Source organism: Salvelinus sp. IW2-2015, linkage group LG1 (assembly GCF_002910315.2).
Source record: "Salvelinus sp. IW2-2015 linkage group LG1, ASM291031v2, whole genome shotgun sequence".
In the NCBI taxonomy this organism is placed as follows: Eukaryota; Metazoa; Chordata; class Actinopteri; order Salmoniformes; family Salmonidae; genus Salvelinus; species Salvelinus sp. IW2-2015.
The window spans coordinates 37,299,758-37,351,844 of record NC_036838.1 but is presented as its reverse complement, the minus strand read 5'-3'; the positions used below and the strand labels follow the sequence as shown (position 1 = coordinate 37,351,844).

General features: G+C 43.1%; 1 protein-coding gene across 1 annotated transcript; it reads left to right on the top strand.

The window, feature by feature from the left end:
* Window positions 1-6,820: 6,820 nt before the first annotated feature.
* Window positions 6,821-36,667, top strand: LOC111966771 (beta-1,4 N-acetylgalactosaminyltransferase 1-like). The gene is made up of 12 exons (XM_023991691.2): window positions 6,821-7,110; window positions 22,977-23,069; window positions 23,289-23,511; window positions 23,618-23,794; window positions 24,087-24,193; window positions 24,765-24,802; window positions 24,946-25,126; window positions 25,263-25,355; window positions 25,490-25,677; window positions 25,861-26,001; window positions 30,060-30,300; window positions 30,899-36,667. The coding sequence occupies exons 3-12, from the start codon at window positions 23,297-23,299 to the stop codon at window positions 31,114-31,116; spliced, it is 1,599 nt and encodes a 532-aa protein (XP_023847459.1). The 5' UTR covers window positions 6,821-7,110; window positions 22,977-23,069; window positions 23,289-23,296; the 3' UTR covers window positions 31,117-36,667.
* The last annotated feature ends 15,420 nt before the right edge of the window (window positions 36,668-52,087 follow it).

The following is a 52,087-nucleotide window of genomic DNA, read 5'->3' as shown; positions in this document are numbered from 1 at the left end:
TTTCCAATGGAACGCAAGCGTGGTAACACCACAAGTACATCTCAGTTTCAATGGAACGCAGCGTGGTAACACAACAAGTACATTACATTTCCAATGGAACGCAGCGTGGTACACCACAAGTACATTCAGTTCCAATGGAACGCAGCGTGGTACACCACAAGTACAATTCAGTCCCCAATGAACGCAGCGTGATCACCACAAGTACATTCATTTCCAATGGAACGCAGCGTGGATACACCACAAGTAGCATTCAGTTCCAATGGAACGCAGCGTGGTACATCCACAAGTACATTCCGTTTCCAATGGAAACGCAGCGTGGTACACCACAAGTACATTCAGTTCCACATGGAACGCAGCGTGGTACACCACAAGTACATTCAGTTCCAATGGAACGCAGCGTGGTAACACCACAAGTACATTCAGTTCCAATGGAACGCAGGCGGGTACACCACAAGTACATTCAGTTCCAATGAACGCAGCGTGGTCACAGCCAACAGAGTACTTTCAAGAGTTACAATGGAACGTCAGCGTGGTACACACACCAACAACGTTACCACTTCAGTTCAAGAGAAACGTTAAGCGGAGTGGTCAACGCATAACAGGGTATATGACAAGATATTCTCAGTCATCTCCCAACATAGCGAAAACGACTATATTGATTCAGCGGATGGCTACAAGAGGATGACTCGGACACTCTACAACCCCACTACCACGGCAAATGCTACAGTCAGATTAGATTGTCCCGAAATATAGGCGTACACTATGAGACACGATCTATCAACCGCGTCGTGAGCTAAACCAACTATCAGATTGTAGAGGCCATAAAGCCAACAGGGAGTAACAAAATCTATTCGTTCCCAATCTGGACCACGCTAGCCTTCACCTCACTCTTGAAATTAAATGCGCATGCAATTAGATGGCACTGCCGAATGACAAGGAGACTTAGACATCTATGCACGCTTAAAATAATTGTGTAGCACAACAATTCTGCTTACATACACACTCCTAACTTTAGAAAATCGACTAGCATAGTCCCATACACGCACGACTAGATTCATCTCAATCTCTAATCATAGATGTATATACTTCCAACATTCATTCTTCTGCTACCGCTGATCATTAATCGCTATGTTCAGGAGCCCATGATACCGGAAGCACGTACAGACATACTAAGTACTTAGATGCACGCAATTATAAGGAATGCCATCTAAAAGGAGACTATACTAGGATAATAGAATTCGTAAGCTCAAACTACTAGTGTGTAGAACCGTATAGAGGATAAAAAAGAGAACTAAACGAAAGTCTAGGTCAGAGTCGGCTGATCGTTAGCCTTAAGACTTGGTGATGCATAGGAGGAAGTAAGAGCCGCCATGCCACAGTGAGACTATAGACTCATATCGACTTCTTGAGCAGCCACTTTACACAATCACAACCTGCAAGATTTACGCAAGTCTATTCTAAGCGGAAGTATCTCAAGCACATTGGATTCATCACGGCCACAAGCGCGTATGCGCACGATGCAATCCAAATGAGGAGAGCCAGGAGAATGGGAAGACGAGCACTCTATCTACGCACACCATACCAGATCAGATTTATAGCTATATCAAACGATGAGTACACTATGACTAATGCTACTCTACACCCCACCTACCACTATCAGATTAGTATGCCCTAATAGTGAAACATGAGAACATCTTATACCGAGCTCTACCACGCTCAACCAACTAAGTTCTTGACGACAATAAAGAGCCATAATATAGAGACTAGACATTATCACGATAAAGTCTCAACGCGATACTTAGCCACCCACACTATCGAGATTCAGAGCCATAAGGGAGACTAGTACATCTAGTACCACCCCTGAAATGCAACTCGATACAAGATTGAGCACGCATAAGGGACGACTAGACGCACTGCTAATAAGGACTAAGCGCAACATCTATTCCTACGGGTAAATGATATTATGTCAATGTCATGAGTAAGTTCAAAAAAGGCATCATAAAGACTGCAAAAACCCACTCGTCGGTGGGTCGCACATTAGAAATCTTTAAGCCAGATTAGAGTATCATGCTGAGCGTCCTAAGACCGTCTAACCGCGATTTCAATTGGGCGCTCGGTGGCAAATTCCCTCTCGCGTCCTTTAATCCGAACGAGTCTCCTGAGACCCAAAGAGCATGAGACTGACGAGAGTTACAGAGCCAGTCAAACAGCTCAACCCTGTTACTCATCGGGGATCGACCTACCAATACTTAATTCTAAGAATTTAGAGCCATAACAGTGTAGTTCAGGACAAATTCTAAAGACAGTGTCGAAATGCCGGAATTCAACATCACAAGACATGGATGAACTTATAGATAGGTAGAGCTTCATATATATACGGGAGAATCTAGCCCAAACCCATTAATGAAGATATTATGCCATCCCACTATTCCAAGATCGGAGCCAATTATACGATGCCAAAATATAAGGTAGACTAAGATCTTCGTTCAACAGCCCACGATACAGATTATGTTCATTGCGTCTTTTTCAATATCGTCTCTCTGTTTATTAAAAGCCATGACAGGTGTATATACACATACTGACAGAATACCATCTACATAGAATTGACAGGTCACTTATAAGGAGAGAGTCAGATATAAATAGTCGATGTTTCACACCAACTCACACCGATGCTAGCTCAAAGAGTTTATGATGCCATATATCACCGGACGACATTTAGAATCATCGGCTATCATTATGACCAGAGTTCAACTTACCCGAGCGCGTGAGCGTGACTTCAAGTATAAGAACACTGAAGCAAGCAGAAGTTGGAGCTAGACATCTATGCAACCCAAGCAATATCTTTACTTTGTAGTGAGGAAACTACCATTAACATGACCTAAAATTCAGAAATTAAACAGACGCGAGCCATAAGATGTTCAGAAGGAACCTTTATTGGTGACTCAATCTCACTATAATGCAGCCACTCTACACCCAAACACTGATCAGATTTAGCAGAGCCATATGCTGAAGAAAGGCGAGGATCGATGAAGACGATACTAAGGCTGAACTCAAATCATTTATATCTCAAATTTACTGGCCATCTACGACCCGATGCGTTGGTCCTGAACTAATTGAGCTATCCAACATGATGCACATTAAGGGAGAACATATTGAACGTATCTAATCTATGAAACACGCGACACACCACACCCACTATCATATATTAGGTGCGATTTTCGCCACTTACAATATGGATGGGACTGTGGGTTGCGAGGAGTTGGGCATACCATAATACTCAACGGAGCGCAAGGAATACCAAGTATTCGATCTAATCGATGACTTAGATGGAAGTCCATAAGAGTAAGAGGAAGAAATAGTACAATCTATCACCGCACCCCGTAAATTTAGAGGGAAACCGATGGTGTCTAGACATCGTTCTTCTTCAGCATGGATTATCAAGGTAGCCACACACACACCTACCATCCAACGATTTTTTTATATCGCACCATAAACGCCTGAGACTTATGGAGAATCTTCTAGTTCAATCAACACTACACTATCAGATAAGGACCCGATCCATATAAAGCTGTATGTACAGATCTATCCTATGATCTACAGGTAGCCGACTCCACCTCGTACTTATCCACGATTAGGACGCGCCTAGACAAGCTGAGAGATCAATAACTGAATGCTACTGGTGTATTTCCTTACAAAGAACACACATTCGTACAATATGGAGATGGAATTCCCATGCATTGAGCTAATGCAGCCATAAAGAGACTCGACATTTCTTCATCTACCAGTCAACCATACTTAGTCACATGATACGCAGCATTAGGATCCAAATTACAGATCCAGCAGATCCGATTGTGAGAGAACCGGAATCGTTGGCCTTGAAAATGCTGCACAGGATGCCCTGCTGAGGGAGCACAAGCGTCTACTCCATACATTAAACATAGGCATCAGGAGGAAGCATACGAGAGAGAAAATACTAACCACTTGGCAACTATCCGACAACTCAGTCAGAAGCTATGGAAATTCAATGAGCCATAGAGAGTTGAGAGTAGACTATGTAACCTACCTTGATACCCATTATCCCAACAACATCCAGTTCTAGAAGCCTCACTCAAGCCATAGGAAGCACGACAGCGCATCTAGTACCAGCCTGCGCCTCCCCAGATTAAGGGGTGCCAGCAACCATCCCTTGATGCGAGTCGGCCACTTAATCAGCATAGATTGAAACCTCATAAAAAGGGGACAAGACTAATCGAACTAATCAGTAATCTATCCAAAACTCACATACTAATCAGCTGAGCCGTACATGCACTATTAAAGGCGAGAAACTTCTAAGCATAAGACTTCTCAGTCCACCTTTGCAACCAACAAGTCTTGTAGATCTCAGCTCATTTAGTAGCACATAAGCCACGGAGAGACTCCCCTGACTTATTTCAATAATCAACCGCACTATCTATCTTATACAGATATAAAGATGCAACACCAAGGAAGCTCATGATGCATTATCAATTACACACTATAACTACTACGTAGAATAAGAAGCCATAAGGAGGACTAGACATCTATCACCACTACACTATCAGATCTGCGAGTCAATGATGTGTGGGGAAATTACCTCCTCACCTCTGCTCTTCACACTAACCAGAACTCTAGCACATTAGGGCCCATAGCCATAAACACTAGGGAACGTTAATTAGACATTCACTATGTAGACATTCCAGTCCAGACCAATCGAAGATCAACAATCTACTTGAGATACACAAGCATACGGTGAGAACTTAGAAACATCCATCTACACTATACAACCCAGTAGAACTAAGGCAGCTTAAGCAATGAGCAGAAAACCACATCCACCTCTGAGTAAAGCCCATATCACCAACTAAAAAACAGAGTTAGAGCCATAAGGGCAGAACATTTATCACCACTACCACTATCAGACATACAAGCAGGCTCATACAAAGGACTAGAGCGATTGTCACTCACTGCTGTCTGTGAAAAGCAGCTACGAGATAATTGGAACTGGATGTCTGATAAGACGTCATTAAAAGAGAGAGAGAACATAGACATTGGCACTCAACCCAACCTACACTGATCAGATTAGACAACCATACACAAGGTGAAGGTAGCACCATCGATAACCTCTAACGTGGAATTCAAAGAATTAACCGTATTAGAACCATAGAGGAACTAAGAACTATCGCTACCACCGACCACTACCAGACTTGAGATCAGAATTTACGAGCCTATAAAGAGGTAGGTACTCACATCACTTCTACTTATCAGACCAACCAGGTGAATCGAATTTGGTATCTAGGTTTAATCAGAAAGAAGATTAGCCATAAAAGGAGTCTAAGACTCCATCTTGACAAACAGAGTCACTTACGCACATAATCAAGATATTAGACAACTGGCCACTCAAATATAGGAGAGTAAAATCTACCACATATTACTCCATTTTCGAATGAGCCATAGCTTATTTAATGTATTTTAGATGTATTGCATAATAAGTGGAGTATCTAGAAACATTTCTGGTTAATAGACTCCGCACTATCCTCACTATGCAGATTAGTTGTATAAATAGGTTACTATACCATACTACTACTATCAATTGAATTATATCATAAGGGAGCATACAGTGCGTAGTACCTAGAATATCTACTCGACTCTTCCGCTCAAACATAGTCCATAATTCTAAACTATAGACCTGCATACAAATGGATGCAAGCTCTTAGAACTATTGCTTAATCAATTTCCAATCTCTGGGAACCGACTGGAGATATCAGATAAATGTACAAAGACGCATATATCATGAGGTAATCATAGGCAAAACTTGAATCAAGGGCCCGGTAAATGTTCTTTCATAACAACTACCAAACGATCAATTAGAGCCGATAAAGGAGACTGGAAGTCTATCAACCACTGACCTGCTTCAGATAGAGAGCATAAAGGAGACTAGACAAGTCTATCGACCCCACTAGCACTACCGTTAGATAGAAGCATGAGAGGGAGACTGACATGCTCTCACGCAACTACCACTGATCATATTAAGAGCCATAAAGGAGACTCAGAAATCTACCAAACCCACTTATCACTATCAGATTTAGCTGCCATAAAGGAGACGTAGACTCTAGTCACCGCAGCCAACTACGACTATCAAGATTAGAGCCATAAAGGGTCTAGACATCGTAATCAACCGCACTGACCACTATCAGGATAAGAGACATAAGGAGACTAAGAACATCCTAATGACCCACTACCACTACCAGAATTAGAGCCATAAGGGAGACTAGACATCTATCACCAACTACCACTATCATTTAGAGCCATAAAGGAGACTCAGACAATCATCTACCACCTACCATACTCAGTATTAGAGCCATAAAGAGACTAGACATCTATCACCCCACTACCCGACTATCAGATTAAGAGGCCTATACAAGGAGACGTAGACATCATCAACCCACTACCACTCGATCAGATTCAGAGCCATAAAGGGAGAACTAGACATCTACATACTTATCAGATTAGAGCCATAAGGAGACTAGACATCTATCACCCCAACTACCAACTATCAGATCTAGACCATAAAAGGAACCTCAGGACATCTATTCACCCCTACCACTATCAGATACAGAGCCATAAAGGAGACTAGACATCTATCATCGTCCACTACTCTACTTAACACAGGGAGGAGATACGCTTCGATCACACCGACTTTAGTTCAACATTCACCTTATGCTACCATTTCTGTCAAGCCGTCTACGCATACAGTTTGACGCATACGTTAGATAAATTCAACGTATGCACCACACCGAATGAACTGCAACTGCCTCCGCAACGCTGCAAGGTAAACGCAGCATTTTTTGGGAAATGAATGTCATTCTGGTGTTCCAAAATGCTAAATGCAAAACACTGTCGGTGTGATCGAAGCTTTACCTCCATTCTGCTGCGATTTCAATTGGGCGCTCGTGGCATATCCCTCTCGCGTCCTTTTAATCCACGAGTCTTGACGGAAAAGCGCAGAGGCGAGGTGCAGGCACACAGCTGCTGGGATGAAGTATATAATCTATTGGAATTAAAACAGTGTGACTGCCGGATTCAAATAAATGGAATGTAAGTAGATTTTTACGCATGCATTATGAGCATATTAATGGCTATTTCAAGAGAAGGCCAATCTGATTAATAGAGTTGTTAAGGTAAGATTATTGTTTCATTGCGTCTTTTTCAATGTGTCCTTTTTATTAAAATGTTTTAACACGAGACCATCATGAAATGCGTACCTTTCAAAGCATTTATGCGTGTTATACACGACGTGGCTAAGGTTTATCTATCCTAATTATAGCTTTAATATCATAAGAGGCGTTGGCGACTATTACGAGCGCAATTGCAGCAATATTTTATTTGTAGTGAGGAAATATCCATTAAAGCCTAATAGACAAGCAGGCTAATCAGACCTGTATTTGTCTACAGTATGTGCAGTCACCACCCAGTTAGCTGAGAGGCCTGTGAGAGAAAGGCTGAATCAAATCATATTATATCTCAATACTGGCCATTGACGTGCGTTGGCCTGAAATTGCTCCACATTATGATTAGATCTGAACGACACCATAAGTGCGTTTTTCCTCATTTGGGCTGTGGGTTGCGGMGTTGGAACAATATCGGAGCGCAAGGATAAGATGTTGTCGATGACTGAAGGTAAAATAAGCATCCCGTAATTTAGTAGGGAGGAACACAGATGGTGCTAGACATCGCGCCAGCATGGATACAGGTAGCCAACCCACCTTCCCACGTTTTTTTCATCCCTGTTTGATTCTGTATAGCCCATTTACTTTTTTTCAGGTAGCCGTCCTGTTCTTGCGCTAGCCTATAAACTGTAAACGTGTTTTTAAGAACCTTGTAATATGGAGAGGATTCCCATGCTGATAATCATATTCTCAGTCAATATGCAGAGCACGTCTTCTGCATCAGTGATTTGAGACCATGTTTGCCTTGAAAATGGCTGCACAGGAGGCTGCTGAGGGGAGAACGGCTCATAATAATGCCCGGAACGGAGCAAATGGAATGACATCAGACACATGGAAATCATGAGTTTGATGTATTTGATACCATTCCACCAACTCTACTCCAGCCATTACCACGAGCCTGCGCTCCCCAATTAAGGTGCCACCAACCTCCTGTGAGTGGCCTACATTTCACTATAGCCAACATCATACAGCATTACACCATAGGCCTACTATTAGCCTACTCTACATAAGACTGTTTGCAAGAAAGTTTGTGTCTCCTCTATAGCCACACCCTATTTTAAGCATACGTTCTAATAAATCACCATGCTTGCAAAATTAGCTAAACTAAGTAAATAATCTGCACCTGTTCTTCCTCTCCTCTCTCTTAAAAGCACACATTGGCCTACAACACTAGGCTATATACTCCAGCAGTCCAGTCCAGACATGGAGATGAACACTTCTGAGACACCTCATTTCCATCCCCTATAACCAGTAGAACTAGGCAGCTAAGCAAAGCAGAACAACCACTCCACCTCTGAGTAGGCATTATGCAAAACACACACACTGCTCTCAGGGGTTGTCCTTGCTGTCATGGTGAAAAGCATTGGTAATTGGATGTGTCTGTAAGTTAGAAAAATAATTGGCACCCAACCCAGGTGACGTGCATGAACCTTTAGGGCACTAAAACCTTTAACAGCCTTGAGTAAAATGTCCATCCCTTATGGAAACCAGGGTGATTTGGATAGGTTTACAAGCATTAGGTTATATGCAAAAAGAGTTGGAAAATCTAAATCTAGGACACTCCAATTAGAATAATATTATGTTTCGAATGGCATGTTATATTTTGTATGATATGTATTAATTTTGGTATGTCGATCATTCATTTTGTATAATATGTCTATACATTATTATACATTAGRCGTCTTAATTTCTGTAAAGTATTATTAAACCTCCATTTCAGTGCATGCTTTTTCATTGGGAAGATTTGAAATGTACAAAAAATTTGACTATTATCAGATAGAAGGGCCGGTAATGTTTTTATAAATTCCATGTTACCTGTAATATCAGTCTTAAATCTAGCAGAAAAGCATATATAGTCCTTAGTTGTGGGATTCTGAAATCTCCAACAGTCATTAAGATTAATATATTTAAGAAATTGTTTAAGTGCATTGGAAGCATTCACTCGTGATGAGCTATGAGAAGGTCCAGATCTATCTATCTTAGAATCAATAATGACATTCATGTCAGTTTCAATAATAAGGGTATAATCCGGTAAATTGAGCAGGCTTCTGGTTATAGAAGGGAGAAAATCTTTGTCCTATGAGTTAGGAGCATAAATAGATACAATGTCACGCCCTGACCATAGAGAGCTTTTTATTCTCTATGTTGGTTAGGTCGGGGTTTGATTAAGGGTGGGTTATCTAGGTGAATTATATTTCTGTTGGCCTGGTATGGTTCCCAATCAGAGGCAGCTGTTTATCGTTGTCTGATTGGGGATCATATTTAGGTAGCCATTTCCCCATTGTGCTTTGTGGGATTTTGTCTCGGTATAGTTGCCTGTGAGCACTATTTTGAGCTTCACGGTTCGTTTTATTGTTTTTTCCTTTGAGTTTTCTATTCCAAAATAAAGGATGGAAACATACCACGCTACATCTTGGTCTACTTCTTATGACGAACGTGACAGAAGATCCTACCACAAACGGACCAAGCAGCGTGGCCAGGAGGAGCAGGTATCCTGGGCCTGGGAGGATATCCAGGAGGTAAAGACATCCTGGACTTGGGAGGAGATAATGGCAGGAGACGAAAGCCTTCCATGGAAGCAGACGCAAGCGGTGAAGGAAGGACAACGATGACACCGAGGTTCGCGGCCACGACGGAAGCCCGAGAGGCAGCCTCAAAACATTTCTGGGGGGGCACATGGAGTGGTCGGCGAAGCCGAGGGGCGTGTCTGAGAGCGAAGAGGAATATTGGGATAGACTGAGCGAGGAGAATTGTGAGATAGTTGAGGGGAGTGATGAGGTAGAGTGGATGGTTTGGTGTCTGGAGCAAGACAGTCGCCCTGAGGAGCGTGGGACCAGTCAGGCACCATGTTTTGCGGAGATACGCAATGTGTCTCCAGTGCGCATCCACAGCCCGGTGCGTTCTGTGCCAGCTCCTCGTACTTGCCGTGCGAAAGTGAGCATCAAGGCAGGACGGGTTGTGCCGGCTCAGCGCTCCTGGTCTCCAGTACGCCTCCTCGGTCCAGGATATCTTGCCCCGGCTCTACGCACTGTGTCGCCAGTGCGCCTTCACAGTCCAGTATGTCCTGTGCCTCCTCCCCCTACTCGCCTTGAGGTGCGTATCATCAGCCCGGTGCCACCTGTACCGGTCCCACGCATCATGCCTCCTGTGTGCCTCCACAGTCCAGTACRTCCTGTGCCTCCTCCCCACACTCGCCCTGAGGTGCGTGTCACCAGCCCGGTACCACCAGTGCCTGCCCAACGCAACAAGCTTCCGGCGACAGTTCCTAGTCCAGAGCTTCCGGCAACGTTTCACAGTCCGGAACCTACAACAGTCCGCGGTCCGGAGCCTCCAGCGACGGTCTGCGGTCCGGAGCCTCCAGCGACGGTTTGCGGTCCGGAGCCTCCAGCGATGGTTTGCGGTCCGGAGCTTCCAGCGTGGGTTCTCGGTCAGGAGCTTCCTGCGAGGGTTCCCAGTCCGGAGCCTCCGGTTACGATCTACGGTCCGGAGTCCCCGGCGACGACCCACGGTCCGGTTCCTCCGGCGACGCGTCCACGAGCGAAGTGGGTACTTCGCCCCGCACAGGAGCCGCCCCCGACGGTAGATGCCCACCCGGACCCTCCCCTATTGAGTCAGGTTTTGCGGCCGGAGTCCGCACCTTTGGGGGGGGTACTGTCACGCTCTGACCATAGAGAGCTTTTTATTCTCTATGTTGGTTAGATCGGGGTGTGATTAAGGGTGGGTTATCTAGGTGAATTATATTTCTATGTTGGCCTGGTATGGTTCCCAATCAATGGCAGCTGTTTATCGTTGTCTCTGATTGGGGACCATATTTAGGTAGCCATTTCCCGATTGTGCTTTGTGGGATCTTGTCTAGGTATAGTTGCCTGTGAGCACTATTTTGAGSTTCACGGTTCGTTTGTTCGTTTTATTGTTTTTTTCCTTTGAGTTTTCTATTCCAAAATAAAGGATGGAAACCTACCACGCTGCATCTTAGTCTACTCCTTATGACGAACGTGACATACAAATGCTATTTTCCTTCCATACAGTGTGGAACATATGTAAGTAAATCTGTTTATCATTTCCACTTTTTTCAATTGTAAGGGGTAGAATGTGTTTATGTAGAATAAGCACCCCTTTTGATTTAGATATGAAGTAGGAATCAGTAGTATTTGCTTTGAAGTCTATGGACATCACCCTCCAAAAGATGTCTCTTCCAAAAGAGCAATGTCAACTTTATTCCTATGTAATAAGTCAAGACATTTCATTCGCTTATTTGGCTCATTAGAACCCCTCAGATTACAGGAAATTATCCCTAAATTAGCCATGATCCATCTGTGGTGATGTGAATACCAGTTTGATGGATAAAAGGGGAGAAAAGTAACTTATTATAGCAATAAAATGACTATTCAGTTACCAACTAAATAATTGTAAACCAGATATTCCAGAAAAAACAGCAAACATATCCACTATATATAAAATTACAAAACTCTTCAGATTGCCATTCCATCCCAATGACCCTGCAAAATGTATTACAACAATTGAAACAAAGAATCCCTCCCCTCCATGACAGGTTAGTACACAGTCCTCAGTCCTTCCTCTCCACTCAATATTAGACCCGTGACTGAACACAGCGGTGTCTATCACTAAAACCCTCCCAATACCCCTGGATGTCTCATTCCATTTCCTAAATATATTGCATTAAGTGTTGTTTTGGGGTATCTGTACTTTACTATTTATATTTTTTACAACTTTTACTTCACTACATTTCTAAAGAAAATAATGTACTTTTTACTCCATACATTTTACCTGACACCCAAAAGTACTCGTTACATTTTGAATGCTTAGCAGGACATAGAAAATGGTCCAATTCACGCACTTATCATGGTCATCTCTTCTGCCTCTGATCTGGTGGACTCACTAAACACAAATGTGTCTTTTGTAAATTATGTCTGAATGTGCTCCTGGCTAACTATACATAAAAAATAAAAAAAAATGGTGCCACCTGCTTTGCTTAATAGAAGGAATTTGAAATTGTATATACTTTTAGTTTTACTTTTGATACATAGGTATATTTTAGCAATTACATTTACTTTTGATACTTAAGGATATTTAGAACCAAATACTTTTAGACTTTTACTCTAGTATTTTACTGGGTGACTTTTACTTGAGTAACTTTCTATTAAGGTATCTAAACTTTTACTCAAGTATGACAATTGGGTACTTTTTCCACCACTGAATAGTAGGCAACACCCTCATCTATTGCCTGCACTATCCATGGAGCTGTGTGATGACACGGCCAAGAACTGCGCCATTGTCACRCCCTGACCGTAGAGAGCTTTTTATGTCTCTATTTTGGTTTGGTCAGGGTGTGATTTGGGTGGGCATTCTATGTTCATTTTCTATGTTTTGTATTTCTTTGTTGTTTGGCCGGGTGTGGTTCTCAATCAGAGGCAGCTGTCTATCGTTGTCTCTGAGAACCATACTTAGGTAGCTTTTTCCCACATGGTTTTTGTGGGTAGTTGTTTTGTGTCGGCACCAGACAGAACTGTTTTCGTGTTCTATTTTTGGTTATTTTGTCTCAGTGTTCAGTTTTAATAAAAAAACATGAACACTTACTACGCTGCGCTTTGGTCCACACCTTCTTCAACAGATGACCGTTACAGCCATGCGTCGGGTTCAAACTGTTACGACTTGGTCTGCGTGCCGCTCCATAACTATTTAATTATCCCCCCCAAAATGTTTATCAACTGTTACTAATGATCCTCAGCAACAACCACATGGCTGTGACAGCATTTACAGAGGAAGCAAATTAAGGGAAACGAAACAATGTCATTAAATTAAATAAAAATGTAGGCTAAACCAACGGAAGGAAACTAACAGTAAATTGGCAGTTGAATATRTGTGGTTTTTAGTCCTACTGACGKTAGTGGCTAATATTTAACATGATAGAAATAGGAGACAGAGAAAGTCGTGGTAGCCTATAACTAAGATATTCAAGACTGCCCATCCCTCTTAAGGATCGTACCCTTTTTTTAAATTTTCGCCAAAAATGACATACCCAAATCTAACTGCCTGTAGCTTAGGACCTGAAGCAAGGATATGCATATTCTTGATACCATTTGAAAGGAAACACTTTAAAGTTTGTGGAAATATAACACATTAGATCTGGTAAAAGATAATACAAACAAAAAAACTATGTTTTTCAAAAGATGTTTTGTTCCATCATTGAAATACAAGAGAAAGGCCATACTTTCAGATAGGAATCTAGGTGTCATTTAGATGTTGTGTCTGTGTGTATGCAAAGTGTGTCTGCAAAGTTTCAGACTGATCCAGTGAAGAATTACGTTACTGCACAATATTCTGTGTCAAGTCTGCCAGGAGTTTGCCCAAATGTGCCGAATTGGTCAATTGATACATTTCAAGTACATATCTGTAGAGAACATACAAAAATGCTATGGTAATATATATTTTTTTAGTTTACACAATCCCAGGAATGTCATACGTGATGGCTCATTCGCTTATACACTAACTTTCAAACATCTAGATGGCAGGGCGGGGTGGGTGGGAAGCCAGTGACAGCAGTGGGATCAAAATGTAGAACCCAGTTCCTACAGTTGAACATAAAAATGTATTTTATCAAACAAAACTATGCTACATTTTATCTCTGGGACCCTCAGGATGACAAATCAGAGCAAGATTACTGAATGTAAGTATATTATTTACCTTCAGAGGTGAATGTATCAAACCAGTTGCCTWAGTTTTTTGTTGTTGTGCACTCTCCTCAAACAATAGCATGATATTTGTTCATTGTAATAGCTACTGTTAAATTGGACACYGCAGTTAGATTAACAAGAATTTAAGTTTTCGTCCCATGTAATACATATCTATGTCCCGGAAAGTTGGCTGTTGTATACAACGTCATTCCAGTCACATTAGCGCACGTTAGCAACAACTGTCCTGGTTTAGAGGTTAAAAGGCAGTAGATTTTAAATACTGCATAATGGCACAGCATTTCATAAACCTTACTGTTGGAAAGTTGATGGGTGACTTTTACAGTTTTCTGCCGTATGACTGGTTTCACATTTGTCTCCAGCRATTATAATGTAAAATAGATCTAAATAAAGTGTAATTAATATTTACAATTCTCTTGTGAAAACAGATGCCCTTATCAAAACAGATTACTTGTCACGCCCTGACCATAGAGAGCTGTTTATTCTCTATGTTGGTTGGGTCGGGGTGTGATTTAGGGTTATTATCTAGGGGAATTGTATATCTATGTTGGCCTGATATGGTTCCCAATCAGAGGCAGCTGTTTATCGTTGTCTCTGAATTGGGGGTCATATTTAGGTAGCCATTTCCCCATTGTATTTGTGGGATCTTGACTATGTTTGTGTGTAGTTGCTTTCTGCACTGCATGTAGCTTCACGTTTTTTGTTTTATTCGCTTTATTGTTTTTGTGCTTTAAGTTTTCTCTTCCAAATAAAAGGATGGAAACATACCACACTGCATCTTGGTCCACTCCTTATAAGGATCGTGACATTACTAATTTACCTAGCTCTGATCAATAGCTCTTAACAAGTTGTAAATTACAGTGCATGGAGAATGGTGTTATTTCTATCGGGGAAAAATTAAGTAGATGCTTTTTCCACTTGGAACCGGTAGGTTGGTTAGACCTTATTCGTGGTTTCCTTGCACATAAAGGTGGTGGCATTATTAGGGAATTCAGTCARGGTCAGAAATCGGGTATCTGTAGACACACCTCCGCCACACCTTCATCTATTCGATCTCCACCCAAACGAATAGCGGGTGAATAGCATGCTATTCACATGCTTAAGTTCAAGGTCAGAATACGCATAGAGAAAAAAGGACATAAAAAGGGAATTACGTTCCATTTACGCACGCTTAACTTGGGTCGGAATCTGCCCCTAAGAGCGTTGTGCCAGTAACCGAAAAGTCGCTGGTTTGAATCCCCGAGCCGACTAGGTGAAAAATCTGTCTGTACCCTTCAGCAAGGCACTTAACCCTACATAAGTCGCTCTGGATGAGCGCATCTGCTAAATGACTAAAATGTAATGGCCTTTTCCCTATAGTGATCTCTTCCTATTGACCACACTAAAGGCAGGTTGGGCATCCCTGCTCATTCCCTCAGGAACAATAAGAACCTGACAGCTGATGGAGCTCCCACATTGTTGGCTGTTCCATGTCATGATATCATCATGCAYWTAGAAAAAAAGGAGATATCTAGAACCCAAAAGGGTTCTTCGGCTGGCCCCATAGGAGAACCCTTTGAAGAATCCTTTTTGGTTCCAGGTAGAACCCTTTTGCCTTCCATGTAGGACCCTTTCCACAAAGGGTTCTACATGGAACCCAAAATCAAAAAGGGTTCCAACTGGAACCAAAAAGGGTTCGCTTATGGAAACAGCCAAATAACTATTTTGGAACCCTTTTTTCTAAGAGTGTGGTGTAGAGAGGATTCAAGGTGTTGTCCCACCTCTCCCCAGAGGTAGACTTGGAGCAAGAAAAACTCAACTCCTCACTTGCGGTTTGGTGTTGTGATGTGATAGTGATGTGATAGTCCTCTCCCTACCCCCTCTACACACTCTCCCAAACCCCTGTGTACACACACTCTCGCTACCCCCTGTGTACACACACTCTCGCTACCCCCTATGTACACACACTCTCCCCCTCTACACACGCTCGTGACCCCCTGTGTACACACACACTCGTGAGCCCCCTGTGTACACACATGCTCGCGACCCCCTGTGTACACACACGCTCGCTACCCCCTGTGTACACACATGCTTGCTACCCACTGTTTTCACTCTCCCTCACTTCTATACACACACTCCAACCAAATTAATCGGTACAGCTATAGTCTAAAGGGAAATCTGTGTGCTCTGTGATAATGATCACCGAAATGAATGACTGCCTGGCTGGTTACGTAATATGACATCATTAGTGTAAGGGCTGGTCGCTCTCCCATCCGTCGGACGAGGAGAGGAGAGAAGATCATCAGACCAAAATGCAGCATTCGGGAATAAACCATCTTTTATTTAACACGACGGCAACACGAAACAAACACTTTCAAATAACAAAACAGAAAAAACGACCGTTGACGAACCTGAACATAACTTACATAACTAACGTAACTCCGGACAGGAAACAGACGACATCAAATAAACGAAACAGCCAAACAGTCCCGACTATGTAACTACATCGACGACACAGGAGACAATCACCCACAAACAAAAAGTGAGACCCCCTACCTAAAATATGACTCTTAATTAGAGGAGAACGCAAAAACCTGCTCATTAAGAGCACTACCAGGCACACACAACCAACATAGATAAACAGATAACATAGACTGCCCACCCAAAACACATGCCCTGACCACTAAACACATACAAAAAACACATAAAACAGGGTCGAGGACCGTTACAGAACCCCCCCTCAAGGTCGCGAACGCCGGCGGCGCACAAGCACAAAGATCCAGGGGGGTCTGGGTGGGCAGGTGCCACGGTGGTGGCTCCGGCTCTGGACGCTGTCCCCACACCACCATAGTCACTCCCCCGTTTTTGTCTTCCCTCCCCAATGCCCACCAAAACTCACATCCCCTAACATAACACCAAGCACCGAGGAGAGAAGGGCAGCACCGGGACAAGGGCGGCACCGGACAAGGGGCAGCACGGAACAAGGGGCAGCACCGGGACAAGGGACAGCACCAGGATAAGGGGGCAGCACCGGACACAGGCGGCAGCACCGGGACAAGGGGCAGCACCGGGCAGGCACGCCCGGAAAGGGGCCAGCACCGGGACAAGGCAACACCGGGAAAGGGGCAACACCGGACAAGGGCAGGTCCCGGCTGAATAAACTCTGGCAGAATCCTGGGTGAGGGACTCTGGCAGGTCTAGCAGGCTGACGGCTCTCGACGCTGCATGGCAGCTGAACGGCTCGTCGACGCTCATGGCAGGCTGACGGCTCTCGACGGCTCATCGGCTGACGGCTCATGCGCTCTGGCGAGGCCCTGACGGGCTCTCGACGCTCAGTGGCGCTCTGGACGCTCTGGCTGCTCATGGCTCTCTGACGGCTCTGGCTGCTCATGCTCTCTGACGGTTCTCGACGCTCCATGGCAGGCTGACGGCTCTCGACGCATGGAGGCTGACGCTCTCGACGCTCCATGCAGCTGACGGCTCTCGCGCTCATCGGCGCTCTGACGCTCTGGCTGCTCATGGCTCTCTGACGGCTCTGGCTCATGCTCTCTGACGGCTGCGTGCTCATGCTCGCTGACGGACTGGCTGCTCATGGCTCGCTGGCGGCTCTGGCAGATCCTGTCTGGCTGGGCTCTGGCAGATCCTGTCTGCTGGCGCCTCTGAGATCCTGTCTGCGCTGGGCGGCTCTGGCACGATCCTGTCTGGTTGGCCGCTCTGGGCAGATCCTGTCTGGTTGGCGGCTCTGGCAGACCCTGTCGACGGACGGCTCTACGCGCTCCTGTCTGTGCGGGCGGCTCTAGCGGTCCGTCTGGCGGACGGGCTCTGTAGGCTCCATGGCAGACGGGCCGGCTTTGCAGGCTCATGGCAGACGGGCGCATTTGCAGGTCTCTGCAGACGGGCGGCTCAGACGGGCGCGTGGGAGACGGATGGCTCAGATGGCGCTGGGGAAGACGGATGGCTCAATGGCGCTGGGGAGACGGATGGCTCAGATGGCGCTGGGGAGACGGATGGCTCAGATAGCGCTGGGGAGAGCGGATGGGCTCTGGCCGGGATAAGGCGCACTGTAGACGCTGGTGCGTGGTGCCGGAACTGGAGGCACGGGCTAAGGACACGCACCTTATACTAGTGCGGGGAGCAGGACAGGGCACACTGAACTCTCAAAGCGTACTCTATTACCTGGGAGGTACCGGCACTGGTGGCACCGGGCTGAGGGCACGCACCTCAGCACTAGTACGGGGAGAATGACAGTGTGTACAGGACTTAGAGAGCGCACAGGTGCTTAGTGCGTGGGCCGGAACTGGAGGCACCGAACTGAGATACACGCACTTTAGGAGAGTGGTGGAGGAGAACAGGGCTCTGGAAATGCCACTGGTAGCCTAGTGCGTAGTGTAGGCACTTGTAGTTACTAGGCTGGGGGCGGGCGAGGGTGGCGCCGGAAATACCGGACCGTGCAGGCGTACGGCTCTTGAGCATTGAGCCTGCCAACCTTACCTGGTTGAAGCTCCCGGTCGCCCGCCCAGTGCGGGGAGGTGGAATAACCCGCACCGGGCTGTGTAGGCGAACCGGGGAAACCATGCGTAAGGCAGGCCATGGTATGCGCGGGCCCGAGGAGACGTACTGGTGGCCAGATATGTAGGGCGGCTTCATGACATCCGGCTCAAACTCATCTAGCCCTGCAGTGCGGAGGTGGAATAAACCCGCACCGGGCTTTGCACACGTACAGGAGACACTGTGCGCTCTACTGCGTAACACGGTGTCTGCCGTACTCTCGCTCTCCACGGTAAGTACAGGGAGTGGGCGCAGGTCTCCTACCTGACTTCGCCACTCTCCCTTCTAGCCCCCCCCAAGAAATTTTTGGGGTTTACTCACAGGCTTCCTACCGCGGTCGTCGGTCTGCCTCCATTCGCCGGTATCCTCCTCGCACTCGCGCAGAGAATCCCAGGCGGGGTCCGGACTCGCCCTGGGTCGATCGACCCCTGTCGATCTCCTCCCACGTAGTTAGCCCAGATCTTTTCCTGCTTCCGGCCTAGCTCCTCATATCGCCGCCCTCCTGCTTTTCGCTGCCTCCAGCTCAGCTTTGGGGCGGCGATATTTCTCTGGTTAGCCCAGGTCCTTTACCGTCCAATATTTTCCTCCCAAGTCCAGGAGTTCTTGTTGCTCTGTTGAGCATTCCTTGCCGCTTGTCTTAGCGTGGTGGGTGATCTCGTAAGGGCTGTCGCTCTCCTCATCCTCGGACGAGGAGAGGAGAGAAGGTCATCAGACCAAAATGCAGCATTCGGGAAATAAGCCATCTTTTTATTTAACACGCGGCAACACGAAACAAAACACTTTCAAATAAACAAAACAAGAAACGACGTTGACGAAACCTGAACATAAAATACATAACTAAACGTAAACTCACGGACAGGAAAAAGACGACATCAAAATAAACGAACAGCCAAACAGTCCCGTAGATGTAACATACATTCGACGACACAGGAGACATCACCCACAAACAAACAGTGAGAACACCCTAACCTAAATATGACTCTTAATTAGAGGAGAACGCAAAACACCTGCCTCTAATTAAGCCATACCAGGCAACCACAACCAACATAGAAACAGATAACATTAGGACTGCCCACCCAAAACACATGCCCTGACCTAAACACATAACAAAACAACATAAAACAGGTCAGGACCTTACAATTAGTTTCCTTTGGAACATTGTTGTGGCTTTCCTAAAGTACATATTTTGATAGTGTCAATAAAATGCCCCTGACTTATTTCTCTACATTGAAAGTTAAAAACAGGTATGGACCCGTGTTTTAATTTCATAGACATATAACTTTTTTATCGTGCTTTGTGAAAATGTATTTGATAAAAAACAACAATCCTAAGCCTTATGCAAGGGTCAGGCTACTTCCTTTACAGCCCTTATGTAAATCATTTAGACCAGTCAAGTACCACAAAGTAGGATTATTTGCATGTCCTTTGTTTGGATGGATGTGCAAGGTACTCTTGCTTAAAGCCACACTTTGTAATGGTGTGCATACATTAAAGAGTGGGTCACCAACAAAAACATAAACAATGAAGCAAAGGCATCCATTTAAATTTTTTACATGAAAATAGCACTTGATTTTTTTGAAGCACGTATGTAGCACTCAATGAATTACATTCTACATTAGACAACATGTTATCTGAACATGATTTTAAAGCTTTTTGTTATTTGATAAAGTACAATTTTTTTAGGATCCCAATTTGCCTCTGCAAAAGCATCAGCTACTCTTCCACATGAAATGTGAGATAACACAAAGGACAGAACATTATTAGTAAGGACTGAAATGTGTGTGTGTGTGTGCATATATATATATAATGTAACGCTCGTCTTTAGGTGGAAGAGAGGAGGACCAGGCGCAGCTTGGTGAATGTCATGATGTTGAATTTGAATGAATTATCCAACTAAACAGAACACTGACAAAATACAAAACGACGTGAACAGACCTGAACTTGAGAACATAAAACATGAACAGGAACACGAACAACGAAACGAAACAGTACCGTGTGGCGAACAGACACAGCAACAATCACCCACCAACAAACAGTGAGAACAGCCTACCTTATATGGTTCTCAATCAGAGGAAACGTTAAAACACTTGCCCCTGATTGAGAACCATATCAGGCTAATACAATGAACCCAACATAGAACACATAACATAGAATGCCCACCCAGCTCACGTCCTGACCAACTAAACAAGGCTAAACAAAGGAAATAAGGTCAGGAACGTGACAGTACCCCCCCCAAGGTGCGGACCCGGCCGCAAAACCTGAACCTTAGGGAGGGTCTGGTGGGCATCTGTCTGCTGGACGTGGCCCCCACCCCACCCCACCCACCATAATAATCCCCGCTTCCGTGGCCTCCTCATAATGGTGACCCTCCAAATTGAACCCCACTGGACTGAGGGGCAGCACCGGACTGAGGGCAGCACCGGACTGAGTGACGGCTCTGGCAGGTATGGCTGGTGACGGCCTACTGGCAGGTCAGGGCTGGCTGACGGCTCTATGGCGCAGTCAGGGTGGCTGACGCTCTGGCAGGTCGGGCTGGCTGACGGCTCTCGCAGGTCAGGGCTGGCTGACGGCTCTGGCAGGTCAGGGCTGGCTGACGGACTCTGGCAGGTCAGGGCTGGCTGACGGCTCTGGCAGGTGCAGGTGGCTGACGCTGCTGGCAGGTCAGGGCTGGCTGGCACCTGGCTCAATGCTCAATCTAGGCCGGCTGATACGAGGAGCTGGAATGTACGCGCACCGGGCTAGGCAACACGTACAGGAGACACCGTGCGTTTACCGCAATAACACGGTGTCTGCCGTATTTCGCTCTCCACGTAAGCTCGGGGAGTTGGCGCAGGTCTCCTACCTGACTTCGCCACACTCCTTGTAGCCCTCCCCCCCAATAATTTTTGGGGCTGACTCTCAGGCTTCCAGCCTCGCTTCCGTGCTGCCTCCTCATACCACCGCTCTCGGCTTTAGCTGCCTCCAGCTCTTCACGGGCGGCGATATTCTCCCGGTTGTGCCCGGGTCCCTTTCCGGTCCAGTATTTTTCCCATGTCCATTCCTCCTTGCGCTGCTCCTGCTGCCGCTGCCTGTTACCACGCTGCTTGTCCAGTTTTGGTGGGTGATTCTGTAACGCTCGTCTTTAGGTGAGAAGAGAGGAGGACAAAGGCGTAGCGTGGTGATGTTCATGATGTTGAATTTGAATGAATTATCCAAACAAACAGAACACTGACAAAATACACAAACGACGTGAACAGACCTGAACTTGAGAACCATAAAACATGAACGCACGAACAGGAACAAACGAAACGAAACAGTACCGTGTGGCGAACCAAACACAGACACAGCACATCACCCACACAACAACAGTGAGAACAGCCTTACCTTAAATATGGTCCAATCAGAGGAAACGTAAACACCTGCCCTCTGATTGAGAACTATATCAGGCAAACAATGACCCCAACATAGAAACACATAACATAGAATGCCCACCCAGCTCACGTCCTGACCAACTAAACAAGGCTAAACAAAGGAAATAAGGTCAGGAACGTGACATATAATCAATACAATAATATGAGATCTGTATGTAAAACATTTACATTTGACATTTTAGTCATTTAGCTGACACTGACTTAGTTAGTGATTCATCTTAAGATGGCTAGGTGAGAACCACATATCACAGTCGAATATACAACATACAAACATTCCATTCCAGCTAAACAATGGATATGTATGAATTAAAAATTGGAGAATAGTAATATTTTACACACACATGAAGGTACCCATAGGCAATCATTTCTGGTGGAGAAAAACGTGAGGAATTGGTGGCTATATAATTTTAGCAATAAACTGTTTTACTGTAATTTTACTGTAAACTGTAACATAATTCACCGCCACAGAGACATGATAGTCTGAYAGACGATTATGACATCCAAGCCTCATATGAGCCAATTCAATGAGGCTTGTATATTTCATCATCAGTCACAGCGACCCCTGAATTCACTGCACTGGTGTCAGAAGTGGGATATCGCTACAGTAGATGCATTCTTCAAAGGAAGTAGGTCATGTAGCGACCTAAGTATGACCCAGAGGGATCTTTCATGTCTGTTTTTAAAACTGAGTCATTAGAATTGTTTGATTATCTGAACACTAGGAATTATCATAAAAAATATCACCAACCTGAAAAGTGTTATATCTCTCGGCTCCTGTGCCTCATTGTAGAGCCTTGTCTTTCCCCCTGCTGTAGATGTTGCTCAGCATCTCTCCGCTGTTAACTGAATGGTATTGATGACGGTTGTGTTAACAGCTCTTTATCACTATGAAAGGCCATCATATCTGCTAAACATCCTTATCTTTGATGTACCTAAATGTTACAGTTTCCTCCCATCTAAATCTATTGTTTTTATTTTCACCAATGTTAATATTGTTCACTGGGACATTTTTAATACAATTTCCTGAAAAGTTTATTCCGTTATCCTGCTGAAAAAAACCTAACTGATTTGTTATTGCTTTGCAGATGGGGAAAGTCCTTACCTGTTCATTATGGGATTTTGGGGAATGCCATGGCCTACAGGAGACATCTTCTCTCTGAGTGGATACAGGCAGTAGGGTATGATACCAGCTCTCTCTTTTACTGTAATGGGTGTATAACAAATACAAAATTGTTTAGAATGTTAAATCAGATGTCATGTGTATCTGAAGATACAGCATTCAATTCATCCAGCAATTAGGCTAATCTTGTCACCTCAGATCACTCCCTGTTGGACTTCACCACCAAAGCAGGTGGTGACCGCAGCACRTTCCTGTTTGTCCTTGTGTGCTGTGCCAGTTTTTAGGATGCGTTCCCTGAGGAAGACAGTGTTGTTGGCCATTGTGGCATCAGTGGTGTTGGTGGTGGCCCTCCTCCATTCTTGGCCCACCAGGGCCTACACCACAGTGGATGTCCGCCAGAGACCAGGGCCTATAGTAGAGAGGCACCTGGAGGAGAGGCTCCCAGAACCGGACCAAAGATCTGCCAACATCCCCTATCGCCTGAAGGAGAGTGTTGCAAGGTCAGTTTGAAATAAGCCTTTGAAATAATTCCGATATTGTATTTCATTGTCATTTTCGTTGTCATTTAATTGATGGAGTCCTATTGTCCCTTTCATCTCTCTCCAGTCTGTTGGCACGTAACGGGTGCGTGTGTGAGGGTGAGAGTGGTGGGGTGAACCTGCCCTTTGCCCAGCTATTGTTCCCACGGGTGTCGGCACACCCCCTGCACACTGCTTTTGATGCCTCTGAGCTGGAGGAGATGAAAAGACGGAGGGCCAAGGAGTTCCAGGGCTTCCAGATGAGGTGAGAGCACAGGACTGTATACCAGCACAGAACTGAAAGGACATCCCATATATCATCTTAGTTATTCCTTACACTAGGGGAAGTTGCTGTGTCTGTCCTTTCATGTGATTCATTTCCAAGCTTGTACATTCTTAGGCTTAGGTTAAACTTGCTGTAGGTCTTTTGAAGGATATGATGTCAACATTACCCCATCTTTGAAACAAATAGCCTAATAGAGTTCATGAAGCTTCATTCTAGCTGTAATAGCTTTGAATAGTGATTATTAACCTGATGTGTATTTGTCCCCCTCCAGGTCTCAGACTCCTGTAGATATGCTCATTGTGGCCGAGGCCAACAATCCTCTGCAGTACCCAACACAGGGGGTGGAAGTACGGCCGCTCAAAACCATACTCATCCCAGGTCTGATTTATAACAGGGATTAGTTTAGTTTTACCTTGATATAAACGGGAAGGTCCCTTGATATTTAAAAACGTAATTGTCAAGGAAACCTGGTATAATATGGGAAGCACAGAAAGAGAAGTGTAGTTAGATGAAGCTACAAATTCAGGGAAAGACTGTCCTCTTACAACAATACATAAAACAAAAAAAACTCAAGCACAAGTAATCTCGATGCTTACAACAGTTTAATAGATCTTATTCACCAACGTATCGGTCTCCAATGACCTTCATCAGGGTATTCTTACAGGGAGGTAAAACTCATAGTCTTTTAAAGAGACAGACAGTAAGTGTTCCAACAATCTAACATGTACTATTATTACAACCGCTGACAACCTTTATTTCCACCATTACCATTATTACTACCTTGATAACCTGCTGCTCTGGAAGACTGTTTTAGAGCAGAGAATAGTGTTTTGTTGCACAMCAGAGAAAATGTTTACTCCAGCTGACAGTTGATGCGGTGTATTTGGATTGGATGAACATCCAGCAGCTTAATCAAATATGCCAGTAAATATATGTCATATGTTTTCAGGACTTGCCTTACAAGACCTTCCCAGAGAGCTGTACACAGTAAGTAGACTGATMATATTTGGTTTGAGTTATTATTTCCAGTACTATTTCATCTGTCTGGTCTTTGTCAAGTAAAAAACGGCATATTTCCTTATTGCTTTATCTTTGTTCCCTGTCTCCCTCTTAATTATTTTCTTTCTTAGGTCAACTTCACCTCCACCCTGGGAGTGTTAAATGTGGCAGCGGAGGTTGAGGGGGTAAAGGTCAAAGGTGACGGGGAGATGCACATGACCCTGATGAGCAGCCTGCTGCCCAACCTGAACCGGCAGTTACAGTTTGTCTCCTACACCAACACACTATTCCACCCTAGTACAGCAGACACAGGTGAGGCCAGACACACCTGACTTTCTGATGTACTACTACTTTCTGGGTTGTGTCCATTAACAAAGATCTACACCAAATACTGTCTGTAATATATTTGTGGTAATGAGGTTGAAAATACTCTCGCTATGTCTTTCAGTGCAGTTTGAGACCGAGGGACACCAAGCCATGTTCACCATCAAGATCCGCCATCGTGTAACTCCAAAACTCTACAACACAGGACCCAAAGGGGGTATGTGGAAAAATACAACTGTCGACTGCATCTCACAWTAGCACAACACTTACTAAAAAATAACCAAAATCACATCGGAGATCAACGTGTAATGTCAAAGACCCTAACTTTGTCTCTCTCTGTTCCCAATCTAGAATACAACATCAGTGCCCTTGTTACGATAGCAACCAAAACTTTCCTGCGCTATGACAAGCTCCAAGATCTCATCGACAGCGTGCGACRATACTATCCCACTGTCACCATAGTAATAGCTGATGACAGCGAAAACCCCAAGACTGTCTCTGGCCCCTACATCGAACATTACATCATGCCATTTGGAAAGGTWTTTTTTTTWWAMACTGCTGCCTCTTTTTAATGTATAGGAACCAGTGTACCTGTCRCGTATTGTTTTTGTCTAGCAATAACATTGTTTGCTTAAATAGTACTTGACTAAGATTTCCTTAGTTGTCCTATCGCTGCTTTGGCTTCCTCTGTCCCACATCCTGTTCTCTGCCACAACAACTAGGGCTGGTTTGCAGGACGGAACCTAGCTGTTTCCCAGGTGACCACTAAATATCTGCTGTGGGTGGATGATGACTTCATCTTCACGGCCAACACCAAGCTGGAGAAACTAGTGGACGTACTGGAGAAGACCACCCTGGATCTGGTGAGGGGCACAGGCCGTGCCATACTGTATTGCTGACCTGGGTTCAAATACTATTTGAAATATTTCAAATACTTTGAGCTTTTGTGTTAGCCTGCCTGAAGAGAGAAGGATTTGCCATTTTGAGACTTTTCAATTGGTTCCATTGCAACAGGWAAGCTCAATTAAGCACAGGTGAAATAATTTCAAATAGTGTTTGAACCCAGGTGTGTTGTATTGCTGCTAGGGATTTTAATATAGCATGGGACTGCAATCCCATCCTCCTTTGAGTTTTTTGGTGGTGACATAATTTGCTGACCCTTATGTAAAAAACACAAGAATTTCACATGAACACATGATCTCGTGTGATCTCATTTAATCACGTAACAACATGTGAAGTAACATGTGATAACATTAAACTACAGTCGTGGCCAAAAGTTTTGAGAATGACACAAATATAMATTTTCAGTCTGCTGCCTCAGTGTCTTTAGATATATTTGTCAGATGTTACTATGGAATACTGAAGTTTAATTACAAGCATTTTATAAGTGTCAAAGGCTTTTATTGACAATCACATGAAGATGCAAAGAGTCAATATTTGCAGTGTTGACCCTTCTTTTTCAAGATCTGTGCAATCTGCCCTGGCATGCTGTCAATTAACTGACTGATGGCAGCCCATTCTTGCATAATCAATGATTGGAGTTTGTCAGAATTTGTGGGTTTTTGTTTGTCCACACGCCTCTTGAGGATTGACCACAAGGTCTCAATGGGATTAAGGTCTGGGGAGATTCCTGGTCATGGACCAAAAATATATCGATGTTTTGTTCCCCGAGAGGGACTTTGCAATTAATTGCAATTCATCTGATCACTCTTCATAACATTCTGGAGTATATGCAAATTGCCATCATACAAACTGAGGCAGCAGACTTTGAAAATTAATATTTGTGTCATTCTCAAAACTTTTGGCCACGACTGTACACATGACAACATGTGAGCACATGTGAAAACCCAATCTCATGTGAAATAAATGTGACAACATGGGGAGGCAAAATAAAAAAAAWTKATACCATGACACTGTATTTTTACAACTAAATGAAGGTGTTAATGTGAAAGGACAGTATGATGCTGTATGTTGATTACTTGGGACTCAACCTCACTTGGGATTTGAACTCACAACCTCTTGGTTGCTAGCTACCTGAAGTTCTTGCTGCGCCACCAATTATATATCTATTTTTTCACCTTTATTTAACCAGGTAGGCAAGTTGAGAACAAGTTCTCATTTACAATTGCGACCTGGCCAAGATAAAGCAAAGCAGTTCGACACATACAACAGCACAGAGTTACACATGGAGTAAAACAAACATACAGTCAATAATACAGTAGAAAAATAAGTCTATATACAATGTGAGCAAATTAGGTGAGATAAGGGAAGTAAAGGAAAAAAAAAGGCCATGGTGGCGAAGTAAATACAATATAGCAAGTAAAACACTGGAATGGTAGATTTGTAGTGGAAGAATGTGCAAAGTAGAGAGAGAAATAATGGGGTGCAAAGGAGCAAAATAAATAAATAAATACAGTAGGGGGAGAGGTAATTGTTTGGGCTAAATTATAGATGGGCTATGTATTATGTGGATATAATGGAAAGTATTCAGACCCCTTGAATTTTTCCACATAAAAGGTATTAAATAAATAGAAAATCCTCAGCAAAGGAGAGATCCTTGATGAAAACCTGCTCCAGAGTGCTCAGGACCTCAGACTGGGGTGAAGGTTCACCTTCCAACCAGACAACGACCCTAAGCACTCATCCAAGACAACATAGGAGTGGCTTCGGGACAAGTCTCTGAATGTCCTCTGTTGGCCCAGCCAGAGCCAGGACTTGAACCCGATCGAATTTCTCTGGAGAGACGTGAAAATAGCTGAAAATAGCTGTGCAGCAATGCTCCCCATCCAAACTCCCCAAATACAGGTGTGCCAAGCGTCATACAAAAGAAGACTCGATGCTGTAATCACTGCCAAAGGCACTTCAACAAAGTACTGAGTAAAGAGTCTGAATACTTATGTAAATGTGATATTTCAGTTTTTTTATTTGTAATAAATTTGCTAAGATCAAAAAAAAAAGAAGCATTTGCTTTGACATTATGGGGTATTGTGTGTAGATTGATTAGGGGGGGGGGGAACTATTTAATCAATTTTAGAAATAAGGCTGTATAAGGCTTTTCCACAAAATGTGGAAAAAGTCAAGGGGTCTGAATAGTTTCCGAAGGCACTGTATATTTATTGCTAGAATACACTTCTGCACTTTTCCCAAAGTTGCAGTAAAAACAAAGTAAATGTATACGAAAACATGGTGTTATTTATATAAAATTATAGTATGCTGCTGTATTCTGATTCCATTTACTGTAAAGTATTGTATAATTTTGTACCGTGACCACAACTGGGACTTGTCATGTTACAGTGCAGCTACACTGCCAGATCTGTCAGCATGAAAGAGTTATAGGCCACAGACTTATTGGCAAGAATGCATTTCTGCACTTTGCTTAAAGCCTCCCAGAATCAAGTAAATAATTGTCCAATTATCACAGCCAACGTAACAGTAACGTAAAACTAGCAGTGCTCAAGGACACTTTACATTGTAGAGCATACATTCATTCTTTGGGGATTAAACATATTGGGTGGGAGTGCRTCAATGTTTCTGCAGTGCCACCAGGTTCATGCATGTTATGGTTAGAGTACACTAGTGTTTTCTGAGATACAAAAAGGTCAGAGATGCACTTCACAGGTACACATGTGCAGTTCGATACCTTGTAGGTATAATGGGACATTTTTTGACCTAATATTCTGAATATAAAGTACGATCATCACTGCGCTTTAAATTATAGGTGGGGGTAATGTACTGGAGGGGTGCATTAGAATATTTTTCGGGCATGGTCAAATATATGCGTTTGTGCGAACTGTCAGTTATTCTCAGTTCTGACTATTGTCTCCATTGATTACATGTATTTATTTCTTCAATTTGAGGGTTTTCTGTCTAGCTGTATTATGTTGGTGGTGCATATTAGTCTGCTTTTAATGTTACACCTGAATCACTATGATAAATAATACTTTTTCTTGAGTTTATTATTAACAAAGCTGAGATGTACTTTATAGTCCAAACGGTAGGAATATAGATGAAATCAGTTACTGACACAGACGTGGTGGTGTAACAGGATGACCGGCATMCTGTTAACCAAGAGGTTGTGAGTTCAAATCCCTAATATGGACATGTTGAATAATAATTACTGTATAAAATGAACACACACAATGTAGTTGTGTGTTAAAATCACTGTGTGTGAGTGTATCATAATGAAAATTTGAATCCACAAGTGAATCTTCATGTGAAGTGTTCCAAAAACTGGAGAGGAAGAAAATCCAATGCTACAGAAGCCCAAATATCGGACACCCAATTAAGGCTGAATGAAGGGGGTTTTGTTTGGATGTATACAGGCATATTCTTGCTTTGTAGCACATGCACACCACAGCAATATTATGCATGCACAAAAGTATAAAGTAAACACAGAAGCCCAAAAATCGGACACCCACTTAAGGCTGAATGAAGGGGGTTTTGTTTGGAGCCCGAATCCAACTCCGAGACCTTACTATGGGCTGGGGGAATAGAATAGACCTCTTGTGTGCCATAGACTGGGACTCCAGCTCTTAAGAGGGAAGTCTATGGGTTACACATGTCAGCAGCTGGTCTGGTGTACACTTTTAATKAGTTCTTTCTTCGGCCCACAAAAGCACAGCCAGAAAAACAGAGGCAGATATTTCTCAGTTTTCTGGTTCTTATTTTAATTTTGTTTGTTGTGTACTTTGGAATTAAGTGATCCAACGGGTCCAAAGGTTTCCATCGGTTTCCTTGTATATCAAATCACTACAGCATGCACTCAATATCAATTTCAGACAATTGAAAGTATCCCTAATGTTTGTTTATGCATTGTACACACTACACAGTATTTGTGAAAATCTGGTGTGTGTGTCAGGATCAGTTAATGCATTGTGTGTGTGTGTGTGTGTGTGTGTGTGTGTGTGTGTGTGTGTGTTAGGTGGGTGGTGCAGTGCGGGAGGCTACAGGCTACACTGCCACCTACAGGCAGACCATCTCCATTGAGCCAGGGGAGGAGGAGGAGGGCGACTGTCTGCACATGCGGAGGGCCTTCCACCACATCATACAGGGCTTCCCAAACTGTGTGGTCACTGACGGGGTCATCAACTTCTTCCTGGCCCGCACAGACAAGGTCCAGCAGGTGGGCTTCGACCCCCGCCTGGCCAGAGTGGCCCACCTGGGTGAGTATGGCCCCAGAGCACAGCACCACACAGGGTGTACCTGTCCATAACATCAGCTGCACCTGTGGTTAAATTGAGCTTCCTGGAGCTGGGCTCCTGCACCTTATTGGTCCAAAGAGGAGTAGGATAGAAAGCAGGACAAAAGTACTAACCCCAGCCCTAATCCTAGCTTCATGTCTACGACCTGGTTCAACCCTAGCCATAACCTTAACACTAATCCTGACATAACCCTAACCTTGTGTTCAACACTGGTTCAACCCTCATCCTAACCCCTCCAAATAGTGCTCCTCCACCTCTGAATTCCCAATTTAACCTCTGAGCTGCACCATCTACATTTGGAAGAAGGTCATATAAGTAACAGTACTTCAAAACCAAATGGAAGAGAACATTTGGATACTTGGGCACAAAACCACAAAACCCCTTTTTGCAGTCTTAATAGTAATGAACAGTTATCCAAAAGGTTGAGGAGGGAACAAGATTGCTTCTTCTCATGTTGGTGAGTTGCATTTGTTCATATAAATTGTGTGATACCTGAAGTGCCCTCAGCATAAAAACAAACCTCTTTCCTTTTGCTCTGACCCATTGGTTCTTTTCACAGAGTTTTTCATCGATGGCCTTGGCTCACTTCACGTGGGATCCTGTGATGATGTCATCGTCAATCACGCCACCAAGATCAAGCTTCCCTGGGTCAGCCAATCAGAGAGTGACAAGACTTACGCCAAGTTCCGCTACCCACCAGCATCCTCGGACGCCACACACACCAAAAACGGCCTCCTCTATTTTAAGAACCACTTCCAGTGTTTGACTCACAATTAAATGTCATGTTTTTTACCTGTAGCTTCTCCTCTCGTTCAAGATTCCTGCTCTTCCTGAGTTGCCAAAGAAGCCCTCGCCCGATGTGTCCCATCAGATAAGATTTTAGACAACCACATTACATGCTTCCCCTTAAAAACAGCCTTGCTTGTTTCACTCTAGAGGGATTGTCATCCAAACAGAGCAAAGCTGTCATTTCTCTTAACTTTGCTCTTCACTTGTGTACTCTTGATTATAAACTCAAGGTAGAGAGAATTTTAAGGCATTTACAGTGCATTCGGAAAGTATTCAGCCCCTTTGACATTTTCCATATTTTGTTACGTTACAGCCGTATTCTAAAATGTATTAAATTGTTTTTCCCCCCTCATCAATCTACTCACAAAACCCCATATTGGGGCGGCAGGTAGCCTAGTGGTTAGAGCGTTGGGCCAGTAACCGAAAGGTTGCTAGATTGAATTCCCGAGCTGACAAGGTAAAAATCTGTCATTCTGAACAAGGCAGTTAACCCACTGTTCCTAGGCCATCATTGTAAATAATATTTTGTTTTTAACTGACTTGCCTAGTAAAATAAATATTGACATAGCAAAAACAGGTTTTTAGAAATGTTTGCAAATGTATTAAAAATACAAAACTGAAATATCACATTTACATATGTATTCAGACCCTTTACTCAGTACTTTGTTGAAGTACCTTTGGCAGCAATTACAGCCTCTAGTCTTCTTGGGTATGCTACAAGCTTGGCACACCTGTATTTGGGGAGTTTCTCCCATTCTTCTCTGCAGATCCTCTCAAGCTCTGTCAGGCTGGATGGGGAGTGTCGCCTCACAGCTATTTTCAGGTCTCTCCAAAGATGTTCGATCGGGTTCAAGTCCGGGCTCTGGCGGGGCCCCTCAAGGACATTCAGAGACTTGTCCCGAAGCCACTCCTGAGTTGTTTTGGCAGTGTGCTTAGGGTTGTTGTCTTGTTGGAAGGTGAAACTTCGACCCAGTCTAAGGTCCTGAGCGCTCTGGAGCAGGTTTTCATCAAGGATCTCTATTGTACTTTGCTCTGTTCATTTTTCCCTTGATCCTGACTAGTCTCCCAGTCCCTGCTGCTGAAAAACATCCCCACAGCATGATGCTGCCACCACCATCCTTCACCGTAGGAATGGTGCCAGGTTTCCTCCAGAAGTCACGCTTGGCATTCAGGCCAAAGAGTTTAATCTTGGTTTCATCAGACCAGAGAATCTTATCTATTCCTTTAGGTGCCTTTTGGCAAACTCCAAGCGAGCTGTCATGTGCCTTTTACTGAAGCGTGGCTTCCGTTTGGCCATAAAGGCCTGACTGGTGGAGTGCTGCAGAGATGGTTGTCCTTCTAGAAGGTTCTCCCATCTCCACAGAGGAAATCTGGAGCTCTGTCTAAGTGACCATCTGGTTCTTGGTCACCTCTCTGACCAAGGCCCTTCTCCCCCTAATTGCTCAGTTTGGCCGGGCAGCCAGCTCTAGGAAGATTCTTGGTGGTTCCAAGCTTCTTCCATTTAAGAATGATGGATCCCACTGTGTTCTTGGGGACCTTCAATGGTGCATAAATTTAGTACCCTTCCCAGATCTGTGCCTCGACCCCATCCTGTCTCGAAGCTCTATGGACAATTCCTACAACCTCATGGCTTGGTTTTTGCTCTGAGATGCACTGTCAACTGTGGGAACTTATATAGACAGGTGTGTGCCTTTCCAAATCATGTCCAATCAACTGAATTTAATCAATGGAAACAGGATGCACCTGTGCTCAATTTGAGTCTCATAGCAAAGGGTCTGAATACTCATGTAAATAAACTATTTCTGTTTTGTTTTTTTATATATAAATTTGCAAACATTTCTGAAACCTGTTTTCGCTTTGTCATTATGGGGTAATGTGTGTAGATTGAGGGGAAAAACTAATTTAATACATTTTAGAATAAGGCTGTAACGTAACAAGATGTGGAAAACGTCAAGGAGTCTGAATAGTTTCCGAATGCAGTGTATGTGCGTTTTGTGCCTCAAATCTTATCTGACGCCTTGCCACTGAGTCCTTTTGTTAAAGAGACAGAGAACAAAAAGATGCTGAATTCTTATCGATGGCACAATTGGTTGACTTTTAGGAAAAGGAAGAAGTAGCATTAGCCGCTTGCTAAGAGATCAGAGATGTGTGTAGTCTGTCATTCCCTTTTTACTATACAGTTTGAGCTGGACTGAGCTCTATGGGTCAGCCAAATGGGGACTTAGGATACTGAGGATGGGATTGACAGTCAGCAGAGAGGACACTTCTTAGCATGTGAGAATCTCTCAGACACAGCACATGGAAGATGAACACATTCAAGACTCTAAATGTGTGGTTAATTCACCCTGGTTGGTTGTGCCAAAGGGTTTCCAGGTGGTTTGAGGTTGAATTATATATTTTGTTTGATTTGTTTTCCTGCCCTTTACCAGTGGTGTAAAGTACTTAAGTAAAAATACTTTAAAGTACTACTTAAGTAGTTTTTGGGGGGTATTTGTACTTTACTGTTTATATTTTTGGCAACTTTTACTTTTACTTCACTACATTCATAAGGAAAATAATTATGTACTTTTCACTCCATACATTTTCCCTGACAACCAAAAGTACTTGCATTTTAATGCTTAGCAGTACAGGAAAATGGTCCAATTCACACATTAATCAAGAGAACATCCCTGGTCATCCCTGCTGCCTCTTATCTGGCGGACTCATGAATCACAAATGCTTCATTTGTAAATTATGTCTGAGTGTTGGAGTGTGCTTCTGGCTATCCGTTAAAAAAAAGGGAAAAAAAGAAAATTGTGCCATCTGGTTTGCTTAATATAAATTATTTATACTTTTACTTTTGATACTTAAGTATATTTTTAAGGATCAAAAGTAAAAGTTTTCGACCACTGTCCCTTACCCAGAACCCTCTGTGTCACTGTCACCCCTGACTGGCCCATGCTTGAGGAGAATGATGCTCATCCATCTGATCTGGGATCTAACCTCGGAACAATATCCCTATTTCTCCTGGTCTGCTGCAATATGTCTATCTGGGGTCTATCCCACTCTGTTTTCTACTCCAAGCATCATAAAAAGGAACGCTTCTGTCCATGCATGCCTTTTAATGGGAGTTGAGATTGATTGCATTGTTACAGTGCCTTCAGAAAGTATTCATATCCCTTGACTTATTCCACATTTTGTTACAGCCTGAATTCAACATGGATTAAATCTTTTTTTCTCACCCATCTACAGTACACACAATACCCCGTAATGACAAAGTGAAAAGATTTTTTTAGACATTTTCACTAATTTATTGAAAATGAAATACAGAAAATATCTAATTTACATAAATATTCACACTCCTGAGTCAGTAGTTTGTAGAAGCACCTTTGGCAGCAATTACAGCTGTGAGTTTTTCTGGGTATGTCTCTAAGAGCTTTCCACACTTGGATTGTGCAAAATGTACCCATTATTCTTTTCAAAATACTTCAAGCTCTGTCAAATTGGTTGTTGATCATTGCTAGACAACAATTTTAAGGTCTTGCCATAGATTTTCAAGTAGATTTAAGTGAAAACTGTAACTTGGCCACATTCACTGTCTTCTTGGTAAGCAACTCCAGTGTAGATTTGGTGTTGTGTTTTAGGTTATTGTCCTGCTGAAAGATGAATTTATCTCCCAGTATCTGGTGGAAAGCAGACTGAACCAGGTTTTTCTCTAGGATTTAGCCTGTGCTTAGCCCCATTCTGTTAATTTTTTTATCCTGAAAAACTCCACAGTCCTTAACGATTACAAGCATACCCATAACATGATGCAACCACCACTATGCTTGAAAATATGGAGAGTGGTACTCAGTAATKTTTTGTATTGTTTTAAAAACAAAAAGTGCTTTGTCACATTTTTTGCAGTATTACTTTAGTGCTTTGTTGCAAACAGGATGCATGTTTTGGGAAAAAAATGTATTCTGTTCAGGCTTCCTTCTTTTCACTCTGTCAATTGGGTTAGTCTTGTGGAGTAACTACAATGTTGCTGATCCATCCTCAGTTTTCTCCTATCACCCGCCATTAAACTCTGTAACTGTTTTAAAATCACCATTGGCCTCTTGGTGAAATCCCTGAGCGGTTTCCTTCCTCTCTGGCAACTGAGTTAGGAAGGACGCCTGTATCTTTGTAGTGACTGGTTGTATTGATACACCATCCAAAGTGTCATTAATAACTTCACCTTGCTCAAAAGGATATTCAATGTCTTTATTTTATTTTATTTAGTGCACAGAGAGGAGGTAGTCATTCAAAAATCATGTTAAACACTATTATGGCATACAGAGTCCATGAAACTTATGTGACTTGTTAAGCAAATGTTTACTCCTGAACTTACGTAGGCTTGCTATAACAAAGGGGTTAAATACTTATTGACTCCAGACATTTAATCTTTTCATTTTTAATTAGTTAGTACAAATTTATGCAAACACAACTGCATTTTGACGTTATGGGGTTGTGTGTGTGTGTGTGAGCCATTTTATCTTCAGGCTGTAACACAACAAAATGTCTAAATACTTTCTGAAGGCACTGTATATGCTGCCTTGAACAGAAGGGTTGGTTTGACCAAAGTGCTCATTTCTATATGGAAATAAACACACATTGAAAGAGTAATGGTAAGAATGACACCGTTTGAGTTTAGAGACTCAGTAAGGTACAGTAGAAACACTGTACGAATGAGTATAACGCAGAAAAAAATGTTTGGAGAGACAATGTTAGGATGACACACAGTGTGATGATATGAATGATAAAGAAATGGTCACAGTCACACCGAAGTACCAAGGCAGCAAAACATTTTATATTGACAGTTCTTCTACCAAGGGTTGTATCTGTGGTGTGGCCATGCCCATGCCGACAGCAGGATTACATGATGTTATTTTGTACCATGACCACAAGATGGCCCCCTTGCATCGGAATATTGTTTCTTAAAATCAAACAAAATCATTTCTGTGGACAGTCATTTGTTATGAACTACCACTGCCAGAAATAGATTAGATAACTTTTTATTTTGTCCTTTTTGAATAGAGGAATATTTTAACAGAACATTTTGTGTGATATGTCTGCTTTAGATTTTTCTCCCCTGAAAGTGGATGTTTAACACTCAGTGATATCTGAATTCAGTCCAACTCTGATTGCAGTAGCCTATGTAGGCAGTAGGTCCTCTTCCATGAGTAATGTCTGTGACTAATACCAGATAGACTCCCCAAGCAGATGCTTCCAGTTTTCAATATGAGAAGTGTTCTGCATGTGTGTGGGGGCAGTAGTTCGTAAAAAAAGACACTGCGTAATGTAGGGTTTGATTGAATTCAACTCTCTGACTTAAATTAGTTGAAGGGATTTGGACAGTGATTTCCATTGTTCAACTGAGGATGTTGGTTAAATTTTTTTCTGCCTGCTTCTCCCTAGAACCACTGGTCGGAATATTCCAATCTGACAGCTATAATTACAACAACCTGCTGCATTATAACTCTATTTTCATTTAAACATGATTGTAAAGTCTGATAAAAGATACCGTTGATGCATGGTACTGTGTTGATTTCATCCAACATTTCGTAGAGTGTTCTGGTGTATAGAAAAAGGAAGCTTCTGAGTTAGAGAAAATCAACTTTAAAAATGTATCCATCCATAAACATTTCAACATCCTGTACACCTATGTTAGTATGAATGACATGGCATGGGGTGTTCTACTTAGGTCTGGATTTACCACTTTCTCACCATCTTCTGAGCAGAAGAAAGAAGAAAACTCAAGTCATTCACCAGATTTTCTTATAATAATTTTAGGAAAGAAATACACACACATCAGACATAACACAGGCCTTTCCACCTGTAGTGTTCCCTTGTATGTCTCCCTCTCTTCTTTTACCTTCTCATTTGAAGATCAAACTGCAAGAAGGTAAATAATTCCACATCTTTGATCTGGGAGAACACAAGTGAGAGTTCATTTCCATTTTTGATTTCTGTTTCTCTAATTCTGTCTATTCTAATCTAGAAGGATTTGATGCTCCAGCCTCTGGATCTACCTTGGTGTGCAAATCAGCTGGAATCAGTTAAAAGAGAAACATGTTGCTTCTGTGGCTGTGGTGGACAAGAGAGAGTACAGTACAGATGCTCTAAAGTTCATTAAGTATTTAGACCACTGATTCATTAGCCAGCAATTCATGTTATATATCACATGCAATAAGTTGTGGAAGGAAAAACAACGTGTCTGTAGTTTCTGCCCCTGCCTAAGACGAGGAGACTGAATGACATATCTATGAAATATGTGTGCACATGGAATACATGAATATATTGATATGTGGATAGGTGAAATATTATACTTAACACTTTGTCATTACTGATGTGTAAATACTGGGTTGTGCGTATTGTTATAGATGAAAATTAAATGTATTTTCAATGCCCTTTGGAAACACCAAACCTCTAAGGATACGGATGCATGTGCATACCTCTGATCCTCATGCACAGTCCTAGGTGAACAGTGATTGATTTGTCCAATTTGGTTAGAAGCGTGTCTCCATGCTTTGAAGCCACGCTTAGCATTCATCCTAATCATGTGTCCTGACACGTTGAAATGCAACATCTGCCTTTTCAGTCCCCCGCCATACAATTAGCGAGAAAAGATCAATGGATTGGCTTGCTACCATTTTGCATACGAACAACAAAGCATTTGTATTGAGTATAGATAGTGCTTCAGTTTACCTTATATCCTGGGTTTACAAACTGAACTTCTCAAAATAACTTGTTTAAAATAGTCAATGAGTCCCCATAGCATTGGGGGTCAAGAAATTGACCTAATCAGGAGATTTTGGGGGCCCAAGATCATCTCCAGTATGATATTGTCCACCAGCTGGCAATCCAGTCTTTTTTCTATACAGTATACACACCCATACTTGTTTATTTGGACAGTCAAGCAAAAACTTTTAATTTGTCTCTATACTCCAGCATTTTGGATTTGAGATCAAATGTTTCATATGAGGCGACGGTACAGAATGTCACCTTTTATTTTAGGGTATTTTCATACATATCTGTTTTACAATTTAGAAATGAAAGCACTTTATTTATCTAGTCCCCCATTTGAAGGTGTCATAAGTATTTGGACAAATTCACTTATAGTCTATTAAAGTAGTCAAAAGTGTAGTATTTTGTCCAATAATACTATAGCACATAATGACTACATCAAGCTTGTGACTCTACAAACTTATTGGATGCATTTGCAGTTTGTTTTGGTTGTGTTTCGTATTATGTTGTATCCAATAGAAATGACTGGTATATAATGTATTGCCTTTAACTTAATTTCATATATTTAAAAAAATAAATTATTTAACCTTTATTTAACTAGGCAAGTCAGTTAAGAACAAATTCTTATTTACAATGACGGCCTAGGAACAGTGGGTTAACTGCCTTGTTCAGAGGCAGAACGACAGATTTTTACCTTGTCAGCTCGAGGATTCAACGCTCTAAACACCTGTCGCCCCAGGTAGCCTAGGATTTAGTTCTGAGGATTTAGTTCACAGTGCGGGTGTCACACATCCTGTATGATTCGCCCCAGGCTTTCTACTGTAGTGCAACACTGCAACATGTCAATGCCAACTTGTTGTGTCCTGGCACACTGTAAAGTAGGCTGGTAAAATTCATGCTAAAATGTGTTTAACTTGAGAGCTACTCAGTTAAAACCTCTTAGTGATCCCTTAACGCACCAATCCCGTTAGCGAGATAGATTTGACAACATCCGCTGAAATTGCAGAGCGCCAGAATATACATTTTCAACATTCACAAAAAGATAAGTGTAATACATCAAAATAAAGGTTAACTTCTTGTTAATCCAGCCGCTGTGTCAGATTTCAAAAAGGCTTTATGGCGAAAGCACACCATACGATTATCTGAGGACAGCACCGCGCATACAAACACATGAAAATCATTTTTCAACCAGGCAGGTGCGACACAAAAGTCAGAAATAACGATATAATAAATGCCTTACCTTTGAAGATCTTCTTTTTGCAATACCAAATGTCTCAGTGACACAATGAATGGTCGTTTTGTTTGATAAATTACTTCTTTATACCCCCAAAATGTCAATTTTATTTGGCGCGTTTGATTCAGAAATACACCGGTTCCAACACGCCCAACATGACTGCAAATTATCTAATAAATTTCAAACAACAAACAATCCGTTCTGTTATACTCACAGACATTATTCTAACAGTTTTAGAAACTTCAGAGTGTTTTCTATCCAAATCGACTAATTATATGCATATCCTAGCTTCTGGGCCTGAGTAACAGGCAGTTTACTTTGGGCACGCTTTTCATCCGGATGTCAAAATACTGCCCCCTATCCCTAAGAAGCTTTAAGAGTCCAAGACAAGAATATTCACTCCATGTCAACAGAGTTCTAATATGAATGCCGTAAATATGGATGCCATATTTGCTTATGCAGAGGTGGACTTGCATGACTCATTTTTCCTAAACCTCAATTTCAATATACTCTCCTGCAACCCGACTCACCCAATGTGGTATGAATCTGCTATTTTCTAAAGTATTTTTCTTTACTTTCGAACCAGAATCCCCCAATAGCAGCTAGCCAGCTAACTAGCTAGTAGTCAGCTAACCACTGCTAGCGGTCATCAGCTAACCTCTAGCTCGGAGATCTCTCGCCAGTTTGCACAATGCGATTCAAACCAGAGCATTTCTGGACTTATTTTCTCTCCATATCCCCGGATTCCTACCGCAAGCTCTGAACCTTTTCACCTGGATCATCGCAGCTAGCTAGCTGCAATCCGAGTCGCTACTCCTGGCTAACGTCTCTGTCCTGAAGCAAGCACCAATTAGCCTGGAGCTAGCCCATCTCCCGGCTAGCTGAAGAGGTCCATCAGCCACTCATTGGGCTACAATACCTATTTTGCCAATTTGCCTGGACCCCTTTTACTACACAAAGCCCTGCTAATTCATCACGACTGGACTACCGACGTAATCTACCCGAGGGTTCTTTTTCCAACAGGCCCCTCTGTCGCGACGCCCCCTGAATGCCCATCTGCTAGCCTGCTTGCCGTGGCCCGCTAGCTGTCTAGAGCGTATCGGACTGTTAGCTGAATAGGTCCATCGGCCAAATTTTTGGGCCACTATACCTAATTTCCCAATTGGACTGGGCCCCTTTACTACACGCAACCCTACTAATCCATCACGGCTGGTCTGCCGACGGAACCACACGAGGCGAAGAGAGGGATGACCGCGGAAGCTTTTCAATCTTTGGAGATTTCAGACGATACAAAAGAAAGGTTGACCAGGCTAGTAATAGGGGTTGCAACAATTTCGGCAGATCATTTTAGAAAGAGAGGGTCCAGATTGTCTTTCCCGGCTGATTTGTAGGGGTCCAGATTTTGCAGCTCTTTCAGAACATCAGCTATCTGGATTTGGGTGAAGGAGAAATGGGGGAGGCTTGGGCGAGTTGCTATGGAGGGTGCAGGGCAGTTGACTGGGGTAGGGGTAGCCAGGTGGGAAGCATGGCCAGCCGTAGAAAAATGCTTATTGAAATTCTCAATTATCTTGGATTTATCGGTGGTGACAGTGTTTCCTAGCCTCAGTGCAGTGGGCAGCTGGGAGGAGGTGCTCTTATTCTCCATGGACTTTACAGTGTCCCAGAACCTTTTTGAGTTTGTGCCAAAGTAAACTGCCTGTGTCCGTTTTGTCACCAAAGCCCCATATACTACCCACCACTGCGACCTGTACGCTCTCGTTGGCTGGCCCTCGCTTCATACTCGTCGCCAAACCCACTGGCTCCAGGTCATCTACAAGTCTTTGCTAGGTAAAGCCCCGTCTTATCTCAGTTCACTGGTCACCATGGCAGCACCCACCCGTAGCACGCGCTCCAGCAGGTATATTTCACTGGCCCCCCCCAAAGCCAATTCYTCTTTGGCCGCCTTTCCTTCCAGTTCTCTGCTGCCAATGACTGGAACGAACTGCAAAAATCACTGAAGCTGGAGACTCATATCTCCCTCACTATCTTCAAGCACCAGCTGTCAGAGCAGCTCACAGATCATTGCACCTGTACATAGCCCATCTGTAAACAGCCCATCCAACTACCTCATCCCCATACTGTCAGTGTAGATGAAGGGGAGTAGACAGGTTAAAGGAGGGATTTTAAGCCTTGAGACAATTGTGTATGTGTACCATTCAGAGGGTGAATGGGCAAGACAAAAGATTTAAGTGCCTTTGAACGGGGTATGGTAGTAGGTAGCYAGGCACTCAGGTATCAGTGTGTCAAGAACTGCAATGCTGCTGGACGATTTGAGGCTGTTCTGAGGGCAAAGGGGGGTACAACTCATTATTTGGAAGTTGTTGCTATTGTTTGTACACTCAGTGTAGAATCCCTGTTCTCTGAAATTAGTCATTGTTGTGTTGGAAGAACGAGACTTTGTTCTTTATAAACGACTCAAGTTTATTAGCTATCACTCTAACATGCCCACTTTCCTGAGCTCGCATAACAACAATGTTTTGTCAAAGTACGGTGGTCCTTCAGGATAACAATACGGTGAGTCAAAAGACCCACACAACAAACTCACAGGAGCTAAATAACGAGCATAACAGTCATCATTCATTTTAAATGCCGTCTCAATGCCACAAATATACATATTTAGTACCTCATTCCGAGGTATTAAGAATGGCGCCGGAGGGGATGGCTGCCATATTACGGGCTCCTAACCAATTGTGCTATTTTGTGTGTTTTTTCGCATTGTTTGTAACTTATTTTGTACATAATGTTGATGCTACCGTCTCTTATGACCGAAAATAGCTTCTGTATATCAGAACAGTGATTTCTTAACTCGAACAATACGGAGGTGGTCAGATGACGCAGATTCTACGCTACAGGACTGTTTTGCTAGCACAGACTGGAATATGTTCCTGGATTCACCCAATGGCATTAGGGAGTATACCACCTCAGTCACTGGCTTCATCAATAAGTGTATCGACGACGTCGTCCCCACAGTGACCATACGTACATATCCCAACCAGAAGCCATGGATTACAGGCAACATCCACACCGAGCTAAAGGCTAGAGCTGCCGMTTTCAAGGAGCGGGACACTTATAAGAAACGCTTATAAGAAATCCCGCTATGCCCTCAGCCGAACCATCAAACAGGCAAAGCGTCAATACAGGACTAAGATTGAATCCTACTACATCGGCTCATCGGATTTGCTAGGGCTTGCAAACTATTACGGACTACAAAGGGAAACCCAGCCGTGAGCTGCCCAGTGACGCGAGCCTACCAGATGGGCTAAATGCATTTTATGCTCGCTTCAAGGCAAGTAACACTGAAGCATGCTTGAGAGCACCAGCTGTTCCGGACGACTGTGTGATCACGCCCTCAGAAGCCGATGTGAGCAAGACCTTTAAACAGGTCAACATTCACAGGGCCGCGGGCCAGACGGATTACCAGGACGTGTACTCAGAGCATGCGCGGACCAACTGGCAAGTGTCTTCAGTGACATTTTCAACCTCTCCCTGACCGAGTCTTTAATACCTACATGTTTCAAGCAGACCACCATAGTCCTTGTGCCCAAGAAAGGGAAGGTAACCTGCCTACATGACTACCACCCCGTATCACTCACGTCGGTAGCCATGAAGTACTTTGAAAGGCTGGTCATGGCTCATATCAACACCATCAACCCGGGAAACCCTAGTCCCACTCCAATTCACATACCTCCCCAACAGATCCACAGATGACGCTCAATCGCTCTCCTCATTGCCCTTTCCAACCTTGACTACAGCTCAGCGTTCAACACCATAGTGCCCACAAAGCTCAACACTAAGCTAAGGACTCTGGGACTAAACACCTCCCTCTGCAACTGGATCCTGGACTTCCTGACGGGCCTCCCCCAAGTGGTAAGGGTAGGCAACAACACATCTGCCAAGCTGATCCTCAACACGGGGGCCCCTTAGTGGTGCGTGCTTAGTCCCCTCCTGTACTCTCTGTTCCCCCATGACTGCGTGGCCAAGCACGACTCCAACACCATCATTACATTTCCTGACTACACAACAATGAGACAGCCTATAGGTAGGAGGTCAGAGACCTGGCAGTGTGGTGCCAGGACTACAACCTCTCCCTCAATGTGAGCAGGACAAAGGAGATGATCGTGGACTACAGGAAAAGAAGGKCTGAACACGCCCCCATTCACATCGACGGGGATGTAATGGAGCGGGTCGAGAGTTTCAAGTTCCTTGGTGTCCACATCACCAACAAACTATCATGGTCCAAACACACCAAGACAGTCGAGAAGAGGGCACGACAATGCATTTTCCCCCTCAGGAGACTGAAAAGATTTGGCATGGGTCCCTAGATCCTCAAAGTTATACAGCTGCACCATGGAGAGCATCCTAACCGGTTGCATCACCGCCTGGTATGGCAACTGCAAGGCACTACAGAGAGTAGTGCGTACAGCCCAGTACATCACTGGGGCCAAGCTTCCTGCCATCCAGGACCTATATACTAGGCAGTGTCAGAGGAAGGCCCCAAAAATTGTCAAAGACTCCAGTCACCCAAGCCATAGACTGTTCTCTCTGCTACCGCACGGCAAACGGTATCGGAGCGTCAAGTCTAGGTCCAAAAGTCTCCTTAACAGCTTCTACCTCCAAGCCATAAGACTGCTGAACAATTAATCAAATGGCCACCCGGACTATTTGCATTGACAACCCCCCACCACACACACTTTGTTTTTACTCTGCTGCTACTTGCTGTTTATTATCTATGCATAGTCACTTTACCCCTACCTACATGCACAAATGACCTCGACTAACCTGTACCCCCGCCCATTGACTCGGTACCGGTACCCGCTGTATATAGCGTCATTATTGATATTTTATTGTTTTACTTTTTTATTTATTTATTTGTTTTTTACTTTCGTTTATTTAGTAAATAGTTTCTTAACTCTTTTCTTAACTGCGTTGTTGGTTAAGGGCTAGTATGTAAGCATTTCACGGTAAGGTTGCGCATGTGACAAATAACATTTAATTTTATTTGCGTTGTCAGTCAAAAACAATATGCTTACATGGAACAGTCGTAGGCCTATGTGTTTTCTTTGTGTTACTGATAACATTGAATCATGGATTCTGTGAGAATATACATAATATGGTACAGTAGAGATAGAGAATATTCTAAGCAAACCTGGGACAGAATTATGGGGCTTTGCATTTTGGTTCTTTACATCAGCTTCGTATCCTTTCACCCTCCATTCCTTCCCTCAGTCTCCACCCTTCCTCTCCTCAGTCTCTCCCCTTCCTCTCTCCCTTGTCCTGAGGAGGGAGAAGAGAAGGAGCATGCCAGGTGATTGCTGAAGTAAAATATTGATGTGGAGTATCAAAGAGTTGAGTGTTACTCCCCATGTATTCCAAAACTAACCCGGGTGTCCCCTTTGATCAGGGGGTCTCTGATCTGGCTTCTGAAGTTGTAACGAACCCCCAAAAAACAAAATACAAAACAAACTTCAAGCTCCTCCAATACCCATGAAAGTTTTATATTTGACAGATGGAGCAGTTTATGTGTTATACAACTCAGTGATATACAGTGCATTCGGAAAGTATTCAGACCACTTGACTTTTTCCACATTTTGTTACGTTACAGCCTTATATTAAAATGGATTAAATAAAAAAAATCCTCATCAATCTACACACAATACCCCATAATGACAAAGCGAAAAAATGTTTTTAGAAATGTTTGCAAATTTCTTAAAATAAAAAACACAAATACTGGCCAGCCGAGAGGCGCAGTGCATCGCAGTCACTACAGACCCTGGTTCGATCCCAGGCTGTGTTGCAGCCGGCTGCGACTGTAAGACACGAGGCAGCACACAATTGGCCCAGCGTTGTCTGGGTTAGGGGATGGTTTGGCCGGCTGGGATGTCCTTGTCCCGTTGTGCTCTAGCGACTCCTTGTGGCGGGACAGGTGCATGCATGCTGACCAGGTTGCCAGCTGTACGGTGTTTCCTCCGATACATTGGTGCGGCAGGCCTGGGTTAAGCGAGCAGTGTGTCAAGAAGCAGTGCGGCTTGGTGGGGTCGTGTTTTGTAAGACATATGGCTCTCAACCTTCGTCTCTACCGAGTTCGTATGGAAGTTGCAGCGATGAGACAAGACTGTAACTACCAATTGGATATCACAAAATTGGGGTAAAAAGTACAGAAAGTTTTCAGAACCTTTGCTATGAGACCTGAAGTCAGGTGCATCCTATTTCCATTGATCATCCTTGAGATGTTTCTACAATTGATTAGACATGATTTGGAAAGGCACATACTACATTTCCATATTTTATTAACCGTAAAGGAAAACTACACCCAAAAACTATATTTTTGTATTTGTTTCATTAGTCCATTGTTGACATAGTCCCAAAATGTTTTGCTTGTCAGCACTCAAATTTTCGAGATATGTAACTGTCAAAATACGGAAATCATCCCCGTATGATGCATTTTGAGTCATATGTTTAATTTTGCATAATACAAGGATGATTTCTGTATTTTGAAAGTTACATGTCTTGAAAACTTGAGTGCTGACGAGCAAAACATTTTGGGATGATTTCAACAATGGACTAATGAAACAAATACCAAAATATAGTTTTATGGGTGGAATTTTCCTTTAATATAACAGATCATGAATTACCTTAATATAAAATGTGTATATGAAATAATCTTTCAAATATGAATTATTCATGAATCACACAAGCACTTAGGAGAGAGAGGTCTGGCGTATAGGGATGCTAATGAAATCACATATATGATTTGATCAAAGCATTTCTTTTAAATTAAATTAAGTTGTTTTGATTAAGTTCAAAACAGATCTAATTCCTCTACAAAATCAGGATGACACACGGAGCTACACTCTCTGTAGTGCTGTTTAATATTCCACTAGAATTCAGAGTCATGTTTTCCGCCCATCATATAAAACCGACCAGGCCCTCTTCAGCATGCAACTGTTGACAGGTAAGGATGGCCATATAGCCTAGCCTAATTATCTCAAATCTGCATCCTTGAGTTACCTTGAAGATTACAGTATGTGACATGTTAATTATCTTACAGAAGGATACAGAAAGGAATCTTGGAGAAAGCATGCAGGGTTTTTTCAAAAGATCTAACCTCTCTATTATCCTCTATTCAATAGAATTACTACAAGGGTGTTGTCCTACAGTCTCTATTCTGTGTCCAACTGTGTCACTGTATAAAATCAGCCCAAAACCCATGTGTCATTGTGTCAACTGATTTCCCTTGGTTCTGTGGTATAGTCTATTACAGTTTAGTGAGAGGGTGGTTGGATGGGTGGGTCAGGTTTAGGATGTGTGGTCATGGTGATGGTGGCCTATTCAAGGCAACACCAGGGGTGTGAAATCAGCTTTATGACACAGACAGCAAAAGCCCTGGTGAGTGACTGGCTTTAAAGATGGTGCAGATGGCCAAAGCAGCCTGGAACATTACAGGCTGATCTGGTTTAGAATGGCCCTTCAGGCTGGGCAGTTATGACATTATGAGGTTCTGAATACTCCCTCGGGAATGGATGGATTTCACACTAAAGACAGACTGCAATCTTTCTGTAAGCTGTTCTTGTCTTGTCATTCCCAACTTCCTCTAATGCCCATGTGTATGATTTTCATTATGCATACTTTTTCAATTCTGTGAGTGAGTGTGTCTACTTATGTATTTTGTGTATAATCTCACAGCAAGCAAAAAATCCAACTGGCCATAAAGTTTTCTAATTCAGGAGATGCATAACATCCCAATCTCTTTTGTCTGGACAGTGGGCGGTGCCAGAGGGTTTCCAAAACAAACCAATCCATTCCCAAGCATTCTCAACCATCACATGCAGAAGCTTGAGATCAAGAAGAAGAAACAACAAAACCATATTTTCATCTTCTCATTCACTGACTACATGAATCAAGTGTTCACGTTGAAGGTGCCAAAGGAGGGAATGTCAACATTTCAGTCAGGACCTCTCTCATTAATGCCAGAGAGAGAGGTATGAAAGCCTGTTTGTTGATGTGGTGTGCTACCCCTCCACCCAGCCTGTTCTAACAGCCTGGTCTCATAGACTAGATGTAACATAGTAAATGTAAATCCAGGACACTCAAATGAATATGATATCTTAGATTTGGAATGGTTACATAAGACAGAGGGTTACTTAAGGAAAGTAGAGTGATTGGTCGGGGTGGATGGGCAGGTGTATATGGCAGGTGTATAATGAGTGTCTAGCAACCCAAAAGTTGCGTGTTTGAATCTCGTCACGGACAACTTTTGCATTTTAGCAACTTTGCAACTACTTACTACTTTTTAGCTACTTTGTAACTACTTGTGGAAGGGTTAGCTAACATGCTAACACTAACCCTAACCTTAACCCTATAACCTAATTCCTAACCTTAACCCCTAGCCCTAACCCCTATCTTAGCTAACCATAGCCACCTAACTAACATTAGCATTAGCCACCTAGCTAACATTAGCCACAAACAATTGGAAGTCGTAACGAATCATACAGTTAGCTAATTTGTAACATATCATACAAACTGAAATTCGTAACATATCATATAAAATGGATGATGGACATAACCACCAGTGTGATTACTACCTCTGAGGGTTTACAGCTTGAGGTAGTCACCTATCACAAGTACCTAGGAGTATGGCTAGATGGTACACTGTTCTTCTCTCAGCACATAACAAAGCTACAAGCTAAAGTTAAATCTAGACTTGGTTTCCTCTATCGTAATCGCTCCTCTTTCACCCTAGCTGCCAAACTAACCCTGATTCAGATGACAATCCTACCCATGGTAGATTACGGAGACATAATTTATAGATCGGAAGGTAAGAGTGCTCTCGAGCGGCTAGATGTTCTTTACCATTCGCCATCAGATTCGCAATCAATGCTCCTTATAGAACACATCACTGCACTCTATACTCTTATGTAAAAACTGGTAATCTCTGTATACCTGTCGCAAGACTCACTGGCTGATGATTATTTATAAAACCCTCTTAGGCCTCACTCCCCCCTATCTGAGATATCTACTGCAACCCTCATCCTCCACATACAACACCTGTTCTGCCAGTCACATTCTGTTAAAGGTCCCCAAAGCACACACAAGGTTAAATAGTTCGATTTTTTTTTAAATATTAAAATCCCTGGGTTGCTCCTCTTTTCATTTTGCTGCAGCTAGCCAATGGAACGAGCTGCAACAAACACTCCACCTGGACAGTTTTATCTCAATCTCTTCATTCAAGAACTCAATCATAGCCACTCTTACTGACAGTTGTGGCTGCTTTGTGTGATGTATTGTTGTCTCTACCTTCTTGCCCTTTGTGCTGTTGTCTGTGCCCAATAATGTTTGTACCATGTTTTGTGCTGCTACCATTTTGTGTTGCTACCATGTTGTTGTTATGTTGTGTTGCTACCATGTAGTGTTGTCATGTGTTGCTGCCTTGCTATGTTGTTGTCTTAGGTCTCCCTTTATGTCTGAGATCCCCAAAGATTGGAAAGCTGCCGCAGTCATCCCCCTCTTCAAAGAGGGAGACACTCTAGACCCAAACTGTTATAGACCTATATCCATCCTGCCTTGCCTTTCTAAAATCTTCGAAAGCCAAGTTAATAAACAGATCACCGACCATTTCGAATCCCATCGTACCTTCTCCACTATATAATCTGGTTTCTGAGCTGGTCATGGGTGTACCTCAGCCACACTCAAGGTCCTAAACGATATCATAACCGCCATCGATAAAAGACAGTACTGTGCAGCCATCTTCATCGACCTGGCCATGGCCTTCGACTCTGTCAATCACCGCAATCTTATCGGCAGACTCAACAGCCTTGGTTTCTCAAATGACTGCCTCGCCTGGTTCACCAACTACTCCTCAGATAGAGTTCAGTGTGTAAAATCGGAGGGCCTGTTGTCCGGACCTCTGGCAGTCTCTATGGGGATGCCAGAGGGTTCAATTCTTGGGCCGACTCTTTTCTCTGTATATATCAATGATGTCCTTCTTGCTGCTGGTGATTCTCTGATCCACCTCTACGCAGACGACACCATTCTGTATACATCTGGCCCTTCTTTGGACACTGTGCTAACAAACCACCAAAGCCCCATATACTACCCACCACTGCAACCTGTATGCTCTCATTGGCTGGCCCTCACTACATATCCGTCGCCAAACCCACTGGCTCCAAGTCATCTATAAGTCTTTGCTAGGTAAAGCCCCGCCTTTTCTCAACTCCCTGGTCACCATAGCAACACCCACCCGTAGCACGCGCTCCAGCAGAAAGAAAAAACATCTCTGAAGCTGGAGTCTTATATCTCCTTCTCTAACTTTAAGCATCAGCTGTCAGAGCAGTTTACTGATCACTGTACCTGTACACAGACAATCTGTAAATAGCACACCAGACTACCTCATCCCCATATTATCACTTACCCTCTTGCTCTTTTGCGCCCTAGTATCTCTACTGGCACATCATCATCTGCACATATATCACTCCAGTATTAATGCTAAATTGTAATTATTTTTGCCTCTATGGCCTATTTATCGCCTACCTCCCCACTCTTCTACATTTGCACACACTGTACATAGATTTTTCTATTTTTCTTTTCTTTTGTGTTTTTGACTGTAAGTTTGTTTATGTGTAACTCTGTGTTGTTGTTTTTGTCGCACTGCTTTGCTTTATCTTGGCCAGGTCGCAGTTGTAAATGAGAACTTGTTCTCAGTTGGCCTACCTGGTTAAATAAAGATGAAATAAAAAACAATAATAAAATAATATAGTGTTGTGTTGTCTCTCTTGTTGTGATGTGTGTTTTGTCCTATATTTATATATTTTTTATTTTTAATCCCAGGCCCCGTCCCCGCAGGAGGCCTTTTGCCTTTTGGTAAACCGTCATTGTAAATAAGAATTTGTTCTTAACTGACTTGCCTAGTTAAATACAGGTTAAATAAAAAATTAAATAAAAAACATCTACCCAGGTTGTTTCTAATGATCCCTGGGATCTCCATCTGGATCCAGGTGTATTTAAATGATGCTCCGCAGCACAGAGCAACAGCTCAACGCGCCACGGTGTGAGACAGGGGACGCTGGGCACGACCACGGGAGCATTGTGCGCTTCACAGTTCAAAGTGAGAAGAGAGAGAGTCGTTAGCACTTCAAAGACGGTCATCTGGGATCAGTGAGAGAAACGAGTTAGAAGGAGAGAGGTTGGAGGGGAAGGGGGGGGGGCAGTGGGACAGGAAATGCGAAGCAATGTAATTGACATCCTCTGTAGCGATGATGAAACACACCGCTACGCCTGTCTGAATGAGACCCAGCACTACTGCCTCAATATTGATCTTCAAGTTTCTGCTTGGTTCTTATTTGCTTGGCTTTATCCATAAATTGATGTGTGAATCAAACATCTGATAGCATATTGTACAATAACCTCTAAACATAATTTACAACATTTTCTATTGGATTTAATTTCCATATTCCAATTATGTGAAAAATTCATGACAAACGTAGAAGAAATTTGCCAAAAGGGTTTGTATTATCCACTGGTGTGATACATGTTTGTTCCATTGTCTTACATAGATGGTGGTGTCACTCTTACGCCACGCTCGTCCCTCAATCAGTGCACGCGGGAATCGACGCGCTATATGCCGTAAGAATTGGTTTCCACTAGCTACCTTTTATATTATAAAAATCTTTACGATCAAAACAATCATGTTTCGAACGGCAGTTATGGGCTTATAAGTTGTATAAAACATCATATATAACATAATGGCCTCTTAACTGTGCCCAATTACTGTGTCTTGAACAGCTGATAATGGCTCTCTAGGTTTATTGGCACAGGGAGAGCCTGTCCCTCACATCTGTTATGACCATCTTGTCAAATCACAGTCCTTAGTGTAGAGCTAGATATAGGCCTATGTGGGGATGCCATAGAGATGTTGGGACTGAAGAAGCAAACTAGATCTACCTAATATATCCGTTACAATGAAATGTCCATTGTCATATCAATTTCGAAGGATACATCTTGAAATGAAAATGCGGGTAAAAGAGATATGGAAGAATAAATTGACAAATAACTACACAATGGTTATTGGCTCCTGAAATATGGTGTCATAGTTATCTAGTAAAGAAATAAAACTAATACAAATGCCAGAAAATAGGCTCAATCGAAAGAAAATAATGTCCATTGTAAATTTAAAGCACTTTGCTTTGCAAATGTAACTTGACACTTCTTGCAGAGCCCTTTGAAGAAGCAAAATGGTCACCACGTAGAAAATGTTGCATCTGCGATACGATTTGATATTGGCCTTCACTTGAACCAGTGGGAGCGAGATCGTCAGGGGGAGGAAAACCTTCAGTTTGCTTGGCTTTCAGATGCTATTGGGGCTCTTTGATCCTGGATTATTATACAGAATTAAGAAGGAAACCCCCAAAAACGTCAACCACCAGCTCAAATCACTTCCAAACACTTGCAATGAAGTAGCAGCCTAGTAGGCATACCCCACTGGGCACAGACATCAGTTCAATATCTAGTTTTGATTTACGTTTGGTTGAGTTGTCAACTAACGTGAATTGAACGAGAAATCAACAAAAAAACGTTCACTCTGTCATTGGATTTAGGTTAAAAGTTCAAAATCCCCTTACATTGATGACTTTTAGCAAATCCAATCCGTTTTCCACGTTGATTAAACGTCATCGCATTGCTTTTTGTTGTAATTGAAATGGTGTGGAAACAATGTTGATTAAACTAATTTCTGGTAGTAGGCCGAATGTATTAGCCTCATCATAAAAATATAAATTGTGGATAGTTTGGCCATTCATTTTAATTAGCCTATCTAGGTAAACCATAAATACCGTAAAGGTTTCTGTCTGTCTCTCTGTCCCCGCCTGCCTCCCCACCCCCTCGCTCTCTCTCTCTCAATTCAATATTAATGTATATTCAAAAGGGCTTTATTGGTATAGGGAACAT